Source organism: Procambarus clarkii, chromosome 2 (assembly GCF_040958095.1).
Source record: "Procambarus clarkii isolate CNS0578487 chromosome 2, FALCON_Pclarkii_2.0, whole genome shotgun sequence".
Lineage (NCBI taxonomy): Eukaryota > Metazoa > Arthropoda > Malacostraca > Decapoda > Cambaridae > Procambarus > Procambarus clarkii.
The window spans coordinates 19,015,442-19,087,530 of record NC_091151.1 but is presented as its reverse complement, the minus strand read 5'-3'; the positions used below and the strand labels follow the sequence as shown (position 1 = coordinate 19,087,530).

At 42.5% G+C, this 72,089-nt stretch overlaps 4 protein-coding genes across 4 annotated transcripts; 2 read left to right on the top strand and 2 right to left on the bottom strand.

Annotated features, from left to right (window-relative positions):
• Window positions 1-5: 5 nt before the first annotated feature.
• LOC138365851 (mucin-21-like) lies at window positions 6-3,675 on the bottom strand. The gene is made up of 2 exons (XM_069326427.1): window positions 2,940-3,675; window positions 6-76 (listed from the first exon to the last, which is right to left on the bottom strand). Exons 1-2 carry the CDS (start codon window positions 3,673-3,675, stop codon window positions 6-8), a joined length of 807 nt encoding a protein of 268 aa, XP_069182528.1.
• Window position 3,676: 1 nt separating this feature from the next.
• On the bottom strand, window positions 3,677-4,162 carry LOC138365850 (NACHT, LRR and PYD domains-containing protein 5-like). The gene has a single exon (XM_069326424.1). It carries the CDS (start codon window positions 4,160-4,162, stop codon window positions 3,677-3,679), a length of 486 nt encoding a protein of 161 aa, XP_069182525.1.
• A 17,596-nt stretch (window positions 4,163-21,758) lies between these two features.
• On the top strand, window positions 21,759-22,193 carry LOC138365842 (uncharacterized). Its single transcript, XM_069326420.1, has one exon. The coding sequence runs from the start codon at window positions 21,759-21,761 to the stop codon at window positions 22,191-22,193; it is 435 nt and encodes a 144-aa protein (XP_069182521.1).
• A 372-nt stretch (window positions 22,194-22,565) lies between these two features.
• On the top strand, window positions 22,566-34,039 carry LOC138365840 (microtubule-actin cross-linking factor 1, isoforms 6/7-like). The gene is made up of 3 exons (XM_069326416.1): window positions 22,566-23,730; window positions 25,220-25,286; window positions 33,847-34,039. The coding sequence occupies exons 1-3, from the start codon at window positions 22,566-22,568 to the stop codon at window positions 34,037-34,039; spliced, it is 1,425 nt and encodes a 474-aa protein (XP_069182517.1).
• Window positions 34,040-72,089: the final 38,050 nt, after the last annotated feature.

The window sequence follows — 72,089 nt, the reverse complement described above, 5'->3', positions numbered from 1 at the left end:
TGTTCTCACAAAGAATGTCCTCCTTTAACACTGGATAATTCACTTTCATAATCGTATTGACTAATTACTGTGTTAACTGTAATATAGAGCATATAGAGCTAAACACATAGTAACATAGATCACTTAAAACTAAGCACATAGTAATATAGAGCACATAGAGCTACGTACATAATATAGAGCTAAGCACATAATATAGAGCACATAGAGCTACGTACATAATATAGAGCTAAGCACATAATATAGAGCATATAGAGCTAAGCACATTATATAGAGCACATAGAGCCAAGCACATAGTAATATAGAGCCCATAGAGTTAAACAATAAGTTATGCTTATATGCACATAAAACTCTATGTGCTTAGCTCTATGTGCTCTATAATAATATAGAGCGCATAGAGCTAAGCACATAATATAGCCAAGCACATAGTAATATAGATCCCATAGAGTTAAGCAATAAGTTATGCTTATATGCACATAAAGCACATAAAACTTATGTGCTTAGCTCTATGTGCTCTGTAATAATATAGAGCACATAGAGCTAAGCACATAATATAGTGTACATAGAGCTAAGCACATAATAATATAGAGCACATAGAGCTAAGTACATAGTAATATAGAGCACGAGAACTAAGCACATAATAATATAGAGCACATAGAGCTAAGCACATAGAGTTATAATCAGATGGGAGGGAATTCATTAAATAATCAAGCAAACATATTTACATAATAATTGTAAATATCTTGTGCAACAAAGCTGACATGTTATTAATAATTTATTGTAACGTGGGACAGGAAGCCAGGCTATACATTCAGTGCGTGTTAGGCTTATACCTAAGGCCCTTTCCAGGGACGTATTACTGACCCCGCCCAGGAGGCAACCCCATAATAAGCTGACTAACTCCTGGGTACATATGTACTGCTGAGGGGAAAGGTGCATCAGGTGACAGGAAACGCGCCCTACCATTTCTCTGCCGCCCGGGTTTCGAACCCGTAATTTTCAATTGTGAGTCGAGAACGAACTTGACTGTACTTTTATCCCACCGCTGCCACCATTGTAACACGGGTTTGGGTTCCTCTCTTTACTTATCTACCTTCTACTCCCTCTACCCGTATTCTTACTTTTTATTCTCTACCAAGGGACTCCAAAACTTTTACCAAAGCCAACTCCACGCCACGTGGTCCTAAGACGATTGACCGACTTAGGATTCTACACCCAGTATGACGTGACCTAGGCTCTGAACAAAACCCTAGAGTCGCCTCTACGCTGCCACCACCAGACCAGTAAAAAGAAGAGCAATGATCGAGGTCTGGATCGATCACGCTAATTAATCAACCTAGGGGCTTGATCCCCACTATATACGATGACCTTGAGTGTGGAATAAATTACACGGTAATGATAATTCCGATTCGATGTTAGAATCGGCGCCCAATACAACTCTGACTCGTGTGGACCACGTGACCAGGACAAGTATACACATAACCAAATGGAAACAATAAAAATGCAAATTATTAACTTAATTTATTAAAAGAAAACTAAAACAAAAATCTAAATATGTTCACTCCCTGTCACTTTAACACTCCCTACTTGACCTGAATGGCAAATGAGACTATTTCTATACATAACCATAGCAACTATACCTTGGGCGACCAGCTCTAGATGTTGGCTGGTCTCGGGGAGAGGTACGATGTTTGACCTCTCCCAGCTGCTTCCGTGACCACACTGATTTGTCCTCGTCTGGCCTAGCCCAGACTAGAACATTGTATCCTTCCGCCTAGTCAAAGTTTTACCAAGTTACTAGCCAGGTTTAAGTTATAACAATTAACCTCTGTTGTACTTAATTGATCCAGACTGGTTGAATTATTTTACTGAATTAAATTACAAACATCTAACGGCAGAGCTGTTCCCGATCCCCAAAATGGTTAATTGAACTTTGAGAAATACTAGACATGTCAACCCTGCTGACCTATGACCGCCGGTCACTCCACCTTAAAAGTTAGATCTGATTCGTGACGTCACTGATGGTGACTTAAACTCAATAATTAGAATACTCTTGATATTGTATCCAGTACTATTATACAATACAATTTTAATGCAAAATGAATAAAGGCTAATTTTCTCTAAATTACTGAATACTATAGGATGATTCATTATACGCAGCTATGAACAACGCGTCGGTTATTTCCACCGCGAATCCCCCTGGGGGTCAGGTCACCATGCGGCTCAGCTTCCCATTCTCTTTTGTCGATAAACCACTCTGGATAATTCTTACAACAGCCTAGTTTGTTACAAGACGATAGATAGCCTCCCTGAACAAGGCACAGTAGGAAGATAACATCACAACTACACACACTTGTGACCGCAGGCGATCACCTGTACAGGTGGTATAGACAAAACACATTACATACAGGTGTGTAACAAAATTGTAGATACTTTCCACACAGATAACACACATGTACGATACATAAATGCCACATGCCATATGTGCATATGAAATATAGAAGGGTGGTGTATGAGTCGGCAGGTGTAATTGGTAGATATAATACTATTAGGATTCTCTCGTCACACACACAGGGGCCAGCGCGTCACCATGCCAACGGTTCATTTGCTACTTTTATTATGAAAATTAATTTAAAAATTCCATCTACCACTCTTAAATCACTACACCGTAATTTACACTGTCGTATTCTTCACAAGTACCTCACGTAATTACTTCTTCATTACCACCAGTAGGCAAGTTAAGGCCCACACCAAGAGCGAGTGGCCACCAGGTATTAGTAGTGAGGTTGAGGAGGTATAAACCTCAAGTAATACTGTAGACAACACAACGTTCCTCTAGCATTGACGCGAGGTCTTCTTCCTTCTTTGTATTCGGTTCAGTTCAAATGATTTTCAACACAAATCATTCACAATCATGTGAATGACTTTCCCAGCCATCTTACCAGTGCTACTCTGCTCCTCTATAGTACCAGCCATCTTACCAGTGCTACTCTGCTCCTCTATAGTACCAGCCATCTTACCGGTACTACTCTGCTCCTCTATAGTACCAGCCATCTTACCGGCGCTACTCTGCTCCTCTATAGTACCAGCCATCTTACCGACGCTACTCTGCTCCTCTATAGTACCAGACACCTTACCGGTGCTACTCTGCTCCTCTATAGTACCAGCCATCTTACCGGTGCTACTCTGCTCCTCTATAGTACCAGCCATCTTACCGGTACTACTCTGCTCCTCTATAGTACCAGCCATCTTACCGGAACTACTCTGCTCCTCTATAGTACCAGCCATCTTACCGGTGCTACTCTGCTCCTCTATAGTACCAGACACCTTACCGGTGCTACTCTGCTCCTCTATAGTACCAGCCATCTTACCGGTGCTACTCTGCTCCTCTATAGTACCAGCCATCTTACCGGAACTACTCTGCTCCTCTATAGTACCAGCCATCTTACCGGTGCTACTCTGCTCCTCTATAGTACCAGACACCTTACCGGTGCTACTCTGCTCCTCTATAGTACCAGCCATCTTACCGGTGCTACTCTGCTCCTCTATAGTACCAGCCATCTTACCGACGCTACTCTGCTCCTCTATAGTACCAGCCATCTTACCGGTGCTACTCTGCTCCTCTATAGTACCAGACACCTTACCGGTGCTACTCTGCTCCTCTATAGTACCAGCCATCTTACCGGTGCTCCTCTTTAGTACCAGACACCTTACTGGTGCTCCTCTGCTCCTCTATAGTACCAGCCATCTTACCGGAGCTACTCTGCTCCTCTATAGTACCAGACACCTTACCGGAGCTACTCTGCTCCTCTATAGTACCAGACATCTTACCGGAGCTACTCTGCTCCTCTATAGTACCAGACATCTTACCGGAGCTACTCTTCTCCTCTATAGTACCAGCCATCTTACCGGTGCTACTCTGCTCCTCTATAGTACCAGCCATCTTACCGGTGCTACTCTGCTCCTCTATAGTACCAGCCATCTTACCGGAGTTACTCTGCTCCTCTATAGTACCAGCCATCTTACCGGTGCTCCTCTGCTCCTCTATAGTACCAGCCATCTTACCGGCGCTGCTCTGCTCCTCTATAGTACCAGACACCTTACCGGTGCTACTCTGCTCCTCTTTAGTACCAGACACCTTACCGATGCTACTTGGCTCCTCCATACTCGGTTCAATACCTGGTTGATACCCGGTTGATGGGGTTCTGGGAGTTCTCCTACTCCCCAAACCCGGCCCGAGGCCAGGCTTGACTTGTGAGGGTTTCGTCCACCAGGCTGTTGCTTGGAGCGGCCCGCAGGCCCACATACCCACCACAGCCCGGTTGGTCCGGCACTCCTTGAAGAAAACAATTTAGTTTCCTCTTGAAGATGTCCCCGGTTGTTCCTGTAATATTTCTGTTGCTCGCTGGTAGGACGTTGAACAACCACGGACCTCTGAAGTTCATGCAGTGTTCTCTGATTGTGCCCATGGCACCTCTGCTCTCCATTGGTTCTATTCTGCATTTTCTTCCATGTCGTTCACTCCAGTACGTTGTTATTTTACTGCGCAGATTTGGGACCTGTCCCTCCAGTATTTTTCATGAGTATATTATTTGATATCTCTCTCGTCTCCTTTCTAGTAAGTACATTTGGAGAGCTTTGAGACGATCCCAATAATTTAGGTGCTTTATCTCGTCTATGCGTGCCGTATATGTTCTCTGTATTCCCTCAATTTCAGCAATCTCTCCTGCTCTGAAGGGGGAAGTGAGTACTGAGCAGTACTCAAGACGGGACAACACAAGAGATTTGAAGAGTACAACCATTGTGATGGGATCTCTGGACTTGAAGGTTCTCGTAATCCATCCTATCATTTTTCTGGCTGACGCAATACTTGCTTGGTTATGCTCCCTAAACGTTAGGTCGTCGGACATCATTATTCCCAAATCCTTGACATGCTGTTTTCCTACTATGGGCAGATTCGATTGTGTTTTGTACCCTGTATTATGTTTCAGATCCTCATTTTTGCCGAATCCTAGTACCTGGAATTTATCACCGTTAAACATCATGTTATTTTCTGCTGCCCAATCGAAAACTTTGTTAATATTTATTTGTAGTTTATCAATGTCTTCAGCAGAGGTAATTTTCATGCTGATTTTTGTATCATCTGCAAAGGATGACACGAAGCTGTGACTTGTGTTTTTGTCTATATCTAATATGAGAATAAGGAACAGCAGTGGTGCAAGGACTGTACCTTGAGGTACAGAGCTTTTAACTGCGCTCGGACTAGATTTTACTTGATTGACTGTTACTCTTTGTGTTCTGTTTGACAGGAAATTGTGTATCCAGCGTCCTACTTTACCACGAATCCCCATTGACCTCATTTTGTGTGCAATCACTCCATGGTCACATTTGTCAAATGCCTTTGCAAAATCTGTGTATACGACATCTGCATTATGTTTTTCCTCTAATGCCTCAGTGATTTTGTCATAGTGGTCAAGTAGCTGTGAGAGGCATGATCTTCTTGTTCTAAATACATGTTGGCCTGGATTGTGGAGGTCATTCGTTTCCATGAATCAAGTGACCTGACTCCTGATCACTCTCTCAAATACTTTTATTATGTGGGACGTTAGTGCAACTGGTCTATAATTCTTTGCCAATTCTATGCTACTACCCTTGTGTAGAGGGGCAATGTCTGCTGCTTTAAACGCATCTGGTATCTCCCCCGTGTCCAAGCTCTTCCTCCACACTATACTGAGTGCCTGCGCTACTGGCACTTTGCATTTCTTTATAAATAATGAATTCCATGAGTCTGGACCTGGGACGGAATGCATGGGCATATTGTCAATTTCTCTTTCAAAATCTGCCACGCTCGTGTTGATATCAGTTATATTTACAGGTGTTTGAGTATCATTCATAAAGAAATTGTCCGAATCTTGCACTTTCATGCTGAGTATCGGAGTGCTAAACATGTCCTCATACTGCTTTTTTAGGATTTCAATAATTTCTTTGTCATCCTCAGTGTATGAACCTTCACTAATACGAATAGATCCAATACTGGCAGTGGATTTCGCTTTGATTTAGCATATGTGAAGAAATATTTTGGGTTTTTCTTTATTTCTTGAATTGCTTTCTGTTCTAGTTGCCTTTCTTCAATCTGATAGGAATGCTTAAGTCTCTTTTCGATTTCTTCAATCACCCTGTTTAAATTATTTCTTCTTTGTATGGAGAGTGGTGTCTGCTTAAGCATTTCCGTTAATTTCTTCCTCCTTTTGTAATGTCGTCTGCGTTCTCTTTCTACATTGGACCTGTTACGACCCTGGGTTCCTCAATTGGAAACCAGAGGTCAAATTGAGCTAAATAAACTACCTTATATTTGACACGCTTGCCGACGTGTATCTGTTCGTATCTTCCTTGCCAAACGTAGGACGAATCTTGTTGCTCACAAAGCATTCAGACTCTTGAGCTTGTTGTGGATTAAGTATAATATTGTAGTATTTATTAACTATCCTTAGAACGAGTAAAGTAAACAATATTGTACATCGGTGAAGATTTTTAATGTGTATAGCTGCATGATCAATTAGGCTCTTCCCGGCACCACAACAACTCGGGAGCCCTGGACGGGACACTGGATGCGGCCTTCTCTGTGCTGGCGCCGTGGTGGAAAGAACCTCTTCTCCTTTTTCCTACTACTCTTCCTTACCTATTTCTGTGTCTAGTTTACTAAGTTAAGTATTGTGGAATTTAGTGTGCCTACTCTGGGATTGTAAGATTGGTGTAGACCTGGGGTAGTATTTGCCAGTGTTTTGGGTACCCCCTTAGTGTTGTGTTGTGTTAGGGTACCACGTGGTCTCACTACCCTAAGCTGCTTCAAGCTTCAGGTTCTTCACTAGTAGTACTTTACCCTAGCTTGTTCTCAGTGTAAACCTTGTATCCTGCTTATGTGGACCAAGGCTTTTAACGTAAGATAGTGTGGTAAAGTAATTATTGTTATTGGTGTGAATGTATATGGGGGGTTGTTAAGGGGTTAATAAATAGGTAAGTTAGTTTAAAGGAGTATCCATTCTTCCTGTGTAGGAGATCTATGATCTACCTCTAGGCTGACAATTGCAGTAATAAGCCACTATAAGTTTACTCTTCTATGTTTATTGGGGGCCGGGACTTTTAGATCTCCCATACTTGATACCTCTTAATGCTAACTACTGACCCTACACTAAATTAATACTAGATCCCCCATAGAACAACTCACCATTTATAACAAGTGGTTGGCCTGACCGGGAGGAACTTTATAATTGTAAAAAATTAGATTTTTGAGTGCCAAAACTAAAAATTCTTGTTTTCCGTAGAACGGTTGTGTGATAGCCTAGGGTCCAGCTCATCTAGCAAAGGATATTCTTACACTGACTGGACACCCATCTGGATCCCTTCACGATTGAGGTAAGTGTGGCCTTGTGTTAGGGGCCATGCAAATTTTTGTTTTTTTCCAATTTTTATTTTTTAATTTTTTCCTTTGCTAGGAGCTAAATTTATTAATGATGGCATCTAAAATGCAGGAACTGGCAAAGGATCCTTCAGTGGTAGAGATTAAGAAGCTCACCAAAGCAAATTTAATATTGTTAGACAAGGAATTTGGGCTCGAGTTAAACGACACTGATAAAAAGTGGACCTTGGTGAATGAAATTTTACGGCATTGTATAGACCAAGAACTAGTGCCAAGTGATACAATTTTATGCAAGCCCAGTTCAGGGGAAAGTGTAACTAGTAGAAATATAGAGTTAGAATTAACACTAGCCAAGTTAAGACTGGCAGAGCCAGAGGCCAGAGTAGCAGAACAAAATGCTAAAGTGGAAGAGCAAAGGCTCAAAAATGAGGCGGCAAGAATGGTACCACCACCTACTGGGGACTCAAACCTCAGGCATTCTGATAAAAAGCATAACTTACCTGAATTTTCAGAGTCAGACCCTGAAAGATTCTTCAACCATTTTCAGAGACTAGCCATGACCATGAACTGGCCAAGGGAAGAGTGGGTGAAAATCTTGCAGGGGCGGCTTAGGGGTAAAGCACAAGATATTTTTATAAACATGCCTGACGACGAGTGTTTTGAATATGATAAAGTTAGGAAGCGAATTTTAAGGGCATATGAAATTACTTCTGAAGCTCACCGCCAAGCTTATCGCAACCTTAGGCCTACTCACAACCAACCGCTCACTGAATTTGCTAATGATCAAATTAGATTGTTTGATAAATGGATTCGCTCGGCTAAAGCCGAAATATATGAGGCACTGAAGAATGTAGTTTTAATGGAACATTTTATAGATAATATGCTAGAGAATGTAGCAAAATACATTAGAGGAAGGATAGAGGTAGATTCTAAAATAGGGGATTTCGCCAAGATGGCAGAAAACTACCAGTTGGCGGGCAAAAGGCCCAGTAAAAATAATTATACCCCACAGAGTAGCAAAACTTATACTCACAGCCAGTCCAGACCAGCTCATTCTAACCCTTTAACTATTGCACCTTCTGTTTCAGACATAACTAACCCTGTTAAATTGTCTAGCCCCACGACACCTAAGAGTAAACCGAAGGGTAATTCTGTTAGTAATGTCTCTTCTCCCCGACGTATCTGTGGTTACTGTAATCGTCCAAACCACGTTATGAGCCGTTGTTGGCAACTGTACCCGGAAAAAAGACCCAATGCTCTAGTTGTGACACAGGGCTTGAGGCCTTCGGAAGGATTAGGGAGAAAGACCTCCAACCCACAGTGGTTGGACCTGCTTACCCCATTCTTATCAAGAGGGAGACTACTTTTGTCTGAGGGTTCTTCCTGAAAGGACGTGGTGATCTTCCGAGACACCGGTGCCAATCAGACTTTAATTTTAGAGAGTGCCCTGCAAGGTGCCAACACTCTCGACACTTGAGAGGTAGTACTGGTTGAGGGTGTCACTAGTGATACTCGAGCAGTACCCATCCGTAAGGTTACCCTGGAATCTGATTTCCACAAGGGTGTTTGTACAGTCAGAGTCACTTCGTACCTACCTTTCCCTAATGTTGATGTAATATTGGGTAATGATTTAGCAGGGGATAAGGTAGGGGACTCCAGACTGCCTATTATGTTGCCTACCCCTAAGGTTTCCCTGGATCCACCCACCGCAGAGGATAATGTTGTGTACCCTGCGTGCGCGGTGACCAAGTCAATGGGACTTAAATGTAAGGGCAGCCCTGTGCTTGCCAAGGTGGTAAATCCCGAGGACACGAGGAACTTTCCGAATGGTGAAAGCCAAGTGGACCTTGCGGACACATTCATGGCCCGACTCGATGACGTGGCCGAGGACATTGTGGAGAGCCTGCCACCGCCGCCTACTGAGAGTAGTGAGGAGGTTAAGGAGAACACTGTTGAGCCTCGGGCAATGGCATCTGACCAAGATCTAGATGCCTCCTTGAGTGAGTTAGAGAAAGCTGACCCCAGTCTTGCAGAATGCCATGAGTTAGCCACCTCTAAGGAGGAAATTGTAGACGCAGCAACTGGGTACTACTACAATGATCGGATTTTTATGAGAAAATGGAGACCACAGAGTGCTCCCTTGTCAAATGAGTGGGAGGTAGTCCAACAGGTTATGTTGCAGACCTGCTATAGAGGAAGAGTTTTGGCAGCTGCTCATGATGATCCTATGGGATCCTGATCCTGATTTTTTGTTCTCTCCACCAAACTTGTGTATCCTCCATGGCTATCTAGTGACCTTTATTCTACCTCTAATTGTTTCAATTTTTTTGTTTACTTGCATTTATTGTTGTGTTTTGCCATAATTATTCTCTAATTCTAGCAGACTCAATACTTTGTAAGCTCTTATTGTATTGTTATATTATTATATTGTTGTGTTTTGCTATAATTACTTTCTATTTTACAGCAGATTTATTTATTTATTTATTTATATATATACAAGAAAGTACATTGGGTTTGTGAGAATACATTGGATAGTACAGTATTTACATTCTTGTAAAGCCACTAGTACGCACAGCGTTTCGGGCAGGTCCTTAATCTAGCAGATAATTTTAAGTAGGTAATTTCAATCAGAATTGATAAATGATAAAGATACATTACAAAAGAAAAATGAGATGAGAGAGATAAGTAGGTATATTAAAGCACATTGTTATATTAAAGCTCTGATTAAATACATTGACAGCTTGATTAGTAATTTAAACAAGGTTAATAGACACCAAACAGCAGATTGACAGCACATATAAGACAGCAATGATCACAATGGTAAAGATGTTCAGATTGGGTACATAAAGATTGGGAGACTGGGTAGCAAAAGATACAGATAAAAAAGATTTATAAACACCATACAACAGATTGGCAGCACATATAAGAAAACAGCAATGATCACAATGGTAAAGATGTTCAAATTGGGAACATAAAGGTTGGGAGATTGGGTAGCAATTGATACAGTGTAATTTTAAGGCAAAAAGTGAAAAACTATGAACATGAAATTAGGTACTTTTTAGTATTGATTTTGAATGATGTAAAAGTTGGACAGCTTTTCAATTCAGTAGGGAGTGAGTTCCATAAACTGGGTCCCTTTATTTGCATAGAGTGTTTACACAGAATAAGTTTAACTCTGGGGATATCAAAGAGATATTTATTTCTGGTGTGGTGATAATGGGTCCTATTACATCTGTCCAGGAAGAGTTTCAGACAAGGATTTGCATTTAAGAACAGGGTTTTGTAAATGTAGTTGACACAAGAGAATTTGTGGAGTGAGATTATGTTTAGCATGTTTAGGGAGTTAAACAAGGGGGCTGTGTGTTGTCTGAAAGCAGAATTTGATATTATTCTGATAGCAGATTTTTGCTGGGTGATGATGGACTTGAGGTGGTTTGCAGTGGTTGAACCCCATGCACAGATACCATAGTTGAGATAGGGATAGATTAGTGCATAATATAGAGAGATGAGAGCAGAGTTAGGAACACAATATCTGATTTTGGAGAGTATAACAACTGTTTTAGAGACTTTCTTAGTTATGTGTTGTATGTGGGTACTGAAGTTGAGTCTCTTGTCTAGGAATATGCCAAGAAACTTTCCATCATTTTTATTGTTAATGTTTACATTGTCAATCTGAAGCTGAATTGCATTTGTAGATTTGCTTCCAAATAGGATGTAGTAGGTCTTTTCTATGTTAAGTGTTAGTTTGTTGGTTGATATCCATAAGTGGACTTTTTTTAGTTCATTATTAACAACATCATTTAGTGTATGTGGGTTGGGGTTGGAGTAGATGAGGGTAGTATCATCAGCAAAGAAAATAGGTTTCAGAATGTTAGAGACATTACGCAGATCATTAATGTATATAAGAAATAGAAGAGGTCCCAAGATGCTGCCCTGTGGCACTCCAACGGTTATTGGTAGAATGGGAGAGATTATATTATTGATGGCTACACATTGGTGTCTATCACTAAGATAGGATTGGATACAGTCCAGTGCATGGACTCGGATTCCATAATGATGGAGTTTACATAAGAGGTAATCGTGATTAACAGTATCAAAGGCCTTTCTCAGGTCAATGAAGAGTCCAATTGGAAACTCATTTTTGTCAAGGGCTGAGTAAATTATATCAAGGAGACTAATAATTGCATCGTTGGTACTCTTTTGAGAGCGGAAGCCAAACTGACAGGGGCTAAGAATGTCGAATTTTACGAGATAGGAGTAGAGCTGTTTGTAGATAATTTTTTCAAATATTTTTGATAGTATGGGTAGGTTCGATATTGGTCTATAGTTGTTTATGTCTGCCGGATTACCTCCTTTATGAACTGGCGTTACTCGTGCTTTTTTAAGGATATCAGGGAAGGTTTAATTAAACCTTAACATAATCTATTAAATTCATTCGCCATTTCTAAGTCAGATGACGGTGTAAGGCCATCCATAGAGAGTGTTATCTGGTTGTGGGAGTGTTGTTTAGTTCCCAGGATGTTAGAGATGGTATTCCATGTGCTTTTCATGTTGCCTTTTGCTTCTTTGAATCTAATCTCATAATATGAAAGTTTTGCTTTTCTTATGATACTGGTAAGCACTGATGAGTACCTTTTAACTACTTCCTTTGAAACTAGGCCACTCCTAAATTTCTTTTCGTATTCATGTTTTTTGTTGATTGATTTAATTATGCCACTTGTGAGCCACGGGTTATTTTTTCTTTTATCAGTTACTTGTTTGGTAAGGAGGGGACAGTGAGTGTTGTAGAGGCTTAGAGTTTTGGAGAGAAAGAGGTTAGTTGATGAATTTATATCCTGTGAATTATTAAATTCAGATTCCCAGTTAATATTGTGAAGTGCATTAGAGAGATTGCCTAAAGCTGATTCACTATGTAGCCTGAATGAAAGTTTTTTGGTTTCTGGTGGTGATGTGTCAATGTTTGCTATGAGGAAGGTAGGATAGTGGTCAGTTGTTCTGTCATAAATTACCCCAGATGTAAAGGGAGCTGTTATATCAGTCCATAGGTGATCCAGGGTAGTGGCAGATGTTTGAGTGACTCGGGTGGGCTTGGTGATTTTGGGGATTAGCATACAGGAGTGCATGCTGTTACGGAAATAGTCAACTTGAGGGTTGTTTTGAAGACCCAGGTCAATATTGAAATCACCTCCCAGAATGATGTGATTTTTGTTGAGATTGTTATTTATGATAAGATTCCTTACATTGTCAGAGAATAAAGCTATGTTGGTATTAGGAAATCTATAGATGGCACCGATAGTCAGGGAGGATTTAAGGGATTTACTGGAGAACTTGGCAAAGGTATATTCACAATAGTCATCTCTATCACTAATAACACTATTGCAAATGAAGGTATCTTTGTAATATATTGCTGTACCGCCACCTTTTTTATTAGGCCTGCAGTTATGAATGGCTTTATAACCAGCTAAATTGTAGAGTTGGGTATAGTCATTACTTAGCCAAGTTTCTGTTAAAATGATGAAAGATAATTTAGTACCTAGTGCTGTAAGTAGTACATTTATATCATCCAAATGTTTACCAAGTGACCTAACATTTTGGTTGTAAACTGATAAGCAGGTGCTATTTAGGAGTTAGTTTTTTTGCAAGATTTGCTGTGTAATACCTGCAATAATGATGATCAATGTGCTGATTTGTGTGGATATGGGACAGAAGATTTCGAGCAGGATCAATATCCGTAAGCATATAGATAAGATAATGTCACGATACAATAAGATAAGCAATTACAGGAACAGATGAAAACTAAATATGATAAAACAGATAAAAACTAAATCTCATGACACATCACCACCAGAAACCAAAAAACTTTCATTCAGGCTACATAGTGAATCAGCTTTAGGTAATCTCTCTAATGCACTCCACAATATTAACTGGGAATCTGAATTTAATAATTCACAGGATATAAACTCATCAACTAACCTCTTTCTCTCCAAAACTCTAAGCCTCTACAACACTCACTGTCCCCTCCTTACCAAACAAGTAACTGATAAAAGAAAAAATAACCCGTGGCTCACAAGTGGCATAATTAAATCAATCAACAAAAAACATGAATACGAAAAGAAATTTAGGAGTGGCCTAGTTTCAATGGAAGTAGTTAAAAGGTACTCGTCAGTGCTTACCAGTATCATAAAGAAAAGCAAAACTTTCATATTATGAGACTAGATTCAAAGAAGCAAAAGGCAACATGAAAAGCACATGGAATACCATCTCTAACATCCTGGGAGCTAAACAACACTCCCAAAACCAGATAACACTCTCTAAGGATGGCCTTACACCGTCATCTGACTTAGAAATGGCGAATGAATTTAATAGCTTCTTTTCATCAATTGGTGCTAACCTTGCAAGTAAAATCCCACAGACTCAGACACATATCAACACATATCTCTCAGGCAGCTATCCAAACTCTCTTCTCCTCTCACCAGTCAGCCCGTCAGATGTTGTGTCCATCATACACTCACTAAAAACCAAAGCTGGGAACATCAGTGAAATCCCATCCATTGTATACAAGAGCGCCTCCCATGCCCTTGCGCCACCTATAGCTCTGCTGTTCAACAAATCCCTTGAGTGTCATACCTTCCCTGATATCCTTAAAAAAGCAAGAGTAACGCCAGTTCATAAAGGAGGTAATCCGTCAGACATAAACAACTATAGACCAATATCGAACCTACCCATACTATCAAAAATATTTGAAAAAATTATCTACAAACAGCTCTACTCCTATCTCGTAAAATTCGACATTCTTAGCCCCTGTCAGTTTGGATTCCGCTCTCAAAAGAGTTCCAACGATGCAATTATTAGTCTCCTTGATATAATTTACTCAGCTCTTGACAAAAATGAGTTTCCAATTGGACTCTTCATTGACCTGAGAAAGGCCTTTGATACTGTTAATCACGATTACCTCTTAAGTAAACTCCATCATTATGGAATCCGAGGCCATGCACTGGACTATATCCAATCCTATCTTAGTGATAGACACCAATGTGTAGCCATCAATAATATAATCTCTCCCATTCTACCAATAACTGTTGGAGTGCCACAGGGCAGCATCTAGGGACCTCTTCTTTTTCTTATATACATTAATGATCTGCCTAATGTCTCTAACATTCTGAAATCTATTTTGTTTGCTGATGATACTACCCTCATCTACTCCAACCCCTGCCCACATACACTAAATGGTGTTGTTAATAATGAACTAAAAAAAGTCCACTTATGGATGTCAACCAACAAACTAACACTTAAACATAGAAAAGACCTACTACATCCTATTTGGAAGCAAATCTACAAATGCAATTCAGCTTCAGATTGACAATGTAAACATTAGCAATAAAAATGATGGAAAGTTTCTTGGCATATTCCTAGACAAGAGACTCAACTTCAGTACCCACATACAACACATAACTAAGAAAGTCTCTAAAACAGTTGGTATACTCTCCAAAATCAGATATTATGTTCCTAACTCTGCTCTCATCTCTCTATATTATGCACTAATCTATCCCTATCTCAACTATGGTATCTGTGCATGGGGTTCAACCACTGCAAACCACCTCAAGTCCATCATCATCCAGCAAAAATCTGCTATCAGAATAATATCAAATTCTGCTTTCAGACAACACACAGCCCCCTTGTTTAACTCCCTAAACATGCTAAACATAATCTCACTCCACAAATTCTCTTGTGTCAACTACATTTACAAAACCCTGTTCTTAAATGCAAATCCTTGTCTGAAACTCTTCTTGGACAGATGTAATGGGACCCATTATCACCACACCAGAAAAAAATATCTCTTTGATATCCCCAGAGTTAAACTTAATCTGTGTAAACACTCTATGCAAATAAAGGGACCCAGTTTATGGAACTCACTCCCTACTGAATTGAAAAGCTGTCCAACTTTTACATCATTCAAAATCAATACTAAAAAGTACCTAATTTCATGTTCATAGTTTTTCACTTTTTGCCTTAAAATTGCACTGTATCAATTGCTACCCAATATCCCAACCTTTATGTTCCCAATTTGAACATCTTTACCATTGTGATCATTGCTGTTTTCTTATATGTGCTGTCAATCTGTTGTTTGGTGTTTATAAATCTTGTTTATCTGTATCTTTTGCTACCCAGTCTCCCAATCTTTATGTACCCAATCTGAACATCTTTACCATTATGATCATTGCTGTCTTATATGTGCTGCCAATCTGCTGTTTGGTGTCTATTAACCTTGTTTAAATTACTAATCAAGCTGTCAATGTATTTAATCAGAGCTTTAATATAACAATGTGCTTTAATATACCTACTTATCTCTCTCATCTCATTTTTCTCTTGTAATGTATCTTTATCATTTATCAATTCTGATTGAAATTACCTACTTAAAATTATCTGCTAGATTAAGGACCTGCCCGAAACGCTGTGCGTACTGGTGGCTTTACAAGAATGTAAATACTGTACTATCCAATGTATTCTCACAAACCCAATGTACCTTCTTGTATATATATAAATAAATAAATAAATAAATAAATAAATCTGCTGTTAAATAGAAAGTAATTATAGCAAAACACAACAATATAATAATATAACAATTCAATAAGAGCTTACAAAGTATTGAGTCTGCTAAAATTAGAGAATAATTATGGCAAAACACAACAATAAATGCAAGTAAACAAAAAAATTGAAACAATTAGAGGTAGAATAAAGGTCACTAGATAGCCATGGAGGATACACAAGTTTGGTGGAGAGAACAAAAAATCAGGATCAGGATCCCATAGGATCATCATGAGCAGCTGCCAAAACTCTTCCTCTATAGCAGGTCTGCAACATAACCTGGTGGACTACCTCCCACTCATTTGACAAGGGAGCACTCTGTGGTCTCCATTTTCTCATCAAAATCCGATCACTGTAGTAGTACCCAGTTGCTGCGTCTACAATTTCCTCCTTAGAGGTGGCTAACTCATGGCATTCTGCAAGACTGGGGTCAGCTTTCTGTAACTCACTCAAGGAGGCATCTAGGCCTTGGTCAGATGCCATTGCCCGAGGCTCAACAGTGTTCTCCTTAACCTCCTCACTACTCTCAGTAGGCGGCGGTGGCAGGCTCTCCACAATGTCCTCGGCCATCATCGTCATCGAGTCGAGCCATGAATGTGTCCGCAAGGTCCACTTGGCTTTCACCACTCGGAAAGTTCCTCGTGTCCTCGGGATTTACCACCTTGACAAGCACAGGGCTGCCCTTACATTTAAGTCCCATAGACTTGGTCACCGTGCACGCAGGGTACACAACATTATCCTCTGCGGTGGGTGGATCCAGGGAAACCTTAGGGGTAGGCAACATAATAGGCAGTCTGGAGTCCCCTACCTTATCCCCTGCTAAATCATTACCCAATTTGACATCAACATTAGGGAAAGGTAGGTACGAAGTGACTCTGACTGTACAAACACCCTTGTGGAAATCAGATTCCAGGGTAACCTTACGGATGGGTACTGCTTGAGTATTACTAGTGACACCCTCAACCAGTACTACCTCTCTAGTGTCGAGAGTGTTGGCACCTTGCAGGGCACTCTCTAAAATTAAAGTCTGATTGGCACCGGTGTCTCGGAAGATCACCACGTCCTTTCAGGAAGAACCCTCAGACAAAAGTAGTCCCCCTCTTGATAAGAATGGGGTAAGCAGGTCCAACCACTGTGGGTTGTAGGTCTTTCTCCCTAACCCTTCCGAAGGCCTCAAGCCCTGCGTCACAACTAGAGCATTGGGTCTTTTTTCCAGGTACAGTTGCCAACAACGGCTCATAACGTGGTTGGGACGTTTACAGTGACCACAGATACGTCGGGGAGAAGAGACATTACTAACAGAATTACCCTTCGGTTTACTCTTAGGTGTCGTGGGGCTAGACAATTTAACAGAGTTAGTTATGTCTGAAACAGAAGGTGCAATAGTTAAAGGGTTAGAATGAGCTGGTCTGGACTGGCTGTGAGTATAAGTTTTGCTACTCTGTGGGGTATAATTATTTTTACTGGGCCTTTTGCCCGCCAACTGGTAGTTTTCTGCCATCTTGGCCAAATCCCCTATTTTAGAATCTACCTCTATCCTTCCTCTAATGTATTTTGCTACATTCTCTAGCATATTATCTATAAAATGTTCCATTAAAACTACATTCTTCAGTGCCTCATATGTTTCAGCTTTAGCCGAGCGAATCCATTTATCAAACAATCTAATTTGATCATTAGCAAATTCAGTGAGCGGTTGGTTGTGAGTAGGCCTAAGGTTGCAATAAGCTTGGCGGTGAGCTTCAGAAGTAATTTCATATGCCCTTAAAATTCGCTCCCTGACTTTATCATATTCAAAACACTCGTCGTCAGGCATGTTTATAAAAATATCTTGTGCTTTACCCCTAAGACGCCCCTGCAAGATTTTCACCCACTCTTCCCTTGGCCAGTTCATGGACATGGCTAGTCTCTGAAAATGGTTGAAGAATCTTTCAGGGTCTGACTCTGAAAATTCAGGTAAGTTATGCTTTTTATCAGAATGCCTGGGGTTTGAGTCCCCAGTAGGTGGTGGTACCATTCTTGCCGCCTTATTTTTGAGCCTTTGCTCTTCCACTTTAGCATTTTGTTCTGCTACTCTGGCCTCTGGCTCTGCCAGTCTTAACTTGGCTAGTGTTAATTCTAACTCTATATTTCTACTAGTTACACTTTCCCCTGAACTGGGCTTGCATAAAATTGTATCACTTGGCACTAGTTCTTGGTCTATACAATGCTGTAAAATTTCATTCACCAAGGTCCACTTTTTATCAGTGTCGTTTAACTCGAGCCCAAATTCCTTGTCTAACAATACTAAATTTGCTTTGGTGAGCTTCTTAATCTCTACCACTGAAGGATCCTTTGCCAGTTCCAGCATTTTAGATGCCATCATTAATAAATTTAGCTCCTAGCAAAGGAAAAAATTAAAAAATAAAAATTGGAAAAAAAAAAAAAATTGCATGGCCCCTAACACAAGGCCACACTTACCTCAATCGTGAAGGAATCCAGCTGGGTGTCCAGTCCGTGCAAGAATATCCTTTGCTAGATGAGCTGGACCCTAGGCTAACACACAACCGTTCTGCGGAAAACAAGAATTTTTAGTTTTGGCACTCAAAAATCTAATTTTTTACAATTATAAAGTTCCTCCTGGTCAGGCCAACCACTTGTTATAAATGGTGAGTTGTTCTATGGGGGATCTAGTATTAATTTAGTGTAGGGTCAGTAGTTAGCATTAAGAGGTATCAAGTATGGGAGATCTAAAAGTCCCGGCCCCCAATAAACATAGAAGAGTAAACATATAGTGGCTTATTACTGCAATTGTCAACCTAGAGGTAGATCATAGATCTCCTACACAGGAAGAATGGATACTCCTTTAAACTAACTTACCTATTTATTAACAACCCTTAACAACCCCTTGAAGAACAGTGTCGGGACCAAAGAGCCAAAGCTCAACCCCCGCAAGCACAATTAGGTGAGTACCCCCCATATACATTCACACCAATAACAATAATTACTTTACCACACTATCTTACGTTAAAAGCCTTGGTCCACATAAGCAGGATACAAGGTTTACACTGAGAACAAGCTAGGGTAAAGTACTACTAGTGAAGAACCTGAAGCTTGAAGCAGCTTAGGGTAGTGAGACCACGTGGTACCCTAACACAACACTAAGGGGGTACCCAAAACACTGGCAAATACTACCCCAGGTCTACACCAATCTTACAATCCCAGAGTAGGCACACTAAATTGCACAATACTTAACTTAGTAAACTAGACACAGAAATAGGTAAGGAAGAGTAGTAGGAAAAAGGAGAAGAGGTTCTTTCCACCACGGCGCCAGCACAGAGAAGGCCGCATCTAGCGTCCCGTCCAGGGCTCCCGAGTTGTTGTGGTGCCGGGAAGAGCCTAATTGATCATGCAGCTATACACATTAAAAATCTTCACCGATGTGCAATATTGTTTACTTTACTCGTTCTAAGGATAGTTAATAATTACTACAATATTATACTTAATCCACAACAAGCTCAAGAGTCTGAATGCTTTGTGAGCAACAAGATTCGTCCTACGTTTGGCAAGGAAGATACGAACAGATACACGTCGGCAAGCGTGTCAAATATAAGGTAGTTTATTTAGCTCAATTTGACCTCTGGTTTCCAATTGAGGAACCCAGGGTCGTAACAGGTCCAATGTAGAAAGAGAACGCAGACGACATTACAAAAGGAGGAAGAAATTAACGGAAATGCTTAAGCAGACACCACTCTCCATACGAAGAAGAAATAATTTAAACAGGGAGATTGAAGAAATTGAAAAGAGACTTAAGCATTCCTATCACATTGAAGAAAGGCAACTAGAACAGAAAGCAATTCAAGAAATAAAGAAAAACCCAAAATATTTCTTCACATATGCTAAATCAAAGCGAAATCCACTGCCAGTATTGGACCTATTCGTATTAGTGAAGGTTCATACACTGAGGATGTCAAAGAAATTATTGAAATCCTAAAAAAGCAGTATGAGGACATGTTTAGCACTCCGATACTCAGCATGAAAGTGCAAGATTCGGACAATTTCTTTATGAATGATACTCAAACACCTGTAAATATAACTGATATCAACACGAGCGTGGCAGATTTTGAAAGAGAAATTGACAATATGCCCATGCATTCCGTCCCAGGTCCAGACTCATGGAATTCATTATTTATAAAGAAATGCAAAGTTCCAGTAGCGCAGGCACTCAGTATAGTGTGGAGGAAGAGCTTGGACACGGGGGAGATACCAGATGCGTTTAAAGCAGCAGACATTGCCCCTCTACACAAGGGTAGTAGCATAGAATTGGCAAAGAATTATAGACCAGTTGCACTAACGTCCCACATAATAAAAGTATTTGAGAGAGTGATCAGGAGTCAGGTCACTTGATTCATGGAAACGAATGACCTCCACAATCCAGGCCAACATGTATTTAGAACAAGAAGATCATGCCTCTCACAGCTACTTGACCACTATGACAAAATCACTGAGGCATTAGAGGAAAAACATAATGCAGATGTCGTATACACAGATTTTGCAAAGGCATTTGACAGATGTGACCATGGAGTGATTGCACACAAAATGAGGTCAATGGGGATTCGTGGTAAAGTAGGACGCTGGATACACAATTTCCTGTCAAACAGAACACAAAGAGTAACAGTCAATCAAGTAAAATCGAGTCCGAGCGCAGTTAAAAGCTCTGTACCTCAAGGTACAGTCCTTGCACCACTGCTGTTCCTTATTCTCATATTAGATATAGACAAAAACACAAGTCACAGCTTCGTGTCATCCTTTGCAGATGATACAAAAATCAGCATGAAAATTACCTCTGCTGAAGACATTGATAAACTACAAACAGATATTAACAAAGTTTTCGATTGGGCAGCAGAAAATAACATGATGTTTAACGGTGATAAATTCCAGGTACTAAGATTCGGCAAAAATGAGGATCTGAAACATAATACATTGTACAAAACACAATCGAATCTGCCCATAGTAGGAAAACAGCATGTCAAGGATTTGGGAATAATGATGTCCGACGACCTAACGTTTAGGGAGCATAACCAAGCAAGTATTGCGTCAGCCGGAAAAATGATAGGATGGATTACGAGACCTTCAAGTCCAGAGATCCCATCACAATGGTTGTACTCTTCAAACCTCTTGTGTTGTCCCGTCTTGAGTACTGCTCAGTACTCACTTCCCCCTTCAGAGCAGGAGAGATTGCTGAAATTGAGGGAATACAGAGAACATATACGGCACGCATAGACAAGATAAAGCACCTAAATTATTGGGATTGTCTCAAAGCTCTCCAAATGTACTTACTAGAAAGAAGACGAGAGAGATACCAAATAATATACTCATGAAAAATACTGGAGGGACAGGTCCCAAATCTGCGCAGTAAAATAACAACGTACTGGAGTGAACGACATGAAAGAAAATGCAGAATAGAACCAATGAAGAGCAGAGGTGCCATGGGCACAATCAGAGAACACTGCATGAACATCAGAGGTCCGTGGTTGTTCAACGTCCTACCAGCGAGCAACAGAAATATTACAGGAACAACCGGGGACATCTTCAAGAGGAAACTAAATTGTTTTCTTCAAGGAGTGCCGGACCAACCGGGCTGTGGTGGGTATGTGGGCCTGCGGGCCGCTCCAAGCAACAGCCTGGTGGACGAAACCCTCACAAGTCAAGCCTGGCCTCGGGCCGGGTTTGGGGAGTAGGAGAACTCCCAGAACCCCATCAACCAGGTATTGAACCGAGTATGGAGGAGCAGAGTAGCACCGGTAAGGTGTCTGGTACTATAGAGGAGCAGAGTAGCACCGGTAAGGTGTCTGGTACTATAGAGGAGCAGAGTAGCACCGGTAAGGTGTCTGGTACTAAAGAGGAACAGAGTAGCACCGGTAAGGTGTCTGGTACTAAAGAGGAGCAGAGTAGCACCGGTAAGATGGCTGGTACTAAAGAGGAGCAGAGTAGCACTGGTAAGATGGCTGGTACTATAGAGGAGCAGAGTAGCACCGGTAAGATGGCTGGTACTATAGAGGAGCAGAGTAGCACCGGTAAGATGGCTGGTACTATAGAGGAGCAGAGTAGCACCGGTAAGATGGCTGGTGCTATAGAGGAGCAGAGTAGCACCGGTAAGGTGTCTGGTACTATAGAGGAGCAGAGTAGCACTGGTAAGGTGTCTGGTACTATATAGGAGCAGAGTAGCACCGGTAAGATGGCTGGTACTATAGAGGAGCAGAGTAGCACCGGTAAGATGGCTGGTACTATAGAGGAGCAGAGTAGCACCGGTAAGATGGCTGGTACTATACAGGAGCAGAGGAGCACCGGTAAGGTGTCTGGTACTATAGAGGAGCAGAGTAGCACCGGTAAGGTGTCTGGTACTATAGAGGAGCAGAGTAGCACCGGTAAGATGGCTGGTACTATAGAGGAGTAGAGTAGCGTCGGTAAGATGGCTGGTACTATAGAGGAGCAGAGTAGCACCGGTAAGATGGCTGGTACTATAGAGGAGCAGAGTAGCACCGGTAAGATGGCTGGTACTATAGAGGAGTAGAGTAGCACCGGTAAGATGGCTGGTACTATAGAGGAGCAGAGTAGCACCGGTAAGATGGCTGGTACTATAGAGGAGCAGAGTAGCACCGGTAAGATGGCTGGTACTATAGAGGAGCAGAGTAGCACCGGTAAGATGGCTGGTACTATAGAGGAGCAGAGTAGCGCCGGTAAGATGGCTGGTACTATAGAGGAGCAGAGTAGCTCCGGTAAGATGGCTGGTACTATAGAGGAGCAGAGTAGCGCCGGTAAGATGGCTGGTACTATAGAGGAGCAGAGTAGCTCCGGTAAGATGGCTGGTACTATAGAGGAGCAGAGTAGCACTGGTAAGATGGCTGGTACTATAGAGGAGCAGAGTAGCACTGGTAAGATGGCTGGTACTATAGAGGAGCAGAGTAGCACTGGTAAGATGGCTGGTACTATAGAGGAGCAGAGTAGCGTCGGTAAGATGGCTGGTACTATAGAGGAGCAGAGTAGCGTCGGTAAGATGGCTGGTACTATAGAGGAGCAGAGTAGCGTCGGTAAGATGGCTGGTACTATAGAGGAGCAGAGTAGTACCGGTAAGGTGTCTGGTACTATAGAGGAGCAGAGTAGCGTCGGTAAGATGGCTGGTACTATAGAGGAGCAGAGTAGCACCGGTAAGGTGTCTGGTACTATAGAGGAGCAGAGTAGCACTGGTAAGATGGCTGGTACTATAGAGGAGCAGAGTAGCACCGGTAAGATGGCTGGTACTATAGAGGAGCAGAGTAGCGTCGGTAAGATGGCTGGTACTATAGAGGAGCAGAGTAGCGTCGGTAAGGTGTCTGGTACTATAGAGGAGCAGAGTAGCACTGGTAAGATGGCTGGTACTATAGAGGAGCAGAGTAGCGTCGGTAAGATGGCTGGTACTATAGAGGAGCAGAGTAGCGTCGGTAAGATGGCTGGTACTATAGAGGAGCAGAGTAGCGTCGGTAAGATGGCTGGTACTATAGAGGAGCAGAGTAGTACCGGTAAGATGGCTGGTACTATAGAGGAGCAGAGTAGCACTGGTAAGATGGCTGGTACTATAGAGGAGCAGAGTAGCGTCGGTAAGATGGCTGGTACTATAGAGGAGCAGAGTAGTACCGGTAAGATGGCTGGTACTATAGAGGAGCAGAGTAGCACTGGTAAGATGGCTGGTACTATAGAGGAGCAGAGTAGCACTGGTAAGATGGCTGGGAAAGTCATTCACACGATTGTGAATAATTTGTGTTGAAAATCATTTGAACTGAACCGAATACAAAGAAGGAAGAAGACCTCGCGTCAATGCTAGAGGAACGTTGTGTTGTCTACAGTATTACTTGAGGTTTATACCTCCTCAACCTCACTACTAATACCTGGTGGCCACTCGCTCTTGGTGTGGGCCTTAACTTGCCTACTGGTGGTAATGAAGAAGTAATTACGTGAGGTACTTGTGAAGAATACGACAGTGTAAATTACGGTGTAGTGAGTTAAGAGTGGTAGATGGAATTTTTAAATTAATTTTCATAATAAAAGTAGCAAATGAACCGTTGGCATGGTGACGCGCTGGCCCCTGTGTGTGTGACGAGAGAATCCTAATAGTATTATATCTACCAATTACACGTGCCGACTCATACACCACCCTTCTATATTTCATATGCACATATGGCATGTGGCATTTATGTATCGTACATGTGTGTTATCTGTGTGGAAAGTATCTACAATTTTGTTACACACCTGTATGTAATGTGTTTTGTCTATACCACCTGTACAGGTGATCGCCTGCGGTCACAAGTGTGTGTAGTTGTGATGTTATCTTCTTCCTACTGTGCCTTGTTCAGGGAGGCTATCTATCGTCTACCTCTGTCTGTTGGGCATGAATATGAAACCACTGCACATGAGAAGTCCGGTAGTACAGTCAAGTTCGTTCTCGACTCACAATTGAAAATTACGGGTTCGAAACCCGGGCGGCAGAGAAATGGTAGGGCGCGTTTCCTGTCACCTGATGCACCTTTCCCCTCAGCAGTAAATATGTACCCAGGAGTTAGTCAGCTTATTATGGGGTTGCCTCCTGGGCGGGGTCAGTAATACGTCCCTGGGGAGTACCTTAGGTATAAGCCTAACACGCACTGAATATATAGCCTGGCTTCCTGTCCCACGGTACAATAAATTATTAATAACATGTCAGCTTTGTTGCACAAGATATTTACAATTATTATGTAAATATGTTTGCTTGATTATTTAATGAATTCCCTCCCATCTGATTAAAACTCTATTTGCTTAGCTCTATGTGCTCTATATTATTATGTGCTTAGTTCTCGTGCTCTATATTATTATGTGCTTAGCTCTATGTACACTATATTATGTGCTTAGCTCTATGTGCTCTATATTATTACAGAGCACATAGAGCTAAGCACATAGAGTTTTATGTGCATATAAGCATAACTTATTGTTTAACTCTATGGGCTCTATATTACTATGTACTTGGCTCTATGTGCTCTATATAATGTGCTTAGCTCTATATGCTCTATATTATGTGCTTAGCTCTATATTATGTACGTAGCTCTATGTGCTCTATATTATGTGCTTAGCCCTATATTATGTACGTAGATCTATGTGCTCTATATTATTATGAGCTTAGTTTTAAGTGATCTATGATACTATGTGCTTAGCTCTATGTGCTCTATATTACAGTTAACACAGTAATTAGTCAATACGATTATGAAAGTGAATTATCCAGTGTTAAAGGAGGACATTCTTTGTGAGAACAGTTATTATTCAGTTCAACTTTCACATGTTCGTCGGGTTGATTGTGATCTGCTCCACGTTATATAAGGTCAATTAAAGCCCTAACCGTGTATATTGCGATTTTTCTTATTAAATAAATTAATGTTAAACAAACACACGCATACTTCTGAGTCTTTCTCTCTACAAATAAATTATTCGGTTTAAATATCCTACACATGTATTATAATGAGCGTATATTTTATGTGAGAAATTTATAGGTATACAACCCTGTCCAACCAATTAGCCTGCACAGTATAACGACGGTCTCGCTTCCTGCAGGTCGGTGTTCAATCCCCGACCTTCCATGCGTGTGGGAAGCCACCATTCCTTTCTCTGTCCGATCCTAAATCTTTATCCTCATATCCATTCCAAGTCCTATATAGTCCTTAAGGGTTACCACTCTCTCCTGATAATTATCTTAACTTACCTATGGATACCTAATAAGAGGATAAGGTCCAATTATAATGGATCCTCTCACAGACTAGGCTGCAAGAACCTAATAAAGTTGATACTCTTTGTAAGCAATAAGTAAATAAAAACATGTTGGACGGAGGTTTGGGCTATCAGATAAGATTATAAAAATATAATTAAATGACAGTTGAAGACAACAGATGGGTGCAAACAGGAACAAGCAAATCTATTGTTTATTACTACAAAATGTTTGAAACAAATCACTTGTTGGGAGCAAGTAACAAAATCAGGATACTAAGAGAAGTTTCCACAGTTCATATATATAACTTGGTCTAAATATCTCTGGACGTTTATCATTGTATAGTGAGTAACGTGAAGGGACGCAAAATACATCAATAAATCATATATTATGCCAAAATTGTGCCATTTGTAGATAAATCTAAATTTATCTATAAATCTGAATTAATAAATAATGCTGCGAAGACTAAAATCATTAATATCAACTCTTCTATTATTCTGTAAAGGTCACACACTGAAAATAATTTTAAGTTAAGTATTACTAATTTAAGACTGAAAAACACTGAAAATAATTTATATATTACTAAACGAGTTACCTTCAGTGTAGTATAATTCATAGACTCGCAGTACAAGTGGTTTAATACTAGTTACAATTATCATTAATTATGAGGCGTGCACATAACTACTGAGACGTGCACATAACTATGAGGCGTGCACATAACTATGAGGCGTGCACATAACTATGAGGTGTGCACATAACTATGAGGCGTGCACATAACTATGAGGCGTGCACATAACTATGAGACGTGCACATAACTATGAGGCGTTGTTACGGCCCTACTGGGATGCAACCGGGTTCTTCTCTGATGGTAGTAGAGTTTGGGAATCCGGCCCCAAGTTAGTAGAGGCTTTCAAGGGGTGAGCCCTGTAACGCAAGTTAAAACAATAGGGGAGGTACACAAATACTCCAGTTTTCTGATATATGTATATTCTCTGATATATATTCCTTTATACCCTTTATATATATATATATATATATATATATATATATATATATATATATATATATATATATATATATATATATATATATATATATTAGTATATTTTGGTAGCAGTCTTTCCTGTAGACATATATTATTAAATATGACCGAAAAAGTAAGATTAATAATTCTAACACGAATTTTCTCAATCTTTCGTATATTTCGCTTCACTGTTGGAGGTAAATCAAAAATAAATTCTCCAAAATTAATTTATATATCTAGTCTGACGCGACACGAGCGCGTTTCGTAAAACTTATTACATTTTCAAAGACTTTAGTTCACAAATACACAACTGAATAGAACTTACGCATCTCCGATTTTATAACTACATTTGACTGAGGTGGAAGGGGTGATGTGGCATTAACACAAGACAGAACAAGATGTGGTATTAATAGGGTATTAATTTCATCAACACAAGACAGAACAAGAGTATTAATAGGGTATTAATTTCATCAACACAAGACAGAACACGAAACAATGGATATTGAATAGAAGTGTTTGTAGAAAGCCTATTGGTCCATATTTCTTGATGCTTCTATATTGGAGCGGAGTCTTGAGGTGGGTAGAATATAGTTGTGCAATAATTGGCTGTTGATTGCTGGTGTTGACTTCTTGATGTGTAGTGCCTCGCAAACGTCAAGCCGCCTGCTGTCGCTGTATCTATCGATGATTTCTGTGTTGTTTACTAGGATTTCTCTGGCGATGGTTTGGTTGTGGGAAGAGATTATATGTTCCTTAATGGAGCCCTGTTGCTTATGCATCGTTAAACGCCTAGAAAGAGATGTTGTTGTCTTGCCTATATACTGGGTTTTTTGGAGCTTACAGTCCCCAAGAGGGCATTTGAAGGCATAGACGACGTTAGTCTCTTTTAAAGCGTTCTGTTTTGTGTCTGGAGAGTTTCTCATGAGTAGGCTGGCCGTTTTTCTGGTTTTATAGTAAATCGTCAGTTGTATCCTCTGATTTTTGTCTGTAGGGATAACGTTTCTATTAACAATATCTTTCAGGACCCTTTCCTCCGTTTTATGAGATGTGGAAAAGAAGTTCCTGTAAAATAGTCTAATAGGGGGTATAGGTGTTGTGTTAGTTGTCTCTTCAGAGGTTGCATGGCTTTTCACTTTCCTTCTTATGATGTCTTCGACAAAACCATTGGAGAAGCCGTTATTGACTAGGACCTGCCTTACCCTACAGAGTTCTTCATCGACTTGCTTCCATTCTGAGCTGTGGCTGAGAGCACGGTCGACATATGCGTTAACAACACTCCTCTTGTACCTGTCAGGGCAGTCGCTGTTGGCATTTAGGCACATTCCTATGTTTGTTTCCTTAGTGTAGACTGCAGTGTGGAAACCTCCGCCCTTTTCCATGACTGTTACATCTAGAAAGGGCAGCTTCCCATCCTTTTCCATCTCGTAAGTGAAACGCAACACGGAACTCTGCTCAAATGCCTCCATCAGCTCCTGCAGATGTCTGACATCAGGTACCTGTGTAAAAATGTCGTCAACATACCTGCAGTATATGGCCGGTTTCAAGTTCATGTCGACTAAGACTTTTTGCTCGATGGTACCCATGTAGAAGTTTGCAAACAGGACACCTAGGGGAGAACCCATGGCGACCCCATCTACTTGCTTATACATGTGCCCATCCGGGCTCAAGAAGGGTGCCTCTTTAGTACAAGCTTGGAGTAGTTTCCTCAGAATATTTTCTGGTATGTCAAGAGGAGTACAGGCTGGATCACGATACACTCTGTCGGCTATCATTCCGATTGTCTCGTCCACAGGTACGTTGGTAAACAGCGATTCTACGTCCAACGAGGCTCTTATCCCTGTGGCCCGTGTGCCCCGCAGTAAGTCAACAAATTCCTTTGGAGACTTCAGGCTGAAGGCGCAAGGAACATAAGGAGTCAGCAGGCCGTTGAGTCGCTTCGCCAGTCTGTACGTGGGTGTGGGTATCTGGCTAATGATTGGCCGAAGTGGGTTTCCAGGCTTGTGCGTCTTGACATTTCCATACGCATATCCAGGTTTATATTCCCCAATGATCTTTGGCAGGTGGAGTCCGGATTTCTTGGCGTTCACAGTTTCAATCAGTTTGTTGACCTTTGCTTTTAATTCGGCTGTAGTGTCCTTCGTTACCCTTTGGAACTTAGTTTGGTCAGATAGTATGATGTTCATTTTCGCCAGATATTCGTCTTTTTTAAGAATGACATATATTGGCGACTTGTCACCTCTCCTGACAACTATCTCCTTGTTCTCACGAAGGCTTTTAGCTGCCGCTTTAAGCTCGGGGGACAATATGGTGCTTCTGTAGTTGCCTCGATTCTTTCCTCCTTCTGCAATAAGTCCTGCTTGTTAGGTATCTTTGGTAGTAACCTTCTTTTGTGTCTCGAGGTCGAATATGTCGTCCAACAGAATTTCCAACTCTACTTTCCGGGCCATCTCACTCGGTCTGGACATAACATGACAGTTTATGCCCAGATTTAGGAGAGTGACTTGGTCCTCAGTGAGGTTAATTCCTGCAAGGTTCAGGAAGCCATCTCTTGGTCGTGGAATTGCCATAGGTCCTCCATATAATGTTGTTAGTTTCTTGATAATCCTTGTTTCAGTGCTGAGGTGATGTTGGTCTGTGAGGATGTCGAGGTGTTGTTCAATGCGGGTACGGATACTATCGTCGATGTTGCTATTTCTCCACTCATCAAGAAACTAACAACATTATATGTAGTGCCCTCATGGCTCTCGGGTCCTTTAATCTGGTTCATCCAGTAGTTGTCGAGATCCAACATTGGCTGTTTCTTGTTCACAGTAAATTTTAGTTGGTGGAGTTTTGTTGGGTTCCCAGCCATATTGGTGTGTCTTTAAATGAGTGTGCAGATGCTGCCGCCAAGAAAGCTGTCCGCTCTTGTCCCATCTCTCGTAAAGGTATTCCAAATTCTGACTTTTACCCGGTTATCCATTCCTCCATCCTTACCCATTGGCAGGCTTCTTGGTTGTCTGTTACTAGTAACAAACTACGTACTCTTAAATGTTGTGTTTCCTCGTGGCCGTCCTCCTACCACCGTAACCGGCGATGGGAAACACCTCTGGCGAGGATGCGTATTGGCCATACTCACTTAATCCACGGTCACTTGATGGAGCGGCGCCCTGCTCCTTATTGTTCAAATTGCATTGTCCCTCTTGCGGTCGTGCATGTCCTTCTTGAATGTCCTGACTTCCAGGACGAGCGTGTCTTGCTTTCCGACCGCCCCTCACGGTCACCTGTCCCTCAATAGAATTCTTGGTGACTCGGATACTTTTGATATCGTTCGCCTTATGCGTTTTTGTTCTCGTATTGGCATCCCTGGTGATATTTAGCGCCCTCTAATTATTCCGCACATTTGATGGTGCTACATAGCCTTCCCGGTTTGGTGCCTTCTTTTGATAATTACTTACTTATTTTCTTGATGTGAGGTGGTTGTTCTGTTGTGTTTTTGTCTTCTTAATGGGGGTTCGCGGATTGGAATTGTCTTGTCTTCTTAGTGAGAGGTGGTAGTTTGAAACTGGTTATGTGTTGTTAGTGAGAGGTCATAGTTGGATGATGTTTTGTCATGTTAGTGAATTGCAGAGGTTTTGGTGAACGTTTCACTTTATAGTGCATAAGGGTGGTTTAATTAAATTTTTGTCATTTTAGTGAGTGGTGAGACTTTAGTGGGTTTTATTTTGATAGCAAGGGACTCTTTTTTTATTACAAGTGATGAGTGATAGTTTGTGTTTGGTTTTGCCTTATTCGTAACTAGCTGTACCCGACCACGTGTTGCTGTGGCTCAGCAGCACATGTGTATTGCTGAGCCACAGCCCTCCCCTTCTCCTCCTGTCCTCCCAACATTCTCCCCCTCCCTCTCATCCTCCCAACTATTCCCCACTCTACTGCCTCTTATCCTCCCTACCATTTCCCACTCTCCCTCCCCTGTACCTTCGTCCTCCCAACAGCTTCATTCCCTCGTCCTCCCCAGAATTCCCCCTCCCCCGTCCCCTAGTCCTCTCCATCATTCCCCACTCCCCCATCCCCTTGTCCTCCCAACCATTCTTCATCCCCTCGTCCTTCCCACCATCCCCGATCCCCTCTTCCTCCCCAGTCCCTCGTCCTCCCCACCATTTCCCCCTACCCCATCATCTCATCCTCACAACCATCCCTTCATCCTCACAACCATCCCCCACTCCCGTCCCCTTGTCCTCTCCACCCCATACCCTCGTCCCCACCATCCCCCACTCCCTCGTCCGCCTCACCATTACCCCCTCTCCCGTCCCATCATCCTCCCAACCATCTCCCACTCCTCTCCCCTCGCCCTCCCTATCATTCCCCACTCCCTCGTTCTATGCATTCTCAAATAATCTGATGTCCCCATCAGAAAAATGAGAACATCAAATGATCTGATGTTCCCTTTACTTCAAAATAAGAAGAACAGTTAAACAAATTATGTGAAAAAATGAAAAAATACAAAATTAAACTATAATCATGAAATGAATAGTATGGTAAACAACACAGCTCAATTGCAAGTCTAAGTCTGTCAAAGTCACACAAAATAATTAAACCAAATGAAAATAAATCGAAATCTATGAAAATTATATTTATCAATGCAATTGGAAACATTGAATTGGAATCGTAACATATTTAGTATAGAGTATATTGCTTTTACATCCAATAGATGGCGCTGTTTTTTAAGCACGTTTTTACCTGTCACAGGTATGGCATCCATATAGTAGGTATATAAAAACACAGGCATATTCGAATGGAACACTGTGTCAAAATTTCAAAGCAATCGGTGAAGAACTTTCAGAGATAACGATTTTGAACAAATGAACATTTACATTTTTATTTATATAGAATGGTGGTGTTTGGATGGGATCATGTCTTGTTAATAAGTAATGGATTTATTGTATTCTTGTTAGTAAAAGATGGTGGTTGTGTAAGGTTTTGTCAATGAGGTTTTGTGATATTAGAATGTACCTTTGTTTATTGTGAGGCTTGGAGGCTTCGGTATGCTTTTGATTTGTTAATGTATTGTTTGTGATTACATATGATGCTGTTAAAAATGTTGTTTGTTTCATTTTAGGAATGGATAATCTGTGGTCAAATATTAGGCATTGTGCATTTGATCTATCTTAAATACAACTTCAATTTTAAATAATCAAAACAACGATAATTGGGAATCCTGACATGATTCTTTCATGCATGATGTGTCTGAACAAGTAAATCTAATTTGATAATGATCACATTCTTCCAAGGTGTACTTCACTTAAATATTTTAAATCAGTTATTCACAGTTTGCTAACACTAAATAAAAAATACTGTTCTGCTAAGATATATCATTATTAAACATTGTCAAAAAACAATCACTGACAAACCTCTCCCCAAAAGACCTCCGCCTCAGCATCACCTTGCATTTCTGATTAGTGTATTTTATCAAAATAGAAATCTTCCACTATATTGCTACTTCTATTCCTTGATGCTTTTTTAATTCCAAACTAAATACATTTTTCTTGTTTTGTTACGATTACGTTTCTTAACATTATTGTATTAATTTTAAAACTATTGTGTAATGCACAATTTTGTTTTTGTGAGGGGAAAACATGTTTGTTTGAAAAACTGTGTTTTTCATGTGAGGGAAATCTTTAAAACCTCTTTACCGATTGCTTTGACATTTTGACACAACGTTGCATTGGAAAAGGCGCGTGTTTTTATATATCTACTATATACAGGCCTCACCTGTGACAAGAAAAACCATTTTTTTTAAACAACACCATCTGTTGGACATAAGAGCAACACATGGTATAATCTCTGAAAGTTCTTCACCGATTGCTTTGACATTTTGACACAACGTTCCATTCGAATATGCCTGTGTTTTTATATGCCTACTATATAGATGCCACACCTGTAACAGGTAAAAAGATGTTTTCTTTTTTAAAACAGCGCCATCTGTTGCACGTCAGAGCAACACACACTAAATACATTATGATTCCATTTCAATGTTTCCAATTTCATTGATTAAATGAATTTTCATAAATTTCGATTTATTTTCATTTTAATTTAATTATTTTGTGTGACATTGCATTGGAATTGAGCTGTGTTGTTTACTGTTCTGTTCATTTCGTGAGGATAGTTTTTTGTTTGTTTTTTCATTTGTTTTCATATCCTTTTTTAACTGTTCTTCTTATTCTGTAGTGATGGGAACATCAGATCATTTGATGTTCCCTTTTTTCTGATGGGAACATCAGATAATTTGGGAACGCATAGGACGAGGGAGTGGGGAATGGTGGGGAGGGAAAGGGGACAGGAGTGGGAGATGGTTGGAGGATGAGGGGAGGGGGTAATGGTGAGGAGGATGGGGGAGTGGGTGATTGTGGGGACGAGGCGACGGGGGAATGGAGAATGGTGGGGAGGACGATGGGACCGGGAAGTGGGAGATGGTGGGGAGGACGAGGGGATGGGTGAGTGGGGAATGGTGGGGTGGATGAAGGGATAGGTGAGTTGGGGATGGTGGGGAAGATGAGGGGACAGGGAAGGGGGGAATGGTTGAGGAAGAGGGGACAGGGGAATGTGGAATGGTTGGGAGGACAAGGGGACGGGGGAGGGAGGAATGATGGAGAGGATGAGGGGCTGGAGGAGTGAGGATGGTGGGGAGGACGAGGGGATGGGTGAGTGGGGAATGGTTGGGAGGACGAAGGGATGGGGGAGGGAGGAATGGTTGGGAGGAAGAGGGGATGAGGGAGTGGGGGATAGTGGGGTGGACGAGGGGATGGGAGAGGGGGGAATAATGGGGAGGACGAGGAGACGGAGGAGGATGGAATGGTGGGGACGACGAGGGGTCGGAGGAGTGGGGATGGTGGGGACGACGAGGGGTCGGAGGAGTGGGATGGTGTAACAAAACAGTTACAAAACGTTGTATCAAAATAGGTGGTTGGGTTGTATATTTCATTTCATGAAGATCGGCTACACCATAACTATATTTTATAGTTATGAAACTATTTCTGTGTCTCCCGTTAGTGGGCAGACAACCTTAGTCCTCAGATAAATGTTTATGTATATGTTCTACAGGCACAAGTTACTGGCACAGAGCGTCGAGAGGCTGCGCACCGACGGCCTTAACTCCCTCGTCTATTCCGTCATCACCACCACCCGCTACCCACTCTACACCAACATTTTAGCGCACATCAGCCCCAGCGCTCCTAATATCTTCACCACTGTCAAGTCCACCACTGTCAGCAACCCCCATCCCCACCCTACATAAGATTACAGTCATTAAAGAGAAGAACTTGATGAATAAAATAATAAGAAAAGGTCAAGGCAACAGAAATGTCCAATGTTGGAAAGACTGACCAACCATACCAAGTTCACTCCAATAATTACTTCCCGGTGGAAATATATAAGGTTTTCCGAGTTAGGGTTCAGGCTGAATAACAGTATTGTGACAGATAATATAAAATATTTGCTGAAAAAGAAATACAAATGTAATATTCATTGTTTTGTGAATGACATATAATCAATAAATGCAAATTGACAGTTGAACAATGTCACTCGTCATCTTCTATATCGTGATATTAACCATATGTTATATTTTACTTGTATAAATACAACAATTACACTTAAGCTTTCAATCAATTTGTTGTTTTCAAGATGCAGGTTTTTTCATCTTGCATCAGAGGTAATATGAATGTTGCACAGATATTGCAGACATAATACTTATTGCCACACTGACGAACGTTTCTTTAAATGTTTTCAAGCTAAAATTCATCATGTGTATTTTTTAGCGTGTTGTTGTGGGGTATATTGGTCCCTAATTTGGATTCTCACAAGCCTCTTGTTGAGGGATATACTGGTCCCTAGTTTGGGTTCAAAGCGAGTTGTAGTGGGACATATTGGTTCCAAGTTTGGGGGTCTAAAAAGTATGTTATTGTGGGACATACTGGCCCCAAGTTTTGGGTTTTACAAGCGTTTAACGTGGTTAAGTTGTACTCAAGGTGACGTTATCTAATTTTAAAATCCCTAAGAACCATAAATTGTTACATCTGGGTGTGGGTGAGGAGGCTACTAGGGGTTCAGGGGAAAGAAGGTCAGTCCGTCTGCCTCATGTAACTCACTAGAGAATGTTGGTCCCAAAGATGAGGACCACGTCAAGCCCAACACCCCAGGTCTATGCTCCCACCACCTGGGTGCCACTGATCGCCTTGTGAGCCCTTCCGTCAACCACGGGGAAACTGCTACAGTATTTCCTGCCTTGCCCCACAGAGGAGCGAGGGAAAACTCAGATTTATATTCAACAGCACTTTCTCTGAGTCTTGCCCGCCGTAACAAGAGTTCACAAGTCCCTCTTACACACCTGTGTTTCTCAATTATCCAATAAGGTCGGCAACTGGGTACCCAGTTGCTGGGGTGCATCTCTGCACCCCAGCAATGCAGTTCAGTGGTTACACTCTATTTTGCCTGATAGCGAAAGTGTTGCTACTCCTACAGTATTACAACAGGACTGCCAGCCTAGGATACATTTCCATAGATGTCTGTGTTGCTCTGACTATGCCAGCCACTAGGACATTTTCATATAAAATCTCATTTTTCGAATGCAGAGGTTATGATATCACTCGTGTATGCTCGTAGAGATATATGGAGGTGCACTCAAACACGTCAGGAAAATTATACGAAATTTACTAACGAAAAAGCTACACACACACACTATATATATATAATCTTCACTTGTGGTTTATGCAAGTATAGGCTTATAAGCTGGACATGAGTTCTCTCACATTGACAGTGGCTTGACGAAAAATGCAGACTAACCTCACACTCATCTGGTGCCCTCGGGAGGTGGAGATATTTGGGATGTATATATATATATCTCGAAGTCTCTACTTCTTTTGTAGGGTCTGATGGTGTAGTGGGTTAAAGCATACTAGTTATGGCAGCTACTGGAAGGTAGTTGTGCTTTCTGGGTTCGAGTCCCACTGGTGGGTGTTGTCCAAAGATTGTTAATCTTCACTTGTGATTTATGCAAGTATAGGCTTATAAGCTGGACACGAGTTCTCTCACATTGACAGTGGCTTGACGAAAAATGCAGACTTACCTCACACTCATCTGGTGCCCTCGGGAGGTGGACTAGATATATTAGACTAGAAATATATATATATATATATTAGACTAGAAATAAAAATGAATTTTGGAGAATTGATTTTTGATTTACCTCCAACAGTGAAAAGAAATGTACGAAAGATTGAGAAAATTCGTGTTAGAATTATTAATCTTACTTTTTCGGTCATATTTAATAATATATGTCTACAGGAAAGACTGCTACCAAAATATACTAATATTAAAACGCACGACCCAGCAGCAAGGAATCAAGCCTTCACGATAAAATATCACCAGGATCTGATTCGTGATCAGATATACAAGGCAGAGAATGAAATCAAAGACAACAAAACGCACCTACTTCATGCTACAAACGAGTGGAGAAATAGCAACATCGACGAAAGTATCCGTACCCGCATTGAACAACACCTCGACATCCTCACAGACCAACATCACCTCAGCACTGAAACAAGGATTATCAAGAAACTAACAACATTATATGGAGGACCTATGGCAATTCCACGACCAAGAGATGGCTTCCTGAACCTTGCAGGAATTAACCTCACTGAGGACCAAGTCACTCTCCTAAATCTGGGCATAAACTGTCATGTTATGTCCAGACCGAGTGAGATGGCCCGGAAAGTAGAGTTGGAAATTCTGTTGGACGACATATTCGACCTCGAGACACAAAAGAAGGTCACTACCAAAGATACCTTACAAGCAGAACTTATTGCAGAAGGAGGAAAGAATCGAGGCAATTACAGAAGCACCATGCTGTCCCCCGAGCTCAAAGCGGCAGCTAAAAGCCTTCGTGAGAACAAGGAGATAGTTGTCAGGAGAGGTGACAAGTCGCCAATATATGTCATTCTTAAAAAAGACGAATATCTGGCGAAAATGAACATCATACTCTCTGACCAAACTAAGTTCCAAAGGGTAACGAAGGACACTACAGCCGAATTAAAAGCAAAGGTCAACAAACTGATCGAAACTGTGAACGCCAAGAAATCCGGACTCCACCTGCCAAAGATCATTGGGGAATATAAACCTGGATATGCGTATGGAAATGTCAAGACACACAAGCCTGGAAACCCACTTCGGCCAATCATTAGCCAGATACCCACACCCACGTACAGACTGGCGAAGCGACTCAACGGCCTGCTGACTCCTTATGTTCCTTGCGACTTCAGCCTGAAGTCTCCAAAGGAATTTGTTGACTTACTGCGGGGCACACGGGTCACAGGGATAAGAGCCTCGTTGGACGTAGAATCGCTGTTTACCAACGTACCTGTGGACGAGACAATCGGGATGATAGCCGACAGAGTGTATCGTGATCCAGCCTGTACTCCTCTTGACATACCAGAAAATATTCTGAGGAAACTACTCCAAGCTTGAACTAAAGAGGCACCCTTCTTGAGCCCGGATGGGCACATGTATAAGCAAGTAGATGGGGTCGCCATGGGTTCTCCCCTAGGTGTCCTGTTTGCAAACTTCTACATGGGTACCATCGAGCAAAAAGTCTTAGTCGACATGAACTTGAAACCGGCTATATACTGCAGGTATGTTGACGACATTTTTACACAGGTACCTGATGTCAGACATCTGCAGGAGCTGAAGGAGGCATTTGAGCAGAGTTCCGTGTTGCGTTTCACTTACGAGATGGAAAAGGATGGGAAGCTGCCCTTTCTAGATGTAACAGTCATGGAAAAGAGCGGAGGTTTCCACACTGCAGTCTACACTAAGGAAACGAACATAGGAATGTGCCTAAATGCCAACAGCGACTGCCCAGACAGGTACAAAAGGAGTGTTGTTAACACATATGTCGACCGTGCTCTAAGCCACAGCTCAGAATGGAAGCAATTCGACGAAGAACTCTGTAGGGTAAGGCAGGTCCTAGTCAACAACGGCTTCTCCAATGGTTTCGTCGAAGACATCATAAGAAGGAAAGTGAAACCCAGTGCAATCTCTGAAGAGACAACTAACACAACACCTATACCCCCTATTAGACTATTTTACAGGAACTTCTTTTCCACAGCTCATAAAACAGAGGAAAGGGTCCTGAAAGATATTGTTAATAGAAACGTTATCCCTACAGACAAAAATCAGAGGATACAACTGACGATTTACTATAAAACCAGAAAAACGGCCAGCCTACTCATGAGAAACTCTCCAGACACAAAGCAGAACGCTTTAAAAGAGACCAACGTCGTCTATGCCTTCAAATGCCCACTTGGGGACTGTAAGCTCCAAAAAACCCAGTATATAGGCAAGACAACAACATCTCTTTCTAGGCGTTTAACGATGCATAAGCAACAGGGCTCCATTAAGGAACATATAATCTCTTCCCACAACCAAACCATCGCCAGAGAAATCCTAGTAAACAACACAGAAATCATCGATAGATATAGCGATAGCAGGCGGCTTGACGTTTGCGAGGCACTACACATTAAGAAGTCAACACCAGCAATCAACAGCCAATTAATGCACAACTATATTCTACCCACCTCAAGACTCCGCTCCAATATAGAAGCATCAAGAAATATGGACCAATAGGCTTTCTACAATCACTTCCATTTCAATACCCATTGTTTCGTGTTCTGTCTTGTGTTGATGAAATTAATGCCCTATTAATGCCATCTCTTGTTCTGTCTTGTGTTGATGAAATTAATACCCTATTAATGCCACCTCACTCAAATGTAGATATAAACAAAATCGGAGATGCGTAAGTTCTATTCAGTTGTGTATTTGTAAACTAAAGTCTTTGAAAATGTGATAAGTTTTACGAAACGCGCTCGTGTCGCGTCAGACTAGAAATAAAAATGAATTTTGGAGAATTGATTTTTGAATTACCTCCAACAGTGAAAAGAAATGTACGAAAGATTGAGAAAATTCGTGTTAGAATTATTAATCTTACTTTTTCGGTCATATTTAATAATATATGTCTACAGGAAAGACTGCTACCAAAATATACTAATATATATATATATATATATATATATATATATATATATATATATATATATATATATATATATATATATATATATATATATATATATATATATATATAGATATATATATATATATATGTTTCATTGAATATGACCGCATATTCTGTATTTATTATTATCTGGTTTAGGGCTTCTATCCCTCTAACTATTTTCTTAGCATCAGGGCTTAATTGAAATAGGAGTTCTCCAAAACTCATTTTCGTACTTTTAAGGTGAAGAAAAGAAGTGATTTACTATAGAGTGTATTACACTTATTTGTATAATTTGCACGACGTTTCGAACCTCCATGGATCATTCTCAAGTGAACAGATCTTACAATACTAGTTGATTTTATACCCGCATTAGGTCAGGTGATAATACAATGAAGGTGAAAACATGGGGGGATACATAAGGGATAAACATAGGGGCTGCAGAAGGCTTATTGGCCCATACGAGGCATCTCCTATCTAAACACAAAGATTAATCCAGTGTAATTGGCCTGTTATGTTGGACATTGTCTTCTGTGTTGGCATCGATATGTTCTTGTCTTGTCCTTACTCTCATGGTGGGTAGAGTAAATAGTTCCGTGATTTGGGTGTTCATGGTAGGTCGCTCTATTCTTATGTGAATTGCCTCAAGAATTTGTAATCTTCTTGAATCTTGGGTTTTGTCTATTATGCAAGTATTCTTGTTCAACATTTCTCTTGTTAGAGTAATGTCATGGGCTTGTCTCATGTGATTCCTAGGGCCACCAGATTGAAGATGGCATGTCAAACGCCTCGTCAGCTTGGTCGACGTCATACCTATGTACTTACATTGAAGGTTACATCCTTCGTGGGGGCAAGTGTACATGTATACAACGCTTGACTGCTGTAGAGGGTTCTCCGTCGGCTTCGGGCTGTTTTTGATAAGGAGTTCGGAAGTCTTCTTGGTTTTGTAGAATATTATCAGGTTTATGTTTTGGTTAGGAGTAGTGCTTTTTACTCCTTTACGGATTATTTCTTTCATTATTCTTTCCTCTTTTATATGTTCACTGTGCATGGTTGATTTGTAATATAATTTTATTGGGGGTGTTGTGGTTTCTGTTCTAGGTTCTGAATTATACCAACGGTCCAAGTGTCTTCTTATAGCAGCGTTTATTTCCGCGTTGCTATATCCGTTGTTCACCAATACCTGAGTTACTCTTTCAAACTCTCTACTCACGTTGCTCCATTCAGAGCAGTGGCTAAGCGCTCGACGAATATAAGCATTGAGAACACTGGCTTTGTATCTTTGGGGGCACTCACTTCTACCGTTCAGGCATAATCCTATGTTGGTGGGCTTGGTATATACGTTGGTGCTTAAAGAGGTTCCTGTTTTTGTTATTAGTACATCCAAGAATGGCAGACTGTTATTTTCACTATTTTCATGTGTAAATCGGAGTACTGACTCTCTCTCTAGGTGTCTTTTTAGGTCAATTAGTTCATCTGAGTCTTTTACTATTACGAATATGTCATCTACATAACGGCAGTATACAGTTGGTTTTTGTCTGCTACTGAAGACCCTATCTTCGATGGTTCCCATATAAAAATTAGCAAATAAAACCAACTGTATACTGCCGTTATGTAGATGACATATTCGTAATAGTAAAAGACTCAGATGAACTAATTGACCTAAAAAGACACCTAGAGAGAGAGTCAGTACTCCGATTTACACATGAAAATAGTGAAAATAACAGTCTGCCATTCTTGGATGTACTAATAACAAAAACAGGAACCTTTAAGCACTAACGTATATACCAAGCCCACCAATATAGGATTATGCCTGAACGGTAGAAGTGAGTGCCCCCAAAGATACAAAGCCAGTGTTCTCAATGCTTATATTCGTCGAGCGCTTACCCACTGCTCTGAATGGAGCAACGTGAGTAGAGAGTTTGAAAGAGTAACTCAGGTATTGGTGAACAACGGATATAGCAACGCGGAAATAAACGCTGCTATAAGAAGACACTTGGACCGTTGGTATAATTCAGAACCTAGAACAGAAACCACAACACCCCCAATAAAATTATATTACAAATCAACCATGCACAGTGAACATATAAAAGAGGAAAGAATAATGAAAGAAATAATCCGTAAAGGAGTAAAAAGCACTACTCCTAACCAAAACATAAACCTGATAATATTCTACAAAACCAAGAAGACTTCCGAACTCCTTATCAAAAACAGCCCGAAGCCGACGGAGAACCCTCTACAGCAGTCAAGCGTTGTATACATGTACACTTGTCCCCACGAAGGATGTAACCTTCAATGTAAGTACATAGGTATGACGTCGACCAAGCTGACGAGGCGTTTGACATGCCATCTTCAATCTGGTGCCCCTAGGAATCACATGAGACAAGCCCATGACATTACTCTAACAAGAGAAATGTTGAACAAGAATACTTGCATTATAGACAAAACCCAAGATTCAAGAAGATTACAAATTCTTGAGGCAATTCACATAAGAATAGAGCGACCTACCATGAACACGCAAATCACGGAACTATTTACTCTACCCACCATGAGAGTAAGGACAAGACAAGAACATATCGATGCCAACACAGAAGACAATGTCCAACATAACAGGCCAATTACACTGGATTAATCTTTGTGTTTAGATAGGAGATGCCTCGTATGGGCCAATAAGCCTTCTGCAGCCCCTATGTTTATCCCTTATGTATCCCCCATGTTTTCACCTTCATTGTATTATCACCTGACCTAATGCGGGTATAAAATCAACTAGTATTGTAAGATCTGTTCACTTGAGAATGAACCATGGAGGTTCGAAACGTCGTGCAAATTATACAAATAAGTGTATTACACTCTATAGTAAATCACTTCTTTTCTTCACCTTAAAAGTACGAAAATGAGTTTTGGAGAACTCCTATTTCAATTAAGCCCTGATGCTAAGAAAATAGTTAGAGGGATAGAAGCCCTAAACCAGAAAATAATAAATACAGAATATGCGGTCATATTCAATGAAACATGTTTGAAAGAAAACCTGCTGCCAGTATACACCAATATATATATATATATATATATATATATATATATATATATATATATATATATATATATATATATATATATATATATATATATATATATATATATATACATATATATATATATATATATATATATATATATATATATATATATATATATATATATATATATATATATATATATATATATATTGGGAGCATGATTTCTCTACAAAGAAACCAATATATATATATATTTGTATATAATGCAGGTGTTGGAGAAATTGAATTTTAATAATCAATTGTAATCTTGGGTGCAGGTGCGATAGAAAAGTCTACACACATGCTATACAAGTGTGCAGCATTCAGTCTCAAATCAGCCAGCACTGAAGACAGGTCTTCAAGCCCACATCTCCAGGTATGCCTCCACTTTTACATGAAACTTAATGATATATAATTATAAAGGAAAATTTTGCTTTCTTTGTGACTTTATCTTGTTTTTTTCTGTGACAATGAATGAGCCTAGCAACCAGCAATGTTGTCACTCACAGTGAATGAGCCTGGCAGCCAGCTATGTTGTCACTCACAGTGAATGAGCCTGGCAGCCAGCAATGTTGTCACTCACAGTGAATGAGCCTGGCAGCCAGCAATGTTGTCACTCACAGTGAATGAGCCTGGCAGCCAGCAATGTTGTCACTCACAGTGAATGAGCCTGGCAGCCAGCTATGTTGTCACTCACAGTGAATGAGCCTGGCAGCCAGCAATGTTGTCACTCACAGTGAATGAGCCTGGCAGCCAGCAATGTTGTCACTCACAGTGAATGAGCCTGGCAGCCAGCAATGTTGTCACTCACAGTGAATGAGCCTGGCAGCCAGCTATGTTGTCACTCACAGTGAATGAGCCTGGCAGCCAGCAATGTTGTCACTCACAGTGAATGAGCCTGGCAGCCAGCTATGTTGTCACTCACAGTGAATCATCCTGGCACCCAGCAATGTTGTCACTCACAGTGAATCATCCTGGCAGCCAGCTATGTTGTCACTCACAGTGAATCATCCTGGCACCCAGCAATGTTGTCACTCACAGTGAATCATCCTGGCAGCCATCAATGTTGTCACTCACAGTGAATCATCCTGGCAGTCAGTAATGTTGTCACACACAGTGAATGAGCCTGGCAGCCAGCAATGTTGTCACTCACAGTGAATGAGCCTGGCAGCCAGCAATGTTGTCACACACAGTGAATGAGCCTGGCAGCCAGCAATGTTGTCACTCACAGTGAATGAGCCTGGCAGCCAGCAATGTTGTCACTCACAGTGAATGAGCCTGGCAGCCAGCAATGTTGTCACACACAGTGAATGAGCCTGGCAGTCAGCTATGTTGTCACTCACAGTGAATCATCCTGGCAGCCAGCAATGTTGTCACTCACAGTGAATGAGCCTGGCAACCAGCAATGTTGTCACTCACAGTGAATCATCCTGGCAGCCAGCAATGTTGTCACTCACAGTGAATGAGCCTGGCAACCAGCAATGTTGTCACTCACAGTGAATGAGCCTGGCAGCCAGCAATGTTGTCACACACAGTGAATGAGCCTGGCAGCCAGCATTGTTGTCACTCACAGTGAATGAGCCTGGCAGCCAGCAATGTTGTCACTCACAGTGAATGAGCCTGGCAGCCAGCAATGTTGTCACTCACAGTGAATCAGCCTGGCAGCCAGCAATGTTGTCACTCACAGTGAATCAGCCTGGCAGCCAGCAATGTTGTCACTCACAGTGAATCAGCCTGACATCCTGGCTCAAGTCCACACAGGCACGCTGATGGCAATGTCCCCAAATGGCTCCGATAATAGCAAGAGTCACCAACAGCACTATTACACATTTATTTTTTATTTTTACATGCGTGCATGCGTATAAATACAATAAAACGAGAACAAAACAAACAGAACACAAACACAAATTACAAAATCACAAAAGTACAATATTACAAAATTACAAATACACGAAATACCGGCCTGAAGAGCTGACAACAAAATCAACAAGAAACACAAACGCAACACAACCAGTACAGACATAACAGTACAAAACATGAGCGGTAACATTAGCTAGACAAAACATTAGGGTAACACTTGCTAGACACGCAAGCATGCGTATAAATACAATAAACCGAGAACAAACCAAGTCAGAACATAAATCACAAAGTACAAAGCACATAAAATACTGGCCTGAAGGGACGACAAAAAAAAACAAAACATAATGTAAGATAGTACAAAAAGAACAGTACAATACATATCTTTCATTTTTAAGTGTACAGGCAAGCATGTGTACAAGTACAATACAACGAGAACAGACAAACAGAGCACAAAATCACAAATTACAAAGTCAGAAAAGCACAAAAGTACAAATTATCAAATATACAAAACCCCGGCCTGAAGGTCCTACAACAAAAACAACAATAAGCACATCAGTACAATTACAAAGTACCCAAACCCGCACCCAACAACCCAACCATTGAAGCACAACACAAAACAAGCCTACTGGCCCCGGAAACCACACGGAGAGGCTCAAATACATAACTACAGTAATAATAAATAAAACACAAAAATGAACACAGAAACAAAAGGAAAATAACAGTGGCAATACATGACAATTGGAACAAAAAGAAGCAGGGCCACACAAGCAGCCCGAAGGGCAGCAACTACTACACAACAAGCACGGAGTATGCAAGAGCCTGGAAAACAAACCTGGCCAACCCACACTCCCACATACGCACGCACACACACGCACGCAACCGCACCGAACATCCACGCACACAATCGGACACAACATCACAACACATAGCACACAAAAAATCACTTGAAAGGAGGATACACCTCAATACGAGTCGAATATTTCAAAGGAAACTCATGAAGAGGATATTTCTGCTTATAGTCCCCCATATTAAATACTCCAAGTCGGTAGGACAACGATTCCCCGTGCTTCAGGGAGGGGGTTCATAAACTCAGGAATCACCAAATCAGGCGGAAGCAGCAGCTCCCGGAGCTGGGCAGCAGTAGTCGCATAACGAGGTAAGGTAGAGCGAACCACCCCCTTCCTGGAACCAGAAGACATGGAAGAAGCGGATGTAGGCCACCGAGACGGCCCCACCACCGGATGCACAGGAGAAGATGAAGGCCACCGAGACGGGAACACCACACCTGACACCGCAGGAGATGCAGAAGATACGGCCGGAGACGGGAGAAGCGGCAAAACCACAGCCTATGAAACGGGGCGAAGCTGGGGGGCATGGAACCCCCAGAGCAAGCAGCCTTTTCAACACCATCACCAGGTCACCACGCTAACCAGCAGAAGGAACCGCCCCCCCCACGCAGAATAGGAACCATCCGACGCAGGCAACACACCGGAAGTAGTAGTGTGCACCACTACTACTTCCCTTCTGGTGCACCACACCAGAAGGGAAGTCCGAAACACCGACACTGGCAGCCACAGGCACATGGACCTCCGCCACCACCAAAGAATGCTACGCAACCGGAACCACACCACCGTCGCTGGAAGACCCACCATCGTCGAATTCTCCCACATCAGCCCAAGCAGAAGATCGCCGGGAACGCTTGGGCATCGGCAGCACATCATCAGAGCCAGATGTCGACCCAGAGACCCGGTCAACACAAGCCAGGCGAACCGACGCTCTCCGCAGGACGGCAGTATCCTCAACCACACGGCGAACCAGGTGAAGCACAGTAGGAGGTCCCACAGCCACCCCAGCATAGCCTGGGCACACGGCGAGGGCGCAGTGACAGGTACCACAGTTGAAGAACAGGAAGACGAGGGAGCCGGAAGAACCATGGGAGCATCCGGGACAGCATGAACACCCGACGGTGACACAACCTCCTGAGAAGAGGCAACAGCAACAGGAGGCACAACAGGCAACACAACCTCCGGAGGAGGGGGCGACAGCAACAGGAGGTGAATCAGGCAACACACGGGGCACGGCAACAGTTAAAGAGTCGTCCACATCCACCGAATCCTCCTCCACAGGGAGCCGCAGGAAGTCCACCTCATGGAAGAGGTTGACGACTGCGACGGCAGGTGCAGAACACCCAGCAGCCTGATGGCCCAAGAGGCCACAACGATAACATGGACGGGGCTGGTGGGCATAACGCACCCTAACGTAACAACCCAGAAGCTTCACTTGAGACGGAATGTCTGCCCGCAACCTCATTCCCAGGGTGAGAATGTTTGACCGCACATCCCCTAAGCGGATCCGAGGAGAGCAGGTGCAACCGCACACTGACAACCGCTCCAAACTGGCCGAAATAACGCCTCAGCAGCCCTTCCGGGAATTCCAGGGGCACCCCATGCACGCTAACATACATGATAGCACCACTGCGATCGGAGACAGTCACAGTGCCTGCACCTTCTGGCAGGGGCAAGGTCCACCCCTCATAACGACGTAAAACTGCCCGATACACCTCCGTTGTTAACTTGACAACCACCCTACGGGCAGTCACCAACTCAATGCCATAAACAGGGGTCCCCCACAGGGACCCGCAGCATGTCACACAGAACTAACCCCACCTCAGAATAGCCCGCTCCATCAGAAAACTCGAGGCCTACAGACTGGGCACACACAACAGGGAGGGGGGTTGAGGGGGTCCCCCATGGTGCCAACATGCCAACTGCACCCTCCCACACGCAACTCCAGGTAGCAACTCAGTGAATGAGCCTGGCAGCCAGCAATGTTGTCACTCACAGTGAATGAGCCTGACATCCAGGCTCAAGTCCAAAACAGGCACGCTAATAACAATGTCCCCAAATGGCTCCGATAATAACATGAGTCATCAACAACACAATTACACATATAACTATCATGAAAACACTATGATGAACTGATCCACACCAATAATAGTCCTCCTTACATACTGGTAAGATGTAAATAGAGAGATATATACAATCTCCTGAGAGCACACACTATGTGCATTACCCCATACAGTACCCAGAGACCAGTGAGGCTGACACCTCGGCCAACTCACAGTACCAACACTGCACATAATATAAACTCCACACAAACAGAACAGAAAACATACCAGAAATGCTTATGTATATTATACGACACAGGAACATACGCAAATCATCACTACACAAAACATAATATTATACATATATTCACAAATCAGAATAAAGAACAACCAACCACCACCTGAGGTGATAACTCTGACACAGACACACAGGCAGGGGAAGGGAAGGGGGAAGGGGGGGGGGGTAATGACGATAGCAGCACCGGCTGATGCCTGTAATTAACAATCACTAACAACACATCATAATATAACAAAAATATACAAAAGAACATACATTCAGTATCATGCATGTGTGTATATAATGACATTACAGTATAAATAGGCCAAAATGTATATGGTAATAATGGTAATGAAGGTACATTTGACAATTAATGTATGACCACAGCGTATCCCATCTTAACTGGCTATGCTGTGTCATGACATCCCTTCATCGCTAAGAAAATGTGTTCTGCAGAGTGAACATATTTTGGTAGCTGACATGGACATCAACAAAGAGTATAGCAACCAGCAAAACATAATACTATGTGGGAACCGACCTGTGAGATTTATATTTATTTAATTTATATGAATTTATATTTACATTAATTTATATACTTCGATAGCAATTTGTATAATGTTAAGTGGACTGTATTTCTGCAATAATCTCTTAATCTCACAAATCGATCCTCTACACATTAGGGGGGGTTATTAAATTAATATATATGCAGCCAATCAAACTACAGTAACTACATACATTGAAAAGGTTCCTTATCTTATAGTACAGCAGGTTAGTCCACCAGGTATAACTAGGGTGTAGACACCAAATTATCCTCTTTGAGGTAGCTTCCGTCACCCAGTAACTGGTGCACAAAATCTTGCATCCTCGTCTTGACCTGTCAAAAGTGCGCTAGCTGTGAAGCCAGAATCCTATATATGACAAGCTATATCAGAGAAAACACTATACAGTACATGGAACAATAAAGACCTGGCTTAATTACCTTTAGTTTGAGGCTTCCATGTGCTCTAACCGGACCACCCTATATAATGACATTAATGGCCATAAATGAAGATACATGGGTTTCGGAAAGAACACTTAACTTGAATTTGTAGACAGCGTGTTGATAATGGTACACTTCTGGTTTCCATAACACAACGTCCAAGTAAAATTAACAGGAGCCGAATTTGCTCCCGTGTGAGCCTCTGGTCTAGTATAAACAACAATGGCTCCCTCCTCCCTCACTCTGACGCCTAGCTTACATTGTCCACATGTCAGAAAGTGATAGAAGGGTCACATTTACTCTACTTTAATATTGATAATTAAGTTAATTTATATAAGATGTTTTTATGATGGTAAAGTCCAAAGACTAATGTATTTAAGAATAATTCCCACCATAATAGGTGGAGAATATAATAGTATGTGGTGATGATATCCCGTTTTCTTTAGACGGTAATTCCACTACAAGTTACGTTTTCTATGGGTTAACTTGTTGGTACAATACAGCTATTATCTGTATGATTATTAAATGGTGTCGGATTTTCCGACATACTATATAATATAATAAACCACCAGAAAAAGTACTCAAAATCATAAATGTAGAGAAATAGAACGAACAACGATGATACATTGAGCAAGGGATGCATAAGAATACATTGAACAATAAAATTCAACAATAATGGTACACATCTACGGTATTAAAACACTCTACTCCGGTTAGTCTGGCACTGATTACTGCCATAGGTAATATTAACAAAAGCACAGACATGAAAGTATTTTGATATAATTAATGAGCAACCATGAAAATTTACATGGAGTAATAAAGGTAGACGAATACAATGACCAATGGCGACACATTGACCAAGGGATGCGTACGAATACATTGAACAATAATGGTATGCATTTACGTTGGTAAAACACTCTACTTGGATTTGTCTGGCTCTGATTATCGCCATGGTTAACATGGTCTTGGTAACAACTCTGGGTGGGCACTTTCCCACACAAATTATACAACAGTCAAACTCGTGTTGTACAGTTTGAATCACTCCCTGTCTCGACTTCCATGTAGCCTAACATCTCCACAAACATAAAATGGTATTAGGTAGGATTAGACACTTTAGTAATTTTTCCACAACAGGAACGGCTGCTCCCTGTACACATACAACAGCTCTGGAATTCTGCAACTGACCAGACTTGGTCCTTAGAAGTCTTTCTACAAATTTACCTTGTCTGGACACACCTTCATAGAATCCACCCATAGCCCGTGCTGCTTGGAACTTTGTTCCAGGTAGCGAATCTTTAACAACATTCATAGAATCAGATTGCTTGCCCTTTGGAACAATTAAGGCATTTGGTCTTAATTCTGGATTAAACTCATAACAAAACCGAACAACACGTCCCCTTTAATGACAATGATCACAGATCTTACTACTGGTAGAACCTGTAGCACAAGTCTGAACTGTTAGGGTTACTTGAACCCTTGGGTTTGGCTGAAACTTTGTCTGCCCCGGTGATAAGTGTACAAATAGTATAGTGTAGTATTAGTAAAGAGATTCTGCTTATATGAAGTAATATACCTGCTAATATGAAGTGTATGTACCATGTAATGAGAAAAATAAGGTAGCTTATTTATGGTTTCGTGTTCGTCTGCTAGCATTACTCATTCTTATTGAATGCCATTCCTGTTGCTAACACAGTTGTTACTTTGATAGGCAAACAGGATAACAGCTCCTCTCCTAGGCTAGTAGCCTAGTGTTAAAGTTTCTGTCACTAGGCTATGATGTTCTAATTCCATGGAAGTTTGCACTTAAATGGTAAATGGTAGATTTATACACAAATTATTTGAGTGGTAATCAGTGTCACTACAGGAACCTCCTAGGCTAGCTCCTCATTATCACCGTCGGATGAAGTAGAGGCACTTCTTAACACTCAAAGGTGAAATATTTACAATGAAATAAAATATATGGTAATATAATGCAAACAAATTAAATATATTTGTACAACACAATTTGTGTTAATAATGATCCCACCCTATTAGGGCCTGCACAATGTTTAAATACTTGCTAGGCTGCACAATATTTAGTTCAACTCTAGACCAGTGTGATATCCTACCCTTACACTGGGTTAGTACAGTTAATTGGATTAGTCTAGGATGATCATTATTCAGTTCAGCACTATCCTGTCCTACCCTATATGGTTGGCAATTAGTTAAATGGTTCAATATTGGCAGTAAATAGAATGGTGCAATATTTTATTTGGTTTCATTTTATATGGTAAATGTTTCTCTCTGAGCTTAAGAGAGATACATAAACATTTATGGGTAGTAGCCTCTCATCAACTTCTTGTGGTATTATATGTCAAGTAGTGAGACGAACCAATAGCTGCAGTTAACCATTGGTAGCTAAACTCGGCCAACCTCAATCAGCAGTATACCCAGAAGTATATGAAGACATCTTCCCTCATCTCCCCAATGACCATAATCATGGTTTGAGAACCAATGTATGATTTAGTTTGATGAACTATGTGCTAATTCTAGTTCATCTGGTTTGAAGTAGATCAAAGCATGTAGGGATTTGTTGACCAAACCACACACTTAGCAAGTAAAGGGACGTCGACGTTTCGGTCCGTCCTGGACCATTCTCAAGTCGATTGTGAGAATGATCAACTTGAGAATGCCCCTAGACGGACCGAAACATCGTCGTCCCTTCACTTTCTAGTGTGTGGTTTGGTCAACATATTTCAGCCACGTTATTGTAACTCCTCGTCTGCATGTGCAGGAATTTATTTTATTTATTTACGATTATATTATTAACTTATTAAATTTACTTTAATTTATTATTCTTATTAGTTTAGAATAGACTGTATATTTGAATGTGGACTGTATTTTACAAAGTGGACTGTATTTAAAGACTATCCTGTTAGGTATTACCTGCTTGATGGGATTCTAGGAGTTTTTCTACTCCCCAAGCCCGGCCATGACTTGTGAGAGTTTGGTCCACCAGGCTGTTGCTTGGAGCGGCCCGCAGGCCCACATACTCATCACAGCCCGATTTGTCCGGCACTCCTTGAAGAAAACAATCTAGTTTTCCCTTAAAGATGTCTACGGTTGTTCCGGCAATATTTCTGATGCTCGCTGGTAGGACGTTGAACAACCGCGGACCTTTGATGTTTATACAGTGTTCTCTGATTGTACCTATGGCACCTCTGCTCTTCATTGGTTCTATATCGTTCTTTCTTCCATATCGTTCACTCCAGTACGTTGTTATTTTACTGTGCAGATTTGGAATCTGTCCCTCCAGTATTTTCCATGTGTATATTATTTGGTATCTCTCTTGTCTCCTTTCTAGTGAGTATATTTGGAGAGCTTTGAGACAATCCCAATAATTTAGGTGCTTTATCTCGTCTATGCGTGCCGTATATGTTCTCTGTAATCCCTCTATTTCAGCAATCTCTCCTGCTCTGAAGGGGTAAGTGAGTACTGAGCAGTACTCAAGACGGGACAACACAAGTGATTTGAAGAGTACAACCATTGTGATGGGATCTCTGAACTTGAAGGTTCTCGTAATCCATCCTATCATTTTTCTGGCTGACGCAATACTTGCTTGGTTATGCTCCCTAAACGTTAGGTCGTCGGACATCATTATTCCCAAATCCTTGAAATGCTGTTTTCCTACTATGGGCAAATTCGATTGTGTTTTGTACTCCGTATTATGTTTCAGATCCTCATTTTTGCCATATCTGAGTACCTGGAATTTATCATCATTAAACATCATGTTATTTTCTGTTGCCCAGTCGAAAACTTTGTTAATGTCTGTTTGTAGTTTTTCAATGTCTTCAGGCAGAAGGGCAATATGAAAACTACATAGTAAGCAAGGCAAAGACAACCTAAATTGTTGCACAGCCACATCAGGAGAAAGACAACAGTGAAGAAACAGGAAATAAAACTGAGGATAGGGGCAGACAGATTCACTACAAACGACAAAGAAGTGTTCGAGGAACTCAATAAGAAATTCCAGGAAGTCTTCACAGTAGAGCAAGGAAAAGTTCCAGAGATAAGAGAAGGAATAGTTAACCAGGTACCACTAGAGGAGTTTGGGATTACCAATGGGGAGGTAAGGAAGCTTTTGCTAGAGTTGGATGTGACAAAGGCTATACAACCGGATGGAATATCACCATGGATACTAAGGGAAGGAGCAGAAGCACTGTGCCTGCCACTCTCCATTATAAATAACAAATAGCTGGTAACAGGTGAATTGCCAAGAATTTGGAAGACGACAAACGTAGTCTCGATATACAAGAAGGAGGGATATAAGAGGGAAATTCTTAAGAGAAATATCGTGGGACTCTAAATACAATAACTATAAGTAAAATAAAATCTAAATCTAAATACCTAAGACTATACAAGACATGATGGACTATGTCACCCAAAAGTGTCAGGAGGCAGTAATCAGGTTTATCCCTGGTTACTGATAATGAAAATGAATAAAGATAATGATTATCCCTGCTTTTTCAAACATATTAAAAGCACAAGAAGAATCTATGGTTTAATTGGGCATGTATGGAAGCAAAGGAACTGAAAAAAGGGCATGGAGGAATTTCCTAAATAACAGAACACCTGAAAGCAGAGAGATACCAGAGAACCAGGAATGAGTATGTTAGTGTGAGAAGAGAAGCAGGGAAAAATTATGAAAATGATATAGCAAACAAAGCCAAGACCGAACCAAATCTACTCCACAGTCACATCAGGAGGAAAACAACAGTGAAAGAACAGGTAATGAAACTTAGAACAGGCGAGGACAGGTATACAAAGAATGACAAAGAGGTGTTTGAAGAATTCAACAATAGGTTCCAGGAGGTCTTCACAATAGAACAAGGTGAGGTCACTGCACTAAGAGAGGGGGCAGTAAACCAGGCGCCCTTGGAAGAGTTAGAAATTACGAAAGATGAGGTCAAGAAAGACACCTGTTGGATCTGGATGTGAGAAAGACTGTTGGTCCAGACAGGACCTCACCATGGGTATTGAAAGAGTGTGCAGAGGCACTTTGCTTGCCACTCTCCATAGTGTATGGTAGGTCACTGGAAACGGGAGACCTACCAGAAATATGGAAGACGGCTAATGTGGACCCAATATACAAAAAGTTTTTTTTTATTATTTTCTACCACAGACGTGGCCACACATTTACAATGCTAACCAGCATATATACATTTTCTTCTGTCCTCCATGGACAGGGTTAGAGAAGTGTTAAACATATAGTTCAGGGGTTTATTGAACACTCAACCACAGAAGGTGATTCGGTGCTTTTTAAAATGCTAAGCTAACCTACATACGTAAATACATAGATACTGTTGGGGTTTACACTTCTATTCTTACTCTGGGGTGAGCAATAGTTATGCTCAAGGTCACTCACCGTAGCCCTGCGGGTCTTCACTCGATCCTCACGGCGCCACTGCACGCCAGGAGAGTCTCCCAGTCAATCTCAACGGCCTCTGATTGAGAAGGAGTGGGAACACGACTCGTTCACTTGACTGTCATGAGCCCTCCCCAACAATCGGGCTCTACGGTTAACCACAAGGTCGCCAACTGGTGTTTTAGGTGGCCAGTAACACCTCAGTGGACTGGTTGAATTAGTGGTAACCTTGGCAAGGTCACACTCAAAAGATCAGGAATTTGGGCAGGTACTTACTCTTATCACTCTTTGCTTTCCAGTATAAAATAACCACAAGATCAATGGAGGGGATGATATAAACACAATGGTAATTTTGTATTTTACTTAAAATGCATGAAAGATGTCACAAGGCCAAACAATAATAAATAAATCAACTGATCCTGGCTGCGGCCGGTAGTTCCTACGAATAGTATGCACTCACTAAGTGGCAACACCTCCCCTCCTCGTCAAGTGTCAAGAACAGCTGATCGCCTGGCCCCGCGCGAAAGCTTATTGCTTGTTTCTAGATTCACGCGCGCTGTTTCTTTAAGTTCTCCAATATTACCAGAAGCTCGCACTCTTGATATTGGCACAATAGAACGTATTACTTAGTTACACTATACTCGGGCTCAAACAGTCGTTTCTACAATCAATGCTACAATGACTCACTGTAATGGTTTTACATTGCCCTTCATTCAACGATATATTATGCAATATTAACACTGGAGTTTTCAGTACTTTCTCTCGTGGGCGATAACGCAATAATTCACTGTACTCACAAATGATTAATCACTGCATGAACATAGACATATATAATGTATATACATCAAACATCAATACATGGAAAATAAATAGTTTCTGGGCACGTAGCCTAACTTCAAATACTGGCATAATATTATATATAATTTACCACTATATGTTCACATCAAAATCTGTAGAAAGATATATAAAACACAGTAAATTTATCACTTGTTCCTGGTGCCTGTACACACCAATAATCAACATAAGTATTATAAGTACTCTTGATAGTACTACACGGCAAACTGGTGCCTTACTGTGACACGGGTGAGACTTGCTCACGACATATAAAATCCTCAGGCTAGATAATATAGCCAAATAATATAGCTAACTAAAGGGAAATGGGGAGGGAAACTAGAAACACCTACTTCAACCTATCCTCCGATGAGAGTTGAGATGTAGCTCCTGGTCCTCGTGTCGGGAACGCCCCCACACACACGTCGTCGTGTCCTACCGGAACCACTCGTCGTCCCACCGTTTAGCGCGTCGTCTCCGTGCCCTCTTCTCTGCAGGTCCGTCCTTCTTCTTGAGTTCTTGAAGGGTTGGAGTCGGTCTCCTGGCCGTCGTCTTCTCCCAACAACGGCTGCCGCCTACGTCTCAGCTGCAGTCGTCCGGATTCCCCAAATAGTCCTCTTCTTCCTCAGCTACCCAGTGGCTCTGTCAGCCACTACGCTGTCACGAACTGGTGAACTGCCACAGACGTCACATACGTCACTGCACGGCTTCACTGCTTGCACAGTACCTGACTGGAGCACTTGTTGCTCAAATAACCGTCAATTCCCTCTCTGGTTCAACACATGAACTAGGGAAGACCTCACAGAGTACTGGCAGACTTCAGGTGACGCGTAAATCCACGGGAGCGGGAAACAACTGTCAAACTGACAGGACCAATCGTCGCACGTCCGACCTCTTTGACGTGTCGTGTCTGACTGATGGCGCCAGCGCAGAGTGCGGCCTGGACCCCCTTCCTTCGTGACGTCACTTTCGCCACGGGAAGTTCTCATTGGCTCCCGGTGCCACATTGCTGTCGGTGACCAATCCGGTGCCACTGACGTCACACGGTTTTGGCGGGGAATCAGGAAGGCCAGCGCCATCTTGGCTTCCTAAAGGGCCTATACCACAGGCCAAAATATTACTATTTCACAAATTTCTCGGCTCTCCGAGAACACTCCACTCTCTCCCATATATCAAATTGTTCCTGCAACGTAGAGAACGCTTGGGAAAAGTAGACATGACTCTTACTGCAGGAGTGGGAGAAATATAAGGGGGGGGGGGGGGGGGGGGAACACCGTCACATACCCCTCCCCTTAAAATAAGAGTCATGTCTGGTTAGTGTATGCGGGATAGGGCATCCGCTACCACGTCGTCCTTCCCCTTGATGTGCTCGATCTTGATCTCTGTCAGGCTCTCAGTGTTGATGAGACGGGTGCCGTCCGCCCTGGACCACTTTCCTTCCTCCTCCGGGAATTCTCGGTCCCCCTGTACACACAGAACCGTCTTCCGCTGGGGTTCTCGGATCATCGTTCCTTCCTGCCTGGCGGCTCCCCCTTCCACAGTGAAGAAAGGTTTTAGGCGGACGACGTGACACACCCGTTTCTTTCGGGATTTGTCCGGCTTCCCAATCCCGTACGCCACTGGACCCAACCGTCGCAGCACTTGGTATGGTCCCTCGAACCGCGACTCGGTCACCCTACCTTTACCTGGCAGCACAACCATTACTTGGGATCCGACCTGAAAATCCCTCTGCGCAGCTCTCCTGTCGTACCTCTCCGACATCTTACGCTGCGCCTCCTTCAGGTGTTTCCCAGCCAGTTCCTTCGTTAGGGTGAGACGTTCTCTGAACTTCTGGACATATCCAATCACCGTTCCCACGGTTGCTCCTGGTGTCCATCGTTCCCTCAGCATGGATAGCATGGCATATATAACATAGATAAATGGAAAGTAAGCCTTCTCAGGACCCACACGTCCTCCATTGGCCTCACTAATCAATTCGGGGAACTCTTCCTGCTGCAACTCTCCGAGACGAGTGCGGTCTACCCCTGGAGAACTGGTGAGGGTCACTTGCAACTCACCATTCGGGCTACCTTCGCCCTCCGCTCGTCCTCCGGGTCCTACGAAGAGGTGAGTTGTTCCCAGGCTGTCGTACGTCTCCTCAGCCCCATCAGATCCACAACCTCCTTGTTCTTCGCGCTGTCTCGGCCTTACAGCACAAACTGGGATCGCCACCGGTGCGATTCCCTTCTCGCCCCCACAGGCGTTCAACTCTCCACCTGTCTCCTTGTATTGTTCTAGGCACTCTTCGCCTTTCACAAGATTCGGAAGGACATATCCTCCACACGCGTCATTCCCCAAGATGACCTGCGCCTCCATCTTGGGCATTGATGTACAGACTCCCACCACTAGGGTCTGGCAGCCATAATCGGAATCCAAAGTTACCTGGTGTAGGGGCACCCTCACTGGGCCTCCCACAGTGGTCACACTTGCCACCCCCACACTGGTACTCTTGTAACCCTCGGGGAACAGGGTTTCACTTACCAGGGTAAAGTCAGCCCCGGTGTCTCTTAGCATCTTCACTGGGATGGGGTCTGCGTCCCCCATCCCTACGGTTCCTTGACACATGAATGGGTGAACTTTCTTCTCCCCATTCAGCACGGGTTCATCCCGCACTCCCTCGGCCCTCCGGTCCTCGAACATCACTAAAGCCACGTGTCCCCGCTGCTTAGAGCGTCGGCAATCCCGCGCGACGTGTCTGATTATTCCGCAGTTGTAGCAGCGGACCCTCGGCGGAGACCATCCACCACCGCTCGCCTTAGCACTGCCTTCACAGGCCGTCGCTCCCTGTGTCCTTCTCGCCCCACTTGTCGTTTCCTTCGTTGCAGCAACCACTCCCGAGCTTTCAGCTTGGTTCTCCTCTATCGGCTCTACAGCACCTTTTGTTCCTCTGTCGTCCCATCTCGAGCGGTGGGACTTGGGAGAATTCGCTTCTGTCCTCCATCCATCCGTCCTCCTATAATTCCTACTGCTTCCGGAGTACACGGGTGATCGGTGCTGTCCCTCTCGGCTTGGGCGTAGTGCTTCCTCTAACATGTCGGCTCGGTCGGCTGCGGCCCTCAGGTCCTTTATGTCCGCCTCCTTTACCCTCACCCTGATCTCAGGAGGGAGCACGGACATAAACTTCTCCATGGCCATTAGTTCCTTGACCTCTTCGACCGACCTCGCTTCTTCAGAGTCCAGCCACTTAAGGTGCTTTCTTTCTATGTTCCTCGCCGTCTCCGCATACGACTTTCCTGGTGAACGGGTACATTCCCTGAACCTCTTTCTGTAACACCTCGGCGTGAGCTTGAAGGAACGGAGCACAGCTCGTTTTACCGCATCGTAGTTGGTGCATTCTTGGAAGTCGAGCATAGTGAAGGCTTCACGAGCTTCACCTGTGAGCCTCCCTTGAACTAACTCCGCCCACTCCGCCCTCGGCCACCTCTTCAGAGCAGCAACCCTTTCAAAGTGATCGAAGAAACTTTCGGCTTCACTAGGCACAAAGACCGGCAGGTCTCGTTCCCTCACTCGTCGGTCTTCCTGTGGCGGCGGAGCAGGTGCACCTAGTCCTAGCTCAGCTCGCTTCAGCTCCACCTCCTGGTTGGCTTCTATTTCCAATTGTCTCAGCCTAACCTCTCGCTCGTGTTCTTCCCTGCGTAGCTGCGCTTCTCGCTCCTCACGCTTCATCTGTGCTTCTCGCTCCTCACGCTTCATCTGTGCTTCTCGCTCCTCACGCTTCATCTGTGCTTCTCGCTCCTCTTTGCGCTGTTGTGCCTCTCGCTCTTCTTTGCGCTGCTGTGCTTCTGCTTCTCGCTCTTCTTTGCGCTGCTGTGCTTCTGCTTCTCGCTCTTCTTTGCGCTGTTGTGCTTCTCGCTCTTCTTTGCGCTGTTGTGCTTCTCGCTCTTCTTTGCGCTGCTGTGCTTCTTCTCTCATCAGCTGCGCTTCTCGTTCTTCTCTGCGCTGCTGTGCTTCCAGCTGCAGCTTCATTATTTCCAGCTTAATGCTGTGCCGGCTGCCGCTGGATCCCCTGCTGCTTCCACCAATACTCAGGTGTTCACCCACACTGGCAGGCGTTTGGGGCCGTTCCTCCCCCAAAGCTTCGTCTCGAGCCCTGAGCTGAGCCATTATCTCTAGTCTTCTTTCACCAACTCTGGCAGATCTCAGCTTTATTCCAAAATGATCCGCTATTACCTGTAGCTGTGCCTTGGTGCACTCTTCCAGCACCTGTTCATCTCTAGAGTCAATAAACCTTGCTACTTTATCATCTTCCATCTTGTGCTATGAGCGATAACCTGCACCTGATCTCTAACACCACTGCCAAGTATCACCACTGCAACCTTTACTTCGATCGTATCCTGGCAAGGTCGCCAATGTTGGGGTTTACACTTCTATTCTTACTCTGGGGTGAGCAATAGTTATGCTCAAGGTCACTCCCGTAGCCCTGCGGGTCTTCACTCGATCCTCACGGCGCCACTGCATGCCAGGAGAGTCTCCCAGTCAATCTCAACGGCCTCTGATTGAGAAGGAGTGGGAACACGACTCGTTCACTTGACTGTCATGAGCCCTCCCCAACAATCGGGCTCTACGGTTAACCACAAGGTCGCCAACTGGTGTTTTAGGTGGCCAGTAACACCTCAGTGGACTGGTTGAATTAGTGGTAGCCTTGGCAAGGTCACACTCAAAAGATCAGGAATTTGGGCAGGTACTTACTCTTATCACTCTTTGCTTTCCAGTATAAAATAGCCACAAGATCAATGGAGGGGATGATATAAACACAATGGTAATTTTGTATTTTACTTAAAATGCATGAAAGATGTCACAAGGCCAAACAATAATAAATAAATCAACTGATCCTGGCTGCGGCCGGTAGTTCCCACAAATAGTTTGCACTCACTAAGTGGCAACACCTCCCCTCCTCGTCAAGTGTCAAGAACAGCTGATCGCCTGGCCCCGCGCGAAAGCTTATTGCTTGTTTCTAGATTCACGCGCGCTGTTTCTTTAAGTTCTCCAATATTACCAGAAGCTCGCACTCTCGATATTGGCACAATAGAACGTATTACTTAGTTACACTATACTCGGGCTCAAACAGTCGTTTCTACAATCAATGCTACAATGACTCACTGTAATGGTTTTACATTGCCCTTCATTCAACGATATATTATGCAATATTAACACTGGAGTTTTCAGTACTTTCTCTCGTGGGCGATAACGCAATAATTCACTGTACTCACAAATGATTAATCACTGCATGAACATAGACATATATAATGTATATACATCAAACATCAATACATGGAAAATAAATAGTTTCTGGGCACGTAGCCTAACTTCCAAATACTGGCATAATATTATATATAATTTACCACTATATGTTCACATCAAAATCTGTAGAAAGATATATAAAACACAGTAAATTTATCACTTGTTCCTGGTGCCTGTACACACCAATAATCAACATAAGTATTATAAGTACTCTTGATAGTACTACACGGCAAACTGGTGCCTTACTGTGACACGGGTGAGACTTGCTCACGACATATAAAATCCTCAGGCTAGATAATATAGCCGAATAATATAGCTAACTAAAGGGAAATGGGGAGGGAAACTAGAAACACCTACTTCAACCTATCCTCCGATGAGAGTTGAGATGTAGCTCCTGGTCCTCGTGTCGGGAACGCCCCCACACACACGTCGTCGTGTCCTACCGGAACCTCTCGTCGTCCCACCGTTTAGCGCGTCGTCTCCGTGCCCTCTTCTCTGCAGGTCCGTCCTCCTTCTTGAGTTCTTGAAGGGTTGGAGTCGGTCTTTTGGCCGTCGTCTTCTCCCAACAACGGCTGCCGTCTACGTCTCAGCTGCAGTCGTCCGGATTCCCCAAATAGTCCTCTTCTTCCTCAGCTACCCAGTGGCTCTGTCAGCCACTACGCTGTCATGAACTGGTGAACTGCCACAGACGTCACTGCACGGCTTCACTGCTTCTTGCACAGTACCTGACTGGAGCACTTGTTGCTCAAATAACCGTCAATTCCCTCTCTGGTTCAACACATGAACTAGGGAAGACCTCACAGAGTACTGGCAGACTTCAGGTGACGCGTAAATCCACGGGAGCGGGAAACAACTGTCAAACTGACAGGACCAATCGTCGCACGTCCGACCTCTTTGACGTGTCGTGTCTGACTGATGGCGCCAGCGCGGCGTGCGGCCTGGACCCCCTTCCTTCGTGACGTCACTTTCGCCACGGGAAGTTCTCATTGGCTCCCGGTGCCACATTGCTGTCGGTGACCAATCCGGTGCCACTGACGTCACACGGTTTTGGCGGGGAATCAGGAAGGCCAGCGCCATCTTGGCTTCCTAAAGGGCCTATACCACAGGCCAAAATATTACTATTTCACAAATTTCTCGGCTCTCCGAGAACACTCCACTCTCTCCCATATATCAAATTGGTGCCTGCAACGTAGAGAACGCTTGGGAAAAGTAGACATGACTCTTACTGCAGGCGTGGGAGAAATATAAGGGGGGGGGGAACACCGTCACAATACACAGATTTACGTATGCCCTACATAAAGTGTTTGATGTGTCTTTTACATAGTGTCATTAATGTACATTTACAAAGGTGAAATGTAATTCTGATCAGCTTCCATATATACTTTATACCCATACATATACATACACACACACACACACACACATATACATACATATATACACACACATGCATTCACATACATTTGTCTCATTTACTCTGACAGGGTGAGATAGCTGACAGAGAAACTAGTGTGCAATTAAGCACTTAATCACTGAAGGTGCTTTTACAAGCTCAGGTTATATAGTTACATCATATATATACATTGTATAATTAATATATTACATGGTCAATCTTGGATACAAGTCCAATATATCATCAAGTGTTCCAGTACTCATATAGTAATTACAGAGTTCAGCATACCTTAGCCCAGGAGGGCGAAAGTCAGTCAGTATGGGACATTCTACAATATAATGTTCAAGAGAGTGCATGTTTTCTCTTTCACAAAGTTGACACATTGTGTACTCGACATTTGGGTTTTGAGAAAGCTGCCAGATACGTCTATATCCCAGCCGTATTCTGGCCACTATAACATCACATTGCCGGGTTCTTGTTCTATTAGTCCCATATGTGAATGTCTCCTCACGATATCTATCATAATATTTAAAGCTACTACTTTCAGGTCTTTGTAAATTTGTTAGGTCGGTGAGATCTTCATTAGATATTTGTTTAAGTATTCTCTTTGTCACTGCTAATGAAACACCCATATCAATTTCTACCACTGGTTTTCTGTAGGCTGTCTTTGCAAGCATATCAACAGGGTCATGCCTTGAGATGCCAAAATGTGATGGTATCCTTGACTTGTATACCATGCAAAATGATGGAGAAGGTCGCGAGAAAAAAACTAGTAACATATCTGGAGAGAAGGGACTTCGTGACAAATCGCCAATATGTGTTCAGGGAGGGTAAATCTTGCCTTACAGGCTTAATTGAATTCTACGACTAGGTGACAAAGATTGAGCAAGAAAGAAAAGGCTGGGCGGACTGCATTTTCTTGGACTGTCTGAAAGCCTTTGACACAGTACCCCATAAGAGGCTGGTACATAAGCTGGAGAGACAGGCAGGAGTGACTGGTAAGGTGCTCCAGTGGATAAGGGGGGTACCTAAGCAATAGTAATCAGAGAGTTACAGTGAGGGATGAGACCTCAGATTAGCGTGAAGTCACCACTGGAGTCCCACAGGGCTCTGTACTCGGAGCTATCCTGTTTCTGATATATGTAAATGATCTCCCGGAGGGTATAGACTCATTCCTCTCAATGTTTGCTGACGATGCTAATATTATGAGAAGTATTAAGACAGAGGAGGACAGCTTGTGGCTTTAAGAAGACCTGGACAAACTGAAGGATTGGTCCAACAAATGATTGGTAGAGTTTAACCGAGCAAATGTAATATAATTAAGATAGGTGTAGGAAACAGGAGACCAGATGCAAAGTATCACTTGGGAGATGAAATTCTTTAAAGACACAGAAAGAAAGACTTAGGGGTTGACATCACGCCAGGCCTGTCCCCTAAAGCCCATATCAAGAGGATAACATCAGCGACATAAGCCAGGATGGCCAATATAAGAACTGTCTTTAGAAATTTGTGTAAGGAATCAGTCAGAAGTTTGAATACCACATATGTCAGACCAATGCTGGAGTATGCAGCTCCAGCATGGAGTACATATCTTTTCAAGCAAAAGACTTGACTGGAGAAGGTTCTATGGTTGGCCACCGGACTAGTACCTGAACTGAGGGGTATGAGCTACGAGGAAAGATTACAGGAATTAAACCTCACATCGCTGGAAGACAGAAGAATTGGGGGGGGGGGGCACGATCACAACATGCATGATTCTCAAAAGAATTGATAAGGTAGATAAAGACGGACTATTTAACACAAAGGCACACGCACTAGGGGGACACAGGTGGAAATTGAGTACTCAAATAACCATAGAGATATTAGATTTTTTGTTAGTGTCATAGTAGTTGACAAATGGAATGGTTTAGGAAGTGATGTGGTGGAAGCAGACTTCAAACATAGTTTCAAGCGTAGGTATGATAGAGCCCAGTTGGCTCAGGAACCTGTACATAAGTTGATTGACAGTTGAGAGGCGGGACCAAAGAGCCAGAGCTCAATCACGGCAAGTACAACTAGTTGAGTTTGCACCCCCCTAAGCCCTCCCTTCTCCCTCCACCCATGGGCCCCCCTTTCCTGTAACCCCCCCAAGCTTCCTCTCTACCCTCACATCCCCAAGCCTTCCCTTATCCCACCCATAGTACCCCCCTCTCCCCCTCCCCCCATACCCCTTCCACTCCCCCAAACCCAAGCCATGCCTTCTCTCCCCCCAATCCCTCCCTCCTCACCTGCTCCCCAAACCCTCCCACCATCCCCTAGCCCCCCTCTCCCCAAAGCCCTCCCTCTTCCCCAAACCCTCCCCATCCTTACCCCATAACCTAATACCTCCCCTCTACCCCCCTCCCTAGCTCTCCCTTTGTGAGAAAATCTGGCTCCATAATATTAATAATTAGAGAACCCTAACCCTATAGTTCTAAAAAATAACTAATAATATAATGCGATTGCTCAGAGAATTATTAGAACAATAATGGACTATAGAAGATGTGCAGAATACCCCCGTTGAAAAGCAGAGGTGCAACTGGTACTCTGAGAGAGAACTCTATCAACATCAGAGGTCTGAGACTGTTCAACACGCTTCCGCTACACATAAGGGGCATAACTGGCCGACCCCTCACAGTGTTCAAGAGAGAACTGGATAAGCACCTCCAAAGGATACCTGATCAACCAGGCTGTGACTCATACGTCAGGCTGCGAGCAGCCGCGTCCAGCAACCAGGAGGCCTGGTCGACGACCGGGCCGCGGGGACGCTAAGCCCCGGAAGCACCTCAAGGTAGAATAATAATTAAATACCAGAGCCAAATCCCTCCACACTCTTTGGGGGGTTATAATAGAGCAAATAAGTAATGCGTTAATTGCGCAATGAAATAGATGCTTATGCGCATCGAGAGTATGCCAATAAGATATCAAGAATGAGTAATAATTAAATGGCAAAATATAATAAATGGTTAGTAAATGTGATCTTCTAATGAAAATCAAGAATTAACTAAATGTTAGTAAATTACTACTAATAAATTAACAGCGGCTTAGCTGTATTGCAGAAATAGGTGTATGCGTAAAGGCAGTTACATCAACACGCTTGTCGTATTATGCTGTCCTGGAACACGCGTGGAGGGGAAGGTTATCGCTCCTCTTGTTACTATAGCACAAGCTGAAAACACAGTTAATATGTAAGAAATGCGTATACCAAGGTGAATATTCAACTATTTCCGTATGAAAGGTGGAGACACGATCGAGCATAGAACTATCTTTTGTTATTTGATGTTCTCACGTCTTGACGAGGAGCTACCTACGCATTTGTTTACTATGATCACAACTGAACAAATATTTGTAGGACTTAACCAAATTATGCTCGCCAGGACGAGTGTCTGGTGATTGACAGTCACTCCTGCACCCTGACATCTGCTGCTGCAAAGATGACGCTAATACGGGGCGGTGAACGTGTGAGCTCCTAGACACTAGTTGTTTGCCAGCAATATGGCTGCTATCGCTCTCCTCCTCCTCCCGCTTCAGTCTCGCATGCGCATTAGCACGAAGTTGATACGGAGAATTCTTCTCCTTTTAAATATTCAACCAAGCGAGATAATAAGTCTAGGGTTTATTATAGAGTAGCTAATATTAATTGTATTTTCGTCATATGATAACTAATATGAAGCGCAGTTCATATAGACGAAAGGCGAATGGGGGAATTATTTTCCTCCATGATTCTCTGTGATAACAGTGAGTACTGTTATATAGTGATCTTCAGCTAATATTGTGACATTATTTGATCACGGGTTGACATAGTATCAGTTAACAATTCTTAGGAAAGAATACTGATATAAATGGAGAATAGAATTTAATTCTCAGAAATGTAGATGTCTTTCCCTCTGTTGAGTTGTCTGACGCACCACCGCCATGAAGTAGGAAAGATTTGACGAAATATTTACGCAGTCGGAAAAGAATTAATATTGTTAATCTACAAGTTAGTAATATTAGTAAATTACTATTGTTAGCACAAGGATGATTTATTGATGTACTAAAATGAAGAATAAGTGTTGGATATTTCCAACATAACTCTGTGTGGGGGGAGATCTTGGGTGGCAGTTCAGATCTTAGTTCTGACGTACCAGTCTCTCTACCCAGAAGTTATATTCATGGAGTTAGTAGGTTAGTACGCACATAACGGATGTCCCGAATCTATAGCACAGATGTGAGTATAAGTCATCATGGGAACATAAATTAAATGTTGAAATATTAAATTATTATGTCATTTATAATCAAGAACTCTCTAAAGTCTAGCAGAATCAATGACTAGTGCCACTATCACATGAAATGGTTGAATTACTTAGTTACCGAGCCGGTCGGCCGAGCGGACAGCACACGGGACTTGTGATCCTGTGGGCCCGGGTTCGATCCCGGGCGCCGGCGAGAAACAATGGGCAAAGTTTCTTTCACCCTATGCCCCTGTTACCTAGCAGTAAAATAGGTACCTGGATGTTAGTCAGCTGTCACAGGCTGCTTCCTGGGGGTGGAGGCCTGGTCGAAGGCCGGGCTGCGGGACACTAAAGCCCCGAAATCATCTCAAGATAACCGATGCTGCAAACTCAGAGAACATTCTTAATAACAGATTGGCTATGATCTGTAATTAGGCAGAATGAAATACTGTATAATTTGTAATCTACGTTATTATACATTAATTAAGAATATAAAGTATTAATCATTGGGCTATTCAAGATCAAGGAGACTTCGAAACTACAGTGAGGTCACTGTCTAGGGTCACTGTGACTTGAAACTGTTGGGTTACTAGACACTAACTTGTCATTGAAGCATCATGATCACCCCAATCTCAAATGAGAAATTGTCTGCACATAAGCAGAACTAAATATGGCTTAAATTTGCACTATGGTGCAGTAGTCATTTTAGACTAATAGTATAACTAAGTTATTAGCCTAGCTAAATGTTATTTAATACTAGAGAACTGAATATGTTTACTCATTAAAATCAAGGAAGACTCTGAGTCGACAGTGAGATTAGTAGCTTAGTCATTGTGACTTGTAGCTAACTAAATTACAGCTCACTGGCTTATCACTGGAAACTGTGATAAGTTTCCTCAACTTTATCCTCTTATCCTATAGTTATATCTATGTATGATATATATATGATTCTTATATATATAGTTGATATCCTCAATATTAAATGAGAAATAAATTTAATATAAATCGGTCTCTATAAATAGTCAACTGTATTTAATAGTGAGCACAAACTCGGCTGGTACTCTGTTGACACTAACTATTGTCCCTAATACCTACCTAAATAGATAGTTTAATTTTCCCAAACGTAACTAAGCAGAGGGCTAAGATAATTCTGACAACTCACTATTGGTAGTGTCACCCTAGCTAAATGGTGAGCAGTGGATCTGCTCATTTGTAAATACGTTAGGCTACAGCCCTCTAGAGACTTAACAAACATGTAGTCTAACTAAATTATTTATGAGTAGTGGGTCCTACTCGGTTTATAGGTATTACGCTACAATACTATAGTCCTCTTGAGACTTAATGAAGCATGTAACTTGAGGTGAGCAACAATAGTCGCTCAGGTTATCATGAGGAGCAATAATAGTTGCACAGGTTATTATGGTGAGCAATAATAGTTGCAAGTTATCATGGTGAGCAATAATTGTTGGAAGTTATCATGTGAGCAAGCTGAACTCTAAATATCGCGGTGAGCAATGAGGTGTTCAATTATCATGATGAGCATTAGGCTTTCAAATTATCATTGGGAGCAATAAGGGCTCAAGTTGTCGCAGTGAGTAATAACATGCTCGTATGACGGTGAGCAACAAGGGGCTTGAGTGATAGTGAGCAATAAGGGGCTCGTATGACGATGGTGAGCAATAGTAGTAGGGATGACGCACCACACACGAATTTTTGTTTTTTTGGAAATTCATGTGTAGCGCTTCATAATTTTCAGGTGAATTTGGGTAGACACAGATTTGGAATTAAGGAATTCATATGAGGAAAATAATTTCTGAGATTTTAGAAGTTTGTTAAGAGATCCTATGATGAAAATAAGTTCATAGAAGATTGTTAAGAGATCTTATGGGAGAATTTCAAATTTGAGTTTGGCGTGTCAGGGGTTTCAGGTAAATTTGGGCAGTCACAGATTTGGAATTAAGGAATTCTTACGAGGAAAATAATTTCTGAGATTATAGAAGTTTGTTAAGAGTTCTTATGATGAAAATAATGTCATAGAAGTTTGTCAAGAGTTCATACGGGAGAAATTCAAATTTCAGAGTTCGTACCAAGAATAAACAAATATTTAGGCCGTATACATTTAAGTAGAATTCTTACTTAGAAACTAGTATATGTCTATATAACTGAATCATTACCCCCCCCCCCACGTCATCTTACCTCACACCCCCTCCCTCCCCCTTACCTCCCAACATCCCGCGTCACCTGTGTTCGCCTCCCACCTGCTCCTACCTCTCATCCCTTCACTCCCAACTTCCTTCTTCACCTTACCTCACACCCCCTCCCTCCCCTACGTCACCTGTGTTTACCTTACACCGCCAGCAGGTCACCTCCATAATCTTATCTTATCTTCTCCATAATATCTGGACCATCCCTCCCCCCCTCTCTCTACCTGTTACCGTACCCCCCTCTCCTTCATATTGTTCATTCATAATTCCGTACAGCTATTTTAGACATCATAATGTTTGTTCCTTTTCATTAAACCAGTCAGTTTTACACAAATCAACAGAGGCGTCTCAATGTAACCTTTAATACTCAAGTTGGCTATGAGGTTACCTAAGTCGTCCCAGGCTACCTGCCCCGAGGCCTTCATCACCTGATTACCTGCTCCGTCATCTGCCAGTCATTGCCGGCATTCACCACCGTAATAATTTATAAATATATATATATATATATATATATATATATATATATATATATATATACATTATACGTTAATAAAACATATTTATTTATATATTTTTATTTAGTTATCTAATGTTAATTTAAACAATTTATAATAAACGACTCATTTATCCTGAAGTTCTAAGAAGCTCGCTCCTCAATCCACTTGTATAATATTCATCCTATTCACTCCTCATCTCTGTAAATAAAGAATAACAGTTTAGATAGCGTTTATACATGTACAATATTCATCAAACAAGTAAAAACCTCAAACAAATGTACTCACCATTTTCCGTTAGTTAAATCGTCTGTAGCCTTATTCAATCCATGTCTCCAAGCACATTTTCCAACAAATATCGCTCTTATCGTAACACAGCGTTTCATAGCAGCTCGGCATATTTTTAAATAAAGCATAAGATAGCCTCATTACGTTCCTATCATTCTGCATATAATCTCCGTAAGTAAAACTAGTTTCAAATAGCTTTAATGCAGTTTTCAGATCCTTGTTTAAAAGATTATAACAGAAAAACATCGCATATAGCCCACATACGTATGTATTTAAACTCTGAAGTCGCTCTGTAAACGTGTATACATCGCAGTCTTTATAATAATTTAAAAACTCCAAAATGTTGGGCGAATACACATTTATTCCATAAGAATCTAGTATAACTATTTTCCGTTTAGATTTATATACAGCAATCCAGTGGCCCATTACTTCCTTAGAGTCTCTTCCTAATGTATTTATTATAAACATAATCGGACTATCCCGTATTTGTTTCATTATTCTATATATATCCGTCGCTAAATAGCATCCCATATATTCAGCTTTATTACCCGTCATATTGTTCAATGCCATATTAATTTGTTTGCAGTTCATGCTCTTGTATCGCACACGACTCGCCTATCAGAATAAATTCTCAATACTCCCATTGTATTTCCGAATAAAATAATAACTTTATTTGATTTCACTGGAACAGCAAATTCTAGCGTAATTCTCAAGTTACCCGAAGCCTCTATAGGAAGGGTATCTCTCAATTCCTCAGGCGTTAGTCTAAACGCCAGTAACGTTCTTCCTTTTTTAAATGAATTGTATGTCAAGGTATTACATGCGTTAAAGCCGACTGTATTTTGAGTCTCATAGTATAGTTTCGAACATTTATTCGGGAACTTGCAAGTTATATTAAATAAATTTGTCCCATTGCGAGTAATATATACATTAGATAAATCGCAGTGCTTGAAATACAGTGGATTAAGTGATAGATATGGCTTCCATATCCATCATCATAATAAATCCAAGCACACACACACACACGTCGTATACAACCACATAAGCAGCACAAGGCCAAAAAACACATGGCACATGAAATAGACAAATAACAGTAAATAAAGGCAAAAAAAACACCCAATGCACAGGAACAGTAAAACAAAAACCCCTACAAAGTAAAAAGGGGGGAACAATAATGTACAGAGACAGACACAACAAGCACCCACACCAGAACGAACAGAACAAAGTAAACAAACCCACACAGGGCAAACTAGATGGCCCACGCAGGAGCCAGGAAAGAATCACACCTACACACAAGCATACCAAAACATAATCACATCCAGAAAACCGTAAGTACAGAAATACAAAAAGAGAACACACAAACAAGCCCGGCCCAACCCAGACACAGGTGCAAAATAGTACATAACAATAACAGGCCTCCTAAACCACTGAAATATAGGTAAAAGTACAAACTACAGGAAACAACAAAAATCAAAAACAGAAAAACAGCGAAATACATAAACAGTGAAATACAAACAGAAATAACATAAAAAACAAGAATGTAGTATAAATAATTAAGCAATACACGAGGCCAAGAAAAGAAACACACGCACACAAGCAACAAACACAACCACACCGCCCGCCACCCCAACACAAAACACGGGGCGCGCAATGACACGCAAGAAAGAACACCAAACACCCACAACTGCACACAACCACACCACAAACACGTATAAAAGGCAAGTACAACAAAACAGGCCACGCATGGGCAAGTACAACACCCACACTCACAGACAAGGACACCCACCTGTGCACGCAGGCACTGGGGAAACATCACACACAACACAGACAGAAACCAAACACACTAATCACTCATACTTCTCCGGGTACTCCAGAGCTGGAAACCGTAAACAATAAGCTTCCCAAAGAAGTTGGTCACCCCTCAGGAATCGGACGTCCATGTAGCGCTACAGGCCAAGGCATCAAATTCGGCACATCCGAGACAAAACACCGCACCCGTGGAACCCAGACGGTAGATGGGCACCAGGGAACAGGACACATCAGGTCATTACAGTCATAAACTACAGTTGCCCCGGGGCAGACCACCTCGCCGGACGAGAGAACGAAAGGGAAGGGTTTCTCCATAGGAAGCTGGTCACAGGGCCGCACACCAGGAAGCACACCGGACTGCACGGCAGGCCGCACACCTGCCCGCCCACTAGGGCGTGCACTCTGGTCGACGCCAGGTACCGCACCGAGGTCCGCGGAGGGTGGCTCCCCAGGGGCCCCAGCACTCCCACCAACCGGAACAGGAGCAGAGTCCCCTCACCGCACATCCTTTGACAACACCACTACAAGGTCGCGATCACCAGGGGCAACCGCCCACTGAGGGCAGCCACCCACTGAGGGCAGCCACCAGCAGGAGGCACAGAGTCCAACACAGAAGGCACCACCGGAGGCAACACAGCGTCGGCCACAGGATCATCGTCCATTGCATCACGCTCCTCTGCCCACGACCGGCGAGGCGACGCACCCCGAGCCGAGCGACGGCGCTTAAAAAGACGCCGCTGATCGTCGGAACTGTCACCCCCAGCAATTGGTGCCCCAGAAGACCCAACGGTAGGCGGCCCCCAAAGCCGGGGCAGCACGATCACTCAGAACAGTAGCCTCAACAGCACGGGGCAAAAAGCCACTACCATGCCCGGAGACCGGCAACGGAGAAGGATCAGACACAGCAGGCGGGAGAGCACACTCCAGCACACGTGAGGTATTCAGCACGGATGACAGAGCCGGTGCAGGCAAAGAGGCACTAGGGAGCGAGGAAACCACCGAAGGCGACGAGGCAGAGGGCAGGGGGTAAAGCTCACCCACCACAACCCCGACAGCTCCGGGAAACAGATGGTCGCCGACAGGAGAAGCAGGCACCACCCCTACAGCAGCATGCAAGGCCCCCACGGAATCAACCGGCCGCGGATGCACCTCTGCAACCACCGAACGACGAAGATCCGAAGCAGGAGTCTTCAGGTCCACAGAGCTCACATGAGGGGCAGACATACCAGGGCCAGACGGAACGTCCGCCGAAACCGCAGCAGGAACCACACCAGGTACCAGGACAGAGTGAGGATCCGCCGAGGAAACCCCCACACTCAGACAAGCAGGGAAAGTCACCCTCCAGAAAAACCGAAGGGGCCTCAGCACGAGGAGCGTCACTGCCGGCTGCCACGTGGCCCTCAGCATCACACCGGAAACAGGTCCTTGTCTGGCCCTGATAAAAGATCCGTAGAGGGAGCCCTCGATACAAAATCCTGGACGGAAAATGGGTCGTGACTCGCATGATGAGCGCCCAAACGTACCCCTCGCAGCCGGCCCACACTCAGAGTGTTGAATCGGTGGTTCACCATCACACCATACCAGATTCAGATTCAGATTCAGATGTTTATTCAGGTAAGGTATATACATACAAGTGATGTTACATTAATGGATTGATATATAGATAGAGCTAGTACATACACTGCCTAAAGCCACTATTACGCAAGGCGTTTCGGGCAAGAAAAACATTAATATCTAGAACTTAATACTAATTGAGCATAAAGAATAAAAAGTGTTGAGAACAAATACAAATAAAGATAAAAAAAAAGGGGGAACATGACTGAAAAAGCAGCACAAATACAATAGGTTGACAAACAGTGTTGATTAAGAAAATAACAGACATGGGTAGACAATAGAGGAGTGAGGTAGATTACAGGGAATTTATTAGGTAGTGTTTAGTTTTTATCTTAAACTGGTTGAGAGAGGTACAGTCTTTAACATGGTTGGGAAGGTCATTCCACATTCTGGGCCCCTTGATTTGCAGAGCATTTCTAGTTAGATTAAGACGTACTCTAGGAATATCAAAACTGTATTTATTTCTGGTGTGGTGCTCATGGGTTCTGTTACAACCTTCTATGAAGCTTTTAAGATCAGGATTGGCATTATAGTTTAGCGTTTTATATATGTATAATACACATGAGAGAATGTGCAGTGACTTAATATCTAACATATTCAGAGATTTGAGTAGGGGTACCGAGTGATGTCTGGGGC

Bases quoted from the DNA above. Each gene is read 5' to 3' on its own strand.
- LOC138365851 (XM_069326427.1), bottom strand. From the start codon at position 3,675: ATGGCTGGTACTATAGAGGAGCAGAGTAGCACCGGTAAGGTGTCTGGT. The intron at 77-2,939 runs GTAAGATGGCTG...TCTATATTACAG, and splicing joins AGAGGAGCAGAGTAGCACTG to TTAACACAGTAATTAGTCAA.
- LOC138365850 (XM_069326424.1), bottom strand. From the start codon at position 4,162: ATGGAGGAGCCAAGTAGCATCGGTAAGGTGTCTGGTACTAAAGAGGAG.
- LOC138365842 (XM_069326420.1), top strand. From the start codon at position 21,759: ATGGAGGAGCAGAGTAGCACCGGTAAGGTGTCTGGTACTATAGAGGAG.
- LOC138365840 (XM_069326416.1), top strand. From the start codon at position 22,566: ATGGCTGGTACTATAGAGGAGCAGAGTAGCACCGGTAAGATGGCTGGT. The intron at 23,731-25,219 runs GTAAGATGGCTG...TCTATATTACAG, and splicing joins AGAGGAGCAGAGTAGCACTG to TTAACACAGTAATTAGTCAA. The intron at 25,287-33,846 runs GTGAGAACAGTT...TATGTTCTACAG, and splicing joins GTTAAAGGAGGACATTCTTT to GCACAAGTTACTGGCACAGA.